The sequence below is a fragment of the Mytilus edulis genome, chromosome 6, assembly GCF_963676685.1.
Source record: "Mytilus edulis chromosome 6, xbMytEdul2.2, whole genome shotgun sequence".
Classification (NCBI taxonomy): domain Eukaryota; kingdom Metazoa; phylum Mollusca; class Bivalvia; order Mytilida; family Mytilidae; genus Mytilus; species Mytilus edulis.
This window is the reverse complement of record NC_092349.1, coordinates 51,008,814-51,080,902: the sequence shown is the minus strand read 5'-3', so window position 1 is coordinate 51,080,902 and position 72,089 is coordinate 51,008,814. Positions and strand designations below refer to the sequence as shown.

General features: G+C 33.2%; 2 protein-coding genes across 2 annotated transcripts; one reads left to right on the top strand and one right to left on the bottom strand.

Annotated features, from left to right (window-relative positions):
• The first annotated feature begins 6,663 nt into the window (after positions 1-6,663).
• LOC139526465 (zinc finger protein 227-like) lies at positions 6,664-7,851 on the top strand. The gene has a single exon (XM_071321613.1). It carries the CDS (start codon positions 6,786-6,788, stop codon positions 7,803-7,805), a length of 1,020 nt encoding a protein of 339 aa, XP_071177714.1. The 5' UTR covers positions 6,664-6,785; the 3' UTR covers positions 7,806-7,851.
• Positions 7,852-29,245: 21,394 nt separating this feature from the next.
• On the bottom strand, positions 29,246-66,936 carry LOC139529126 (uncharacterized). The gene is made up of 7 exons (XM_071325448.1): positions 66,411-66,936; positions 61,714-61,836; positions 56,126-56,314; positions 43,083-43,218; positions 36,668-36,931; positions 33,672-33,864; positions 29,246-31,637 (listed from the first exon to the last, which is right to left on the bottom strand). The coding sequence occupies exons 1-6, from the start codon at positions 66,824-66,826 to the stop codon at positions 33,682-33,684; spliced, it is 1,311 nt and encodes a 436-aa protein (XP_071181549.1). The 5' UTR covers positions 66,827-66,936; the 3' UTR covers positions 29,246-31,637; positions 33,672-33,681.
• Between the last annotated feature and the right edge of the window lie 5,153 nt (positions 66,937-72,089).

Here is a 72,089-nt window from a genome sequence, read left to right as displayed (position 1 = left end):
TCAGTCCAATCCATATGGATCATAAGGTTGCAACAGCTGGAAATACCTCAAAATTGTTCCAGGCCGATATAGATAGGTTTCAAGGACATTCAGTCCAATCCATATGGATCTTAAGGCTGAACTCATAGGTTGAAATAGCTGAAAAAAGCTTAGATGTGTTCTAGGCCGATATGAGTATGTTTCCTTGACATTCAGTCCAATCCATATGGATCTTAAGGCTGAGCTCATGGGTTGGAATAGCTAACAGTTGTTTCAAGGCGGTACGGGTAGGTTTCCGGGACATTCGGTCCAATCCATATGGATCTTAAGGCTGAACTCATGGGTTGAAATAGCTAAAAAAAAAAGCTTAGAACTGTTTTCAGGCCGATGTGGGCAGGTTTCCTGGACATTCAGTCCAATCCATATTGATCTTAAGGCTGAACTAATGGGTTCAAATAGCTGAAAATGGCTTAGAATTGTTCCAGACCGATGTAGGTATGTTTCATGGACATTCAGTCAAATCTTTAAGGATCTTAAGGCTGAACTTATGGGTTGAAATAGCTGTAAACAGCTTAGAGTTGTTCCAGGCTGATATGGGTAGGTTTCCTGGACATTCGGTCCAATCCATAAGATCTTAAGGCTGAACTCATGGGTTGAAATAGCTGAAAATAGATTTGAATTGTTCTAGGCTGACATGGGTAGGTTTCCTGGACATGCAGTCTATTCCATATGGATCTTAAGGCTGAACTGTCTCATAAGTTGAAATAGCTGAAAATAATTAATTAATTGAGGTATCCCGTGTTATATAAACCATCGCACATCATTGAACAGCTCAGCGCACTTCGGCGCAGACCAGCACACTTCACCAGTGACCATCAACTATTCAAGAAAGTTCAAATCAAGAGGAATGTTAGCAGTGTAACGTGTAACCGGGCGGGGACGTTTAGATATTTTTATCCTCGGGTTTGTACCAGTTTCCTGGGATTTGAAAAGCAATTCAAAAGTTCTAAAGTCAATTAAAAGTTTACACTATCACTATCAAATATGAAACAAATACTATACAACATAAAACGAATTTCAACACCGTTCGGCTTTTACTCCCGGGGACACTGTCGTTTACAGTAAAAGACGTAAATCTACACATGTATACGTTCTTATAAACAATAACTTGAGTTGTGGTATGATTGCCAATGTTCATAATTATGTCATACTTATTATACTCCCCCTAATAATGAATCTATAATGACAAGTGCACATCATATTAAGGTAAATACACATCATATAATGAAAATGGTCATAACAAGACAGTGTTGGCGTTCCATAGTAATCTATGCCTGGGATAAGAAAATCCTTAGTTTTTCGAAAAATTCAAAGTTTTGTAAACAAGAAATTTATAAAAATGACCACATAATTGATATTCATGTCAACACCGAACTGCTGACTACTGGGCAGGTATACCCTCGGGGACGAAACGTCCAACAGCAGAGGCATCGACCCAGTGGTGTAAATAGTTATCAAAGTTACCAGGAGACCCAGGTGAGTGAAGTTATAGAACTTTTTGATAATGTCCAAATTTGAGGTCGGCTGACTTTTCCAACCCCGTTCTTAAATTCATAAAAAATTCCCTATGGAAAGCTTTTGTCCACACTTGGTACTTTTGATAGTCAATCTCCTAAAGTGACCAGGAGTGAAGACCTAGGTGGGTATTCATATGGAACTTTTTTGATTGAGGTCCAAAGTTGGTAGGGTGACCCTACTACCTCCCTTCTTTCCTTCATTAAAAATTCCCTACGACAAAGCTTTTGTCTACAGTGATAAATAGTTTTACAAATAATAGGCAATTGCCTCAGGTTGCCTGAACCCAAAGACCCAGGTGCGTAAAAGTACGGAACTTTTTGAATTGAGCTCCAAGGTTGGGGCAGGGTATCCCTACCACGTCCCTTTTTATAAATTAAAGAAGGGGATGGAAAAATCACCCTATCATAACTTTGTACCTTAATTAAAAAGTTTCATGACTTTATCCACCCGCGTGCAGTCAAGCTTATGATAACCTTTTATCCACACATGATACCAATAATAGCCAATTGCCTATGGTTGCTTTGACCGAACCCCCAGGTGGTAAAAGGTGGGACTATTTTAATTTAGGTCCAAAGTTATGGTAGGGTGACACCACCTCATCTATTCTGCAATTCATAAAAAAAATCCCTACGGGAAAGGTTTTGTCCAATGTAGGTAAGGTTTATAAACGTTTTTGATTGAGGTTAAAAGTTTAGGTAGTGTGCCCCTACCACCTCCCTCCTTTAATTTATCAAAAGTTCCCTACGGCAAAGCTTTTGTCAACAATAAGTACAGAGGTTGTTTGGACCCAACGACCAAGATGGGTAAAGTGTTTTAACGTTTTTAATTGAGGTGCCAATTTGGGGTAGGGTGACCCTACCACTTCCCCTCTTTAATTTATAAAAAAAATCCCTGTGGCAAAGGTTTTGTCCACATAAGGTACAACTGATAGGTTATTGCATAAGGTTGCATGAACCAAAAGACCCGGGTGGGTTAAGTTATGGAACGTTTTTTAATTGATGTCCAAAGTTGGGATAGGCTGATTTTTCCATTCACTTTTTTAATTCATACAAAACTCCCTACGGCTAAGCTTTTATCCACATTAGGTACAAATAATAGGCAATTGCATAAGGTTTCCTGGACCTAAAGACCCAGGTGAGTTAAGCTATGGAAATATTTTGATTGAGGTCCAAAGTTAAAAGAATACATGTCAGTTTTCCAAATCCCATGTACAGAATGAGGATAAATCATGGATATCTATATATTAATAGATCAAAAAAGAGGGACGAAATATACCAGACGGACAGTCAAACTGCCAACGAGGCTCACGTTTTGTTTTTCTTATTTTAATTGCTTCACGGGAATATAATATACGAAATTTTTATATTTAGAGAGCTTATATTTTTCTGCATTTTTTAAACTCGTCTATAAATAAAACTAACCTTTGAAGTACATTATCATAACATTAAAATAAATTGCAAAAAATACCAAGTAGTCCAAGATCAAGATATTTATAAATATCTTCGAAGTTGGGATTGAGAACTTTGTTTTCCTAAAACATATCTTTTTTGCAGTTTAGCAAGGTTCTTAAATTGAAGAAAATACAGTTCTAAAATTTATATTGTTGACTTAAAGTAAGAATTGTATGTATAGTAAAAATAAATGTGGCGTTTGCTCTGTATAAACAACATACATATTAAATTCGTTAAGTTGTCACATATTTATACGCATAATTTCTACATGACGTAATGAAATAAACAGCCTCACAATTTTGGGTTTTCCAGAATTTCCAGAATTTGACAAATCTGTGTGTTTTTTCAAAGTGAATAAACAAAGACACAACTTATGGATATAGAGGTAAGATACAATTGAATTGTACAAACATATCAATTGTTTTAGTTTCATTTGAGTTTTAACTTATTTCCTGATATTTATTCGTTGACGTACCGGTAATTTGAAAAGGTTTCATCGAAACTATTTTTACATTTCTCTCATGAACAGTTTCCGGTTAATTGAAAAGTATATATTCACCAAAGTAGGCACGGGGTTTAAGTATGCATTTCCCTGCAAATATATTATATTTTTCTATGAAAAACTTATTTGTTCATTGAATTACGGTATTATTCTTAAAGGCTTTTACATTATCTTTCAGATGCACCAAAAATTAGCTCAATTGCGTTTATTTTAGTTAAATGCCGACACTTCGAAATTTGAAGACGTATATATATATGATGACCTATGCGCTTGCTTCAAACTATAACTTAAGTGTACGGTCTTTAATCATATATATCTCAATTAAACATGTATATCTTGCTTTTAACATTGGGTTGTCGGATTTTTCAGAATTAGTGCCGACCTGTAGAATAATTTGACTCCTTATCAATTTTACTATAACTACTTTAGTTTCTGAAATATAAGTCAAAAACTGCATGTTATCCTTATTTTCTATTTTAGCCGAACGCGTGACGGTCACGTTTCTTGGCCACAAAAGAATCAAATTATATACTTTAAGCAAAATACCATAAGGACCAATATAACACGTTTACATCAAGAGCAAGTAAAAACAACTGAATCACGATCGAGTTTTCGGGCCTTTACTCACAGGCACTTGTTTCTGTCAATATGGGGTTTACTATCCATACCCGTACTAAAATTAAAAATCGAGTGATTTTTTAGTACGGGTATGGATAGTAAACCACATATTGACAGAAACAAGTGCCTGTGCTAAAATGTTATTGAATATAGATACATATATAGTAACAGTATCTATCCGTCACTCCAACTGCCCAAGGCGTTTTGAACGCAAATGCTGTGAAACTGTTTAACAAATATCTTTCAAACTTTGATGGTTTGTATGCCATTATATTTAAAAAAAACAAAAAAAAAAAAAAAAAACAGAAAAACACAGATGTGGTATGATTGCCAATTGGACAACTCTGCACAAAAGAACAAATGACACAGAAATTAACAGATCTTTATAGGTCACTGTAAAGCCTTCAACAATACGCAAAGCCCATGTCGCATTGTCGGCTTTGAAAGACCCCAAAATCACAAAATTTTATATGAAACCAAACGACAAAACTACATGTATATTAATGTAAAAACAACTGAACGAAAAACAAATGTTTAACACAGCAACAAACGACAACTGAATTACAGGCTCCTAACTTGGTACAGACAAATATATACAAAATGTGGCGGGGTTAAACATGTTAGCGGAATCTCAACCCTACCCTTAATTCGGACAGTGATGTAACAGCATAGCATATGAACGAACTATATGTCTATTCTCAATTTTATAAAAACACATGGACCTGACATGGTACTTGTACATTCCAACAACAAAAAGTACATATCTGAGAAGACTCGCAGTCAGTGACAGCAAGTTCAAAGCCAATAAAAAAAAAATCGTGCATCAAGACTAAATTATCAATCACATCCAACATACATTCTAATGCAACAACGTTTGTAACGTTCATTTTGATTGGATAACGTCACTTTCTTACATGGCATCAATTGACAATTGCTGCTATGGGACGTACGCGCAAGCGCAGACGGCACATGACAGATTTTAAATACATTTTTTAACGTTTTTTTCTGTCAGTTTCATTAGAATGGAGATAACAATATTGTATTTTAAGCTCCGACGGCATCAATTTGGGATTTGATGGTCGCAAATACTCGTATACTGTCTCCGCTAACGCGTCGCCAGTAAACTTAATTTGCGACCATCAAATCCCCAATTGATGCCGTCGGAGCTTAAAATACAATACAGTTATCTCCTAAATGGATGGATGCAGTGGAAAGACGTCACATAAACAGTTAGAGAAAACCATTACCTTGTTCAACGCCAAGATACATGCGTCGACAGATGGTAGATCCATTAAAGTGCATATGTATATAACAATAGTGTCTAGTCTGCTATTAATTTACGGTAGCAAAATCTATATTTATACCAATAACAAAATGTTGTGTCCTAAGTCAACGGATGCCCCATCTGCACTATAATTTCCATGTTAAGTGGACCGTGAAAATGGGGTATAATCTCTAATTTGGCATTAAGAAGATCATATCACAAGGAACATTGGTACTAAGTTTCAAGCTGATTGGACTTCAACTTCATGAAAAACTTCTCGACCATAATCTTTAACCTACCTGGACCAAAAATCTTTAACCTGAAGCGGGACGAACGAATGGACGGACGAACGAACAGACGGACTGACGCACAGACCAGAAAACATAATGGCATAAATAGGACATAAAACCAATATTCAAATACAGAGATGAATTGCTAACATTTAGAATAAGTTTATTTAAAGGGTCAATAAGCTTATATCTATGGAAGAATAAAGTACAAGTTTTAAGTTATTTGTGGTAACGAAATCCCTAACTTAATAATTTACCACTAATACACATAAATTACGTTTGTTGAAATCTAAAACATCACAACAGACACGAGCATAGCGGATGTTAAAAAGGTATTATCAAGAATTCATATTCATTAATTTTTATAAATTTAAAAATAACAGTTTGCAGTATTTGCAATATTCTTCGAATTATAAAGGGGTTTCTTCCTCATGTGTATATTATAACCGAGCCGTATTTTGGAATTGTTTACGCAATGCTCTTAGATTTTAAATTTATTTAGAATTCTATTTTTCTTTTATTTGAGTGTCAACTGTTTGTCTCTTATAGACGAAACGCGCCTCTGCTATGCAACGTTTTGTCTTGATATAATTTTTTTCCCGCATCAATCGGGTCAATGCATCTGCTGGTTGAAGTTAACTCCCCGAGGTTATTACAAGCCACGTAGTCAACATTTCTGCGTTATCATGATATATCACTGATATAAATGTAAACATAGTCATATTTTTAAACTTACAGTTGGCGTAATTCTGAAAACTCAAGCAAAACTATTTACCGTAGTCGTATTTTGGAAAAATCTGTGAAAAATTATTGACCCTCTTCTAATTTATACTTGATTTGGCTATTTAACTTTTTTCTATTCGAGCATCACTGAGAGTCTTATGAAGATGTAACCCGCGTCTGGCATGCAAGATCTTAGGCCTAATACTTTTTTGAACAGGGATAAATGAAAAAAAATCAGACTTCTAGTACAAATGTATGTACACAATACATACTGCTTATAGTTGTAATTATTACATAGTTTACCTAACATCTTTAAATAAATTGGTATTTGTATGTTGTAGATAAAAAACACATCTGTGAACAGACTGTAACACTTAGTTATGTCCAGTAAAGAGGCTACTGCAGACAAAGAGTTTCACCGAAAAAGTTCTTGTCTACGTCAAATGAAAAATCTTACTGGTAAACAACCTTACAAATGTGATGAATGTTGTAAAGAATTTAGTAGCAAAGGCAATTATAATATACACAAGAAAATCCATACTGGTGAAAAACCTTACAAATGTGATATTTGTGGAAAAGGATTTGTCCAAAACAGTAACTGTAAAGTTCATTTGAGAAAACATACTGGCGAAACACCTTACAAATGTGATAAATGTGGAAAAGTATTTGGTCATAAAGGCAATTATAATATACACAAGGAAATCCATACTGGTGGAAAACCTTACAAATGTGATATTTGTGGAAAGGAATTTTGCCAAAAAAATATTTATCAAATTCACACGAGAACACATACTAGCGAAAAACCTTACAAATGTGATGTATGTGATAAGGAATTTGGTCAGAAAGGTAACTATAATGAACACATGAGAATTCATACTGGGGAAAAACATTTTAAATGTGTTTTTTGTGATCAAGAGTTTCACCGAGAAAGCGCCTGTCGAATTCACATGAGAAAGCATACTGGTGAACAACCTTACAGATGTGATGTTTGTGGAAAACAGTTTCGCAGAAAAAATAATTGTCTAACTCACATGAGAACACATACTGGCGAAAAACCTTACAAATGTGATATTTGTGAAAAAAAGTTTGGCAAAAAAGATAGTTGTCTAATTCACATGAGAACACATACTGGTGAAAAACCTTACAAATGTGATGAATGTGGTAAAGAATTTAGTGCCAAGAGCAACTATAATGTACACATGAAAAAACATACTGGCGAAAAACCTTACGCATGTTATATTTGTGGAAAAGAATTTGGCCAAAGCAGTTCTTGTCGTACACACATGATAACACATACTGGCGAAAAACCTTACAGATGTGATGTTTGTGGTAAAGCATTTGGTCACAAAAGCAATCGTAATAAACACATGAAAATCCATACTTGGAAAGATAAGATGTGATATTTTGAAAAAGAGTTGGCAGAATCAGTAATTGTCTGAGACATACAAAAACACATAGTGATATAGAAGACCTAAAATGTGACGTATGGGTACAAGCTTTAGTTCCGACGGTTATTATCGTAAAGACATTATAACCCATACTTGTGATGAATAATTGCATGCACATTTACCTGTATCGGTAAATAATTTAGTGAAAAAAATCACTTTTATAGGCACACGAGAATTCATGAAATTTACAAAAGTGGTGTTGAGTGAAGGATTAAGTGACAATAGATACACGAGAAATCATGAATGTTATGATCTTTACAAGTGTGGTATGCGAAAATGCATACATGTGATGACCTTTATACAAGTATGTCCTTCCGATAACGTTCATATAACACTTGTACTCAATTTTGGTAGGAGTATGTCCTTCCGATAATATTCATATAACACTAGTACGAAGTTTTTGTATGAAATGTCCTTCCGATAACGTTCATATAACTCTGGTACTCAATTTTTTGTGGGAATATGTTCTTCCGATATATTCATTTACTAAGTTTTTGTAGGAGTACGTCCTTCCGATAACGTTCATATAACACTGGTACTAAGTTTTTGCATTAGTATGTCCTTCCGATAACGTTCTAAAAAGACTTGAACTTACTTATTCTTGGGCTAGACCCAAACAAAACGTACATATAGCACTTTTACTGCCTACTAGAGGTATATGGTAGTATCATCTGTTTTTTTTTAATTATTTGATGCCGTGGGATTGGGATTTTTAGTTTCAATGTAAACCATGTCCGGTTTTTAACTTGTATTTACAGCAAAGATAGCCAGTTTTGTGTTCTGAAATATATTGTAACAGTTTAATTTTACATGTCCGGTAGCATCGTTACTTCTCAAAACATCTTCCGAACAATATCTGGACATCGGTGTCGTGGGCATGTACAATTGCCAAACCACACATGAACGTTGTTTAGTCTTCGTAGATTTATTCCAACTTGAAGTCTTTTTGAGTCTACGACAAGCAGAACATGATATTTTATTATACCATTGAATATTGAAGCCATAGTCATGATGACGTCAAGATCGATTACTTGATTGGTGTTCCGTTAACGTAGCCGCAGAACAAAAACGCAAGAGCTACTTTTGAATATTTCTACAATTTTAAGTAGTTTTCCACTCACAAACACATAATATTTTCAACATTTATTAAACTATTTTTTTTTTACATTTTTTACTTTTATGTTGTTTTAAAATATCAATTTGACTTGAATTTAGGACCCCGCTAACATGTTTAACCCCGCTACATTCAAAATGTATGTGCCTGTCCCAAGTCAGAAGCCTGTACATCAGTGGTTGTCGTTTGTTTATGTTACATTTTTGTTTTTCGTTCAATTTTTGTGCATAAAGAAGGCCGTTAGTTTTCTTGTTTGCATTGTTTTACATTGTCATTTCGGGGCCTTTTATAACTGACTATGCGGTATGGGCTTTGCTCATTGTTGAAGGCCGTGCGATGACCTATAGTTGATAATTTTTGTGTTATTTTGGTCTCTTGTGCAGAGTTGTCTCATTGACAATCATACCACATCTTCTTTTTTATATTTATACGAGTATATTAAATAAACATGTTTATACCAAGCTAAGTCAGTTTATATCTTGTTTTTCGTCTGACTATACAAAAGGCGAGGATAGCTACTTTGATAGATCAGGTTGACTGATAAGCTGTCTATATAAAGTAATGGGACAATGCATGGCATGAAGACATCACCAAATCACCGTATGCAATACTCAAAAAGACATCCAGAGCTTACCATATAGTCATCAACTACCCACCAACAAACCGTGAGCTTTGGTTGGCTCTTAACTCAAATCCAAGAGCACAGCAAAATGTCAAAATATTCTATTCAAACTGGGTGACCTGTGAGAAAAACTTTGAAATTTTCCAAAGAAATACACACACCCCTCAACTTTTAATAAGGAGATTTGGTATTAATGCAAATGAGTCAACTATCCACAGGGGCTTGTTTAGTATAGGATAGCGATCGCCATTGACAGTAAAACCTCGTCTGACCCATTAAACAAGCCCCTGTGAACTATCCCACACAGTTCAAATGTAGAGGATGTGAGCAATTATATAAAGGCAACCATATAATCTTCAACAATGAAAAAAACAACATACGGTATTGTCGGCTACAATAGTTAATGAATTGAAAAATATGAAACAGTTCAATTGAGAAAAATAACGGCCTATTTTAAAACAACATGAATTACGAAAAACACATATAAAAGACATCAACAAACGACAACCACTGAACTACATGCTTCTGAGTTGGAGCAGGCACATGCAATATATTGTGGCGTTTAACATGCTTGTAAACAGCTGGGACAGTTTTGTTACAGCACAGCATAAGAACAAACTATACAAATCATAAAATATTCCGAATCTTTTCACTAATTCATTATGATCTCTTATATATGGAGAAAGAATAAAAAAAAACCTAACAATTCCAGGATTTTATTGTGAGCCTGTGCATGTATGGCGACACATGTCACCATCCTTATGTATTTTTAGATAAATTGCTTCAAAGTTGACTGATATGCATAGAATTTGGCAGAAAAAGGATGACATTACTTAATATAGAGCAAGTTTTTTTTTATTTCCCCTGTCTGGTTTCGTAAATTTCCTATCAATTCTAACTGATTTAGTTTTATTTCCAACTAACAGGGTGGATCTGAGATTCAGCTTTCAAAATTTCATTGGGTGAACAGTGATTTTCAAGTACAATTTGAATTGATTGATTTGAGGTTTCAAAATGTCCGGTGGCAAATATTTCAGGCATGTTCAGGACCATACAATACAATTTGAAATTATTGTGTCAAAAAAAACCACACATTTATAGATCTAATGCAGCCATCAAAAAGGTTACAAAAAACATCCCATCAGTTGTAAAAGTGAAAGATAAAATAATACATGTTTTAATGTAGTATATTCTCTGTATATGATATAAACGTTTGGGTAGTGTGCATAGTTGCAGACAAACCTTGCAAACTGTATGTATTAAATTTAAGTTCAATTAACATTCTGTCTTTCGTGAAAAATGATATAATAAAAAAAATCTGAGAACATACATGCATCCTCTATAGGTAACACTTGGTGCATTATAAAAATTCCACCTTGAAATTGTACACTGTAGAAGGAAGAAGTCAGACTCTGTGCTCTGAATATGCGTACATTTGGTATATATATTTATATTAAAGATCATAGTGGAAAATAGTTGAGAAATCTCAATTGTAAATCATGTCCAACTCAACAACAAAACACACCCATCCCTGTACAACCAAGTGTAAATTAACATGAACCATAATGATATTAATATGTTTACGTGTTTTCAGTTTGTTTCTGCATTTGAAGAAATATATCAAACAAACATATCTCTTTCATTTCGTTTTGGCGATCGGGGCGCTTTTCTTGGTTTACCTTCGACAATTATTGAAATAATTATGCGATTATTCGTTTATTGTTGTAACAGGGTCTGAGAGATATAATTTTATTTCATCCCAACGGATGCGCATTAAGTGTTGACATCCCAAAATGACAGGCCTTTGTTAACTTTTTCCTCATTCCGATGTTGCTGTCCTGTGTAAACTAAAGGAGTAGGGGCATTAAGGCCTGGTTTTGGCCCAGGAAAATAAAATGTTTGATAACTTTTTCAAATTGGCACATAATCTTTAGAAATGCATAGGACCAAGAAATATAAATGAAAAACATTAAGATTCTTATGTGATGACGTCACAATTACGGCATAATATGTACTGTTTTCACAAAAACGATGAAAATTCAGAATTTATGCAGTTTTCTATCTTTATTTCTGTTGTGGAAACATCGTGCGCAGCCAAGAAACAACAAAATAATTTAACTGAAGCTTTATCATTACTATTGACAAAATCTCACGAAATATAAAGTTGTTTCTTGGGTGCGCACATACTTTTCCAATCGAAAATATACTTAAAAATTTGAAGAAAAACAAGGAAAAACACAAAATTTTACAAAATATGCAAATTAAGGCATGATTTGTTGCCATGGTAACTTGTTCAATGTCCAAAATTATTTAGTTTTTCTGAATACCTTCTACCTGAGATACTTTTCAGTAATTTAAAAATATGTATGATAACTTTTAAATTTGCAGTAATTTTTGGGCCAAATAAGGGCCTTATTGCCCCTACTAAGATTACAGTATCGGCAATCTATTTTTACAAGCTTCAAGAACCATATTTTATGTACAGTCCAATAATATTCTAAAAGTGGAAAAGTTGTGTGCCAAAATAACCAGACAGTTGTATCATTCTACTATGTTAATTCCATTTCAAAAATCATTTTCTGCCTGATTTTCAAAGACTGCTTGTACTATGTATTTTCAGCAAATTATATCCAGTATCATTTTCCAAAAGAATTTTATTTTTCTATTTTGCAAGAAGCGTTTTTTTGGCAACCAATTTAAAACGAATTGGTTTCTTACGAAATTGCACAAATAGTGTCACAAAAATTCCCCGTATTTTCACAAATTAACCTGCGTCTCTAAAGTTTGGATTTACAGGGGCGTAGCAGCCAGCCGCCGTACCAATAGTTTTCGTTATAATTTATTGAAAAAAACAAAGTTTTTGCACGGGATTAAAGAAAACAAGGTTTTTACAGGAAAAAACAAAGACAGAAAATCCCATTTATGAGTCATAGGCAATATAAACCAGTGGCGGATCCAGGGGGGGGGGGGGGGGGGGGGGTTCACGGGGTTGTTTTGGCCGATCAATGCGAATGGGAGCATATAGTTGGACCCCCTCTTTTACTCTGGGTTGGGACCCCCCCTTTTAAAATGGCTGGATCCGCCCCTGTAAACGGTATACATTTATTAATACTGGTTCAATAGAAATAAAGGGATGTGGTAGACTAGTAGCCAATTAATGAGACGAACTCTTAATCCAGGTTTCACAATGTGTTAAAAGTAAACAGTTATTGTAGGTCAAACTGAGTACGGCATTCAGCAAGCTAAAAACAAAGTGGGAACCGAAATGAAAAAATAAATTATCGAATCTTTTTTTAAATACTTTTTTTATGTCTAGATGATGCAACCGTAGCCTACCAATAACGATATTTTTGTGCCGTATAAGATATTATTCATTGTCTATCTTATTTCTTGGTTTGCAATATTTTGCAATTTGAGATATTATAGATCACTATACTGTGATGATTTAATTCTAGCCATGCCAGCTATCTTGACTACCAGGTAGAGTTACCCAACACAATTTTTAAACTAGGAACACCAATGATAGCTGTAGCAAAGTTAAACCAAAACGGTCAGCCGACTTCCCGTAAGAGCCTGAAGGCATATGTTCGGTAACCTTTGGCCCAGTAAGGCAGCGAAAAAAAAAGTTTGTACAGAAAAAAAACCATAGCCCCCCCCCAGAAAATCAAATGGTTGCTGCCTAACCTTTATACATTTTTTGTTATCAGTATTGTCTAAATCAGAGACATATAGAAGCTCTGTTTAGATAAATAGACCTATATACAATAAAAAAAAAAAAAAATAAAGGTACGAGTTGATGACGGTACGAGTTGGTAAAGATAAGTGCCGTTAAGGATATGTGCTGTCGTGTACATCAAAAAATACACGCATTTCGATATGGCGCTAGTAAAGCCGTCATGCAGCACGAACAGATGGTCCGAGTACACAGTTATTTCGTAGTGCATTTCTTTTAGACAATAAATGAAAATTAAAAAACTCCCACCTGCGCTTTCTCAATAATATTTTTACAGTGTGTTGTACTACTTTTGGGACAAATTATATCAATATTATAGAAAACTTCATCAGCTCTAACTCAAAATATGGACAATTTTGTGTTAAGGGGGTCTTGAAATCTTTTGACAGCTTCCGAAGTGCTAATTTCTGACCTTTTTCAGCTGGACCTAATCACTACTTTACATTAATATTTATGACCCAAATTTTTTTTACAGTGTCATTTCACCCCCCAACTTGCTATATGAGGCATAAAACATGGAGAAATAAATTTGGAAGGGGTATAACAAAAATTGGCAAGTAACACACTGTCCACACTAAGGACTATATTCGTATATATGTACTCGGACCTAATAGGATAGAATAAGTTGACCAATCTTAATAAAACTTGGTATGACTAAAGCTTAATATATTATAAGACTGCTTACAAAGTTTCATAGCAATAGAATATATATTATAGACAATATGATTAATTCTATATTCAACTTTGCGTGTTAAATTTAGACGTTAAAATTGAGAAATTTCAACTATCAACATTTGGGGCTTTTAAAATTTAAATATTGCAAAAAAATACTTTTAAAATGCCTTAATATATAATATATCATGTATTTAAAGCAATAGAGTACTCATTTGATATATCAGACTTAGCATAATTATTCAAAAGTCAAATTTATATGAGCCTATGCCTAAAAATGGAGGTTTTCTAATGAAGGGGGGCCTTACATGAAGATGTAATATTTTCCAGCAATTTTAAATTTGTGAAGCTTTTTGATTATAAATAATAAAAGTAAAATACGTAAAAAATGGATTTATTATTTTACAAAATTTACTTATGGATACTATCTTATGATCATAAATAAGCTTCTGTCCAAGTTTGTTACAAACTCAGGATAGTTTAAGAAAGTTATTAAAATTTTAAAAACTTTAACCACAGAGTGAATGTTATGTTTCCCTGCATAAAAACTAAGTCCATTTAAAAGTAAAATACGGAAAAAATGGATTTATTATTTTACAAAATGTACTTATGGATACTATCTTATGATCATAAATAAGCTTCTGTCCAAGTTTGGTACAAACCCAGGATAGTTTAAGAAAGTTATTAAAATTTTAAAAACTTTAACCACAGAGTGAATGTAATGTTTCCCCGCAGAAAAACTAAGTCCATTTAAAAGTAAAATACGGAAAAAATGGAATTTTATTTTTTTAAATTTACTTCTGGATACTATCTTATGATCATAAACAAGCTTCTGTCCAAGTTTGGTAGAAATCCAGTATAGTTTAAGAAAGTTATTAAAACTTCAAAAACTTTAACCTCAGAGTGAATATTTGTGGACGCCGCCGCCAACGACGACGACGACAGAATGTAGGATCGCTTAGTCTCGCTTTTTCGACTAAAGTCGAAGGCTCGACAAAAATGAGAAGATGTGGTTTGATTGACAATGAGACAACTCTCCTCAAGAGACCAAATAACACAGAAATTTAAACAACAATAGGTCACTGTATGGCCTTCAACAATATGTTACACAGGAACAAATGACAACCACTGAATTACAGGCTCCTGACTTGGGACAGGTTCAAACAGAATGTTGGATGTTTAATTAGTTTAAAGGTGCCAATCCTCCCCCTAAGACTACCAAGAGTGCACATGCTAAAATGTCTCACCTGTTTTTACTGAGCATTGATTTTATGTTGATAGTCCTAAATATGAAGTTTTACTTCATGTATCACATATATAAACTTAATTTGATCCAAGAAAATGAGGGCATACTCAGATAAATCAAGCCAGAAATACATTACACCTTACAATCATTCCATACATATCAATCATATTTGACCTATTACTTACATTCTTGTTTTCAAAATTCCAATAGGGATATACAGTAAATATACAAGAAACAGACCAAACCTTGAAAACTTCATATTGACCAATGAAACGAGGTCAGATGAACCCTGCCATACAGACATGTACACCTTACAATCATTCAATAGATCAAATATAGTTGACCTATGGCATATACTATATCATATCAGATGAAACATTCAAATCAGACATGTACACCTTACAATCATTCCATACACCAAAGTTGACATATTGCTTATAGTTTAAGAATAACAGTCCAAAACACAAAAACTTAACATTGAGTATTGAATTGAAAAAAATGAGGTCAAGGTCAAATAAAGCATGCCAGACTAACATGTACATCATAAAATATTTCCTTACATCAAATATAGTTTACTACAGTATCAGAAAGACAGGCCAAAACACAAAAACTTAATTTTAACCACTGAACCATGAAAATGAGGTCAAGGTCAGGTTACTAAAGCTTGTACACAGGAAAAAAAGGTGAAAATTTGATTGGTTAACTTCCAGTAATGGTTATTTTCTTATATGCAATGAAATGTTATGTGAAATTTTGTCTGTAGTACTAATCTTGTAACCTCAGGTTCCAAAATATTCTATAGAAACACCAAATAAAAAAAGAATGTTCAGTTGAACATTTCAACTTTTGTTACGGGAGTATTCTACCGAAGTTCAGTTTTTTTAGAATTAGAATCATTCATTCATTTCATGGAAATGAGATTTGCTGAAGCTAATACAACTGCATATTAAATTACATTTACCTAACACTAATGAATCATCATAAACTGACTTAATCACAAACTAATACATGTAAACTAAGCAAAGTTTTCAAAGTCAATAGACCATAACCTTAGAGGTGAGGCCAAATAATCTCCAAGGAAATGAGATGTGCCATTTCTAATACAGCTGCATACCAAATATCATTGATCTACCACTAGCGGTTACCCATAAACTGACATAATCACAAACTTATACATGTAAACTAAGCAAATGTTTAAAGTCAATAGACCATGACTGGAAGGGCAAGACAAAGTAATCTTAATGTGTCAATGCTAATTCAATTGCATACCAAATATCATTGACTTAGCACTAGTGGTTCCCTATAAACTGACATAATTACAAACTAATATATTGTTGATGCCACCTTAGCTGCTGCTGCCACCGACATCAGAAACCACATACCTATGTCTTGCTTTTTAGTCTGTCACGGAGAGACAAGAACAAATAAATTTTGTAAAGATTTATTATTTTAGAGGAAATAACTCCAAATTGGGATGTCTGATTGGTCTGAAAATCCTTCAACATAGAAAGAAGAAGTAGAAGAAAAAGTAAATTTTCGTTGTGCTTGGTCACATCTGTTTTTGGATCCAAAATTTAAAGAACTATAAGGCAGATTGGTGTACCTGTTCTAGATATCAACATCAAAACGGGAACATTTGATTTTGTAGTATATCAAAAACACTCCTCATAGAATTTACAAATTTATTTCAAGATAATGATAAACTACAAATTATACACATATTTCCTTTAATATATACAAATTGTGAATATACATTTAAAAATAAATGATTCAATTAAATAGTGATGTTGCAAGGTGAGATATATATAGATGAATAAATATAAAGTGTAGCAACATCAAATAGTTCTCATAATTATGATCATAAATATATACAAAAAATTAAATGAAATTTTATATAGATTAAAATTAATTTTGAAATAATGTCATGAATGTTATTAAGTTTATATTATAAATGTAAATGATTCAAAGTAAATAGTAATAACTTTAAAATTTCACACCAATTTACAAATTCACATAAGTTATATATAAATAAATATTTGTACTTGATTTTGAATTATCATTTAAATTGATTACATTTTTAGCAAGTACAATATTTTGCAATTCGCCTTTTTGGAATAAAAAGGACTATGGGTAATCTCATTGTCGTACACCAAAATTAAAATAATGTTACATCATTGGATGGATTTCCATTGATAAGAACGTTTTAAACCAATCACAACGTTTTGGTGTACATATTTGAAAATATTACCCAGAATGCATTAGATTCTGAAACGGCAAATTGAAAACATTCTAAAAATTAAGTTAATGTATAGAATATTTCACCCGTAAAATACTGACCAAAATTAGAAAATAAAATGCTGTGCCAAGCAAAGCCTGATATGACCACAGAGGTGAAACCCTGAACATTTTGTGCAAGTTTGGACACAATATTCAAACTTGATACTGTCTGAATTTCGGAAGTATCAACTGTACCTCAAGTACTGACCTATATAGTCTACAGACATCCAACCTTGGTGAAAACTAAGGTGTGCAACCATTAAAACTTTCAAAATGCTTTGTCTACTCGACATACACATCAAATTTACCTCAACTACTGACCAATATTATCTACAAACACCCAACCCTCGTAAGTACTGATATGTGCAACCATTAAAACTTTCAAATTACTTAGTCCACTAGACGTACACATCAACTGTACCTGAAGTACTGACCTATATATTCTACAAACATCCAACCCTCATGAATACTAATGTGTGCAACCATTAAAACTTTCATAATGCTTTGTCTACTGACGTACAAATCAACTGCACCTTAAGTACTGATCGATATATTCTACACACATACAATCCTCATGAATACTAATGGGTGCAACTATTTAAACTTTCAAAATGCTTTGTCTACTTGTAATGATTACAAAATTTATGTATTGTAATGATTAACAAATCTATTTGTACATGTTTACAATCGATATATATATATGTGCATTATCTGGATAACAAAGATGTAATTTTATTTAATAAATAAATATGCATATATCATGTATATGAACCTTCTAGAATAATAAAAATCTACAAATAAGGTAAAATGCTTTTAAAATCAACAAAAATTGTTTAATATGTTAGAACGCAATAACATAACATGTATGGTACCATTTTTACTGCATCGGGTATGAATAATAATCTAATAAAGCATGTAATCAACACAAAACACAAGTAGTTGTAATTTGTTCACCAAATAAAAATAGAATATTTGAAACTTTTAAAACAGCATAATTTTATCTCTAACCAATATAATATGCAAAATAATTAAGTGTTGCAGTGGGGGATCCAGAAATTTTCATAAGTTGGGTCTCACTGACTGCCTAAGAGGGGGCCACTTCTGACACGCTTCAGTGAATCCCTATATAACCAACCAAAATTTTCCCATAAAAGGGGGGGGGGGGTATTGGCCTTCTGGGCCATCCGCTAAATCTGCCCCGGTCTTTCACCAAAGTGTATTGATATACACAATTTTCTCCTACAGACAGGATTCTTCATCATTTCATACATGAAATAAAATAAGAGGCACAAATTGCAGTTCAGATTACATTAAAGTTTAGTTAAAGCCTGAATAACATACTGGAAAACATGGTAAACATTATGTTGTTATGGAAGATAAAGTTTCCCAGTCATCTGCCAATACATTTTTACAGATACAGATTTACAACCGTTTTAATTATAAAAGCAGAGTAAGAGAAAACTAGAGACTCTAAAGAGCATGTGTCGCTCACCTTGGTCTATTTGAATAGTAAACAAAGGACTCAGATGTGTTTGTAGTAATAAAATTAACGGTACCAATTTTCTTGCACCAGATACGCAGATCTCACTTTACTGAATATTCTAGCTCTTACAATTATCCTTATCTATAAATATAATGAACTTGGTCCAGTAGTTACAGTGGAAAATATTTTGTAAAAATTTACAAAAGTTTACAAACTTTATGAAAATTGTTAAAAATGGACTATAAAAGGCAATTACTCATGGACTGAAGAGGTCACTTCATCATTTTGATCATGTTGACTTATTTGTAGGTCTTACTTTGCTGTACATTATTGCTGTTTTCAGTTTATCTATATCTATAGTAATATTCAAGATAATAACCAAAGCTGCAAAAGTTTCTTAAAATTACCAATTCAGGGGAAGCAACCCAGCAACTGATTGCCTGATTGGTCTTAAAATTTCAGGGCAGATAGATCTTGACCTAATGAACAGATGTATCCACATAAAATTTGCCATAACTGCTTTTGTTTCAGAGATATGAGGCAGAAACTGCATTTTACCCGATGTACTATTTTAAGCCATGTTGGCCATCTTGGATCACGGAAAGGGGCAACGGACATATTTGTTAAACTAGATACCCTAATGATGATTGTGGACAAGTTTAATTAAATTTGTCTTGGTAGTTTCAGAGGAAAAGAATTTTGTAAAAATTTACCAAAATTTATAAAAAAAATTAAAAATTGACTATAAAAGGCAATAACTCCTTAAGGGGTCAATTGAAAATTTTGATTCTGTGACTAATTTGAAGATCTTACTTTGCTGAACATTATTGCTGTCTACAAAAAAGTAAAATCACAAAAATACTGAACCTAGAGGAAGATCAATTGGGAAAGTCCATAATCACATGGCAAAATCAAATAACAAAACGCATCAAAAACGAATGGACAAGACATGTCATATTCCTGACTTGGTACAGGCATTTTCAAATGTAGAAAATGGTGGATTAAACCTGGTTCTATAGCGCTAACCCTCTCACTTTGATGACAGTCTCATCAATTTCCGATATTTTTACATTGATGCGTTAAATAAACAGACACAATAAATAAAATAGTCAAAATATGGGTACATCAGTCATCATCGTTTAACAATTTTAAAAGGAACAATTTAACAGAACACAAAAACATCTACTATCTACGAACACATTTATTGATTTGAGTGTCTGACGTCAGAAAATTTTATACGTCACATAAATTTGTCGTTCAATGTGCGTACAAACAATTTTAAAATTTTCATGGGAATGTTAGCATACAGGGTTAAAAAATCAAAAGTATGTAAGAATAAATTTAAGAAATAGACAGAGATTTAAACTAGTCCAAAAGTTGTATATACAATTTATCTCTGTCTATAATAATATTCAAGAAAATAACCCAAAACTGCAAAATGTCCTTCAAATTACCAATTCAGGGGCAGCAACTCAACAACAGGTTGTCCAATTCATCTGAAAATTTCAGGGCAGATAGATCTTCCCCTGATAAACAACTTTATCCTGTCCGATTTGCTCTAAATGCTTTGGTTTCAGAGCCAAAAGACACATTTTACCCTTATGTTTTATCATCAGCCATGGTGGCCATCTTGGTTTATTGGCCGGGTCACCGGACAAATTTTTTAAACTAGGTACCCTAAATGATGATTGTGGTCAAGATTGGTTAAATTTGGTCCAGTAGCTTTAGAGGAGAAGATTTTTGTAAAAGTTATTGACAGACGAAGACAGACGCCAAGTGATGAGAAAAGCTCACTAGCTAAAACTTGATTTAAGCTCAACAGAACTGTGAAATCTTGGTCAAAACTCAACTAAAACAAATATAATAACAATTTTCAAGATTAAGGCAAAAAAAATAATATACGACCAAAAAATTAAAATTTTTGCGGTCGTATAAAAACCATGAGAAATTGGCAAAAATTGTCAATTATGGGCACTGAAAAGGTGTACGGGCAAAAAGGACCTTATTTGGCCCAAAGATAACCTCAAATTTGTCATTTATTTGACCAAAATGAAATTTAACAGTGAAAGCTATGCATATCAATATTTAACAAGAATCAAACATGTATAAAAGATTTAACAATGATTATTTCCCTTTTAACAAAATGAATATAAATAAACATACAAATGATGTGTATAACTCCAAATACATACATGTATAATAAATTGATTAAGAAATAATTAAAAAGCTGAAGGTGTAAAAAAGCAATGACTATATGTATAATTAAAAACAAAATATGGAATATCAAACATGAGGTCTTTTAAAGTAATATGAAAAATAAGGACATCTGTAAATAAAACATTCTTGATTATAATATAAAACAATTCAACTTAGATTTCCAGAAGGACAAGGTGCGAAAAAAGCCTTCTTTGGCTTATTTTTTCACTAAAATGGGGTCAATATTAAAATCGATAGAATTTTTTCAACAATTTTCCAAAATGTAGTTTACATCATGCTTTTTTCAAAATTATAATAGAAAGTACAGGTCACATGGCTTATTTTCAAGCAACAGGTTGTGCAAAATTTTTAGATTTTGTATAGATTATACATAGAAAACCCAATTTTGTGTGATAAAAATAGAATTAAACGATAGAATTTCAAGATAAAATATGAGAGGATAGCTCTTATAAAGTGCTTTCAGAAAATTAAAATTAAAAATGAGACCAGACCTTTTTCTTGCTACGAAACAAAATAGGTAAATTCATAACACATTCCTTTATAAAAGTTACATTATCTGAGTTATCTCCCCTTATATGGCAAAGTTGAAAAAAATTTAATCAAACAAAAATTATCTGTATTTGTAAAAATAACACATAATATTTTCCTCATTTAGATGAAAATTCTCACAAATGAATGACATTTTTCACTCAAAATTTGCCCAATTTATTAAAGATCTAGACCGATTGTGTTCTGCTATTTTACAATCCAAGTTGGCGGAAGGCACCTGATCTACATTAAGGGCAATAACTCCTTAAGAAGTCATCCAATGGTTTTGGTCATATTAGCATTTTTGTAGATCTTGTATTACTCATTTTTTTGGCCATTTACAGTTTCTTCCTATCTAAATAAAGTTTTTGAGAAAATAGGCAAAAACATGAAAATTACTCAAAATTCATCATTTAAGGGCAACAACTCCTTTAAGGAGTTTTTGATAATTTTGGCAAAAACAGGAGGTAGGTAGATCTTTCTGATCATTTTTGCCATTGTCAGATTTTCTCTATTTATTATGGTTTTCAAGATACAAGGCATGTAATGCATTTTACTCTTATGTTCTATTTTTAGCCAAGGCAGGTATGTTTTTTGATTGTCAGGAATAAAAACAAGAGGCTCAAAAGAGCCTGTGTCGCTCACCTTGGTCTATGTGAATATTAAACAATGGACACAGATGGATTCATGACAAAATTGTGTTTTGGTGATGGTGATGTGTTTGTAGATCTTACTTTACTAAACATTCTTGCTGCTTACAATTATCTCTATCTATAACAGCACCTTCTGTGGAAAATGTTATTGAAAATCTTCAAATTTTAAGAAAATTGTTAAAAATTGACTATGAAGGGCAATAGCTCCTTAGGGGGTCAATTGACTATTTTGGTCATACTAACTTAATTTTAGTTCTTACTTTGCTGTACATTATTGCTGTTTACAGTTTATCTCTATCTATAATAATATTCAAGATAATAACAAAAAAACAGCAAAATTTCCTCAAAATTACCAATTCAGGGGCAGCAACCTAACAACCGATTATCCGATTCATCTGAAAATTCCAGGGCACATAGATCGTGACCTGATCAAAAATTTTACTTCCTGTCAGATTTGCTCTTAATGCTTTGGTTTTTGAGTTATAAGCCAAAAACTGCATTTTACCCCCATGTTCTATTTTTAGCCATGGCCGCCATCTTGGTTTGTTGGCCGGGTCACCGGACACATTTTTTTGACTAGATACCCCAATGATGATTATGGCTAAGTTTGGTTAAATTTGGCCCAGTAGTTTCAGAGGAGAAGATTTTTCTAAAAGATTACTAAGATTTACGAACTAGAGGCTCTAAAGAGCCTGTGTCGCTCACCTTGGTCTATGTGCATATTTAACAAAGGACACAAATGGATTCATGACAAAATTGTATTTTGGTGATGGTGATGTGTTTGAAGTTCTTACTTTACTGAACATTCTTGCTTCTTACAATTATATCTATAATGAACTTTGCCCATTAGTAACAGAGAAAAATATTTGGTAAAAATTTACATAAATTTACCAAATTAATGAAAATTGTTAAAAATTGACTATAAAGGGCAATAACTCCTTAAGGGGTCAATTGACCATTTAGATCATGTGGACTTATTTGTAGATCTTACTTTGATGAACATTATCGCTGTTTACAGTTTATCGCTATCTATAATAGTATTCAAGATAATAACCAAAAACAGCAAAATTTCTTTAAAAATTACCAATTGGAGGGCAGCAACCCAACAACAGGTTGTTCAATTCATTTGAATATTTCAGGGCAGATATATATTGACTTGATTAACAATTAAACTCCTTGTCAGATTTCCTCTAAATGATTTGGTTTCAGAGTTGTAAGCAAAAAACTACATTTTACCCCTGTTCTATTTTTAGCCGTGGTGGCCATCTTGGTTGGATGGCCAGGTCATCGGACACATTTTTCAAACAAGGTACCTCAAAGATGATTGTGGCCAAGTTTGAATTAATTTGGCCCAGTAGTTTCAGAGGAGAAGATTTTTGTAAAAGATAACTAAGATTTACGAAAAATGGTTAAAAATTGACTATAAAGGGCAATAACTCCTAAAGGGGTCAACTGACCATTTCCGTCATGTTGACTTATTTGTAAATCTTACTTTGCTGAACATTATTGCTGTTTACAGTTTATCTCTATCTATAATAATATTCAAGATAATAACCAAAAACGGCAAAATTTCCTCAAAATTACCAATTCAGGGGCAGCAACCCAACAACAGGTTGACCGATTCATCTGAAAATTTCAGGGCAGATAGATGTTGACCTAATAAACATTTTTACCCCACATCAGATTTGCTCTAAATGCTTTGGTTTTTGAGTTATAAGCCAAAAACTGCATTTTACCCCTATGTTCTATTTTTAGCCGTGGCGGCCATCTTGGTTGGTTGACCGGGTCACGCCACACATTTTTTAAACTAGATACCCCAAAGATGATAGTGGCCAAGTTTGGATTAATTTGGCCCAGTAGTTTCAGAGGAGAAGATTTTTGTAAAAGATTACTTAGATTTATGAAAAATGGTTAAAATCTGACTATAAAGGGCAATAACTCCTAAAGGGGTCAACTGACCATTTCGGTCATGTTGACTTACTTGTAAATCTAACTTTGCCAAACATTATTGCTGTTTACAGCTTATCTCTATCTATAATAATATTCAAGATAATAACCAAAAACAGCAAAATTTCCTCAAAATGACCAATTCAGGGGCAGCAACCCAACAACGGGTTGACCGATTCATCTGAAAATTTCAGGGCAGATAGATCTTGACCTGATAAACATATTTACCCCATGTCAGATTTGCTCTAAATGCTTTGGTTTTTGAGTTATAAGCCAAAAACTGCATTTTACCCCTATGTTCTATTTTTAGCCGTGGCGGCCATCTTGGTTGGTTGACCGGGTCACGCCACACATTTTTTAAACTAGATACCCCAATGATGATTTTGGTCAAGTTTGGTTAAATTTGGCCCAGTAGTTTCAGAGGAGAAGATTTTTGTAAAAGTTAACGACGACGGACGACGACGGACGACGGACGACGACGACGGACGACGGACGACGACGACGGACGCAAAGTGATGGGAATAGCTCACTTGGCCCTTCGGGCCAGGTGAGCTAAAAATGGTTAAAAATTGACTATAAAGGGCAATAACTCCTAAAGTGGTCAACTGACCATTTCGGTCATGTTGACTTATTTGTAGATCTTACTTTGCTGAACATTATTGCTGTTTACTGTTTATCTCTATCTATAATAATATTCAAGATAATAACCAAAAACATCAAAATTTCCTTAAAATTACCATTTCAGGGGCAGCAACCCAACAACGAAATGTCCGATTCATCTGGAAATATCAGGGCAGATAGATCTTGACCTGAAGAACAAATTTACCCCCATGTCAGATTTACTCTAAATGCTTTGGTTTTTGAGTTATAAGCCAAAAACTGCATTTTACCCCCATGTTCTATTTTTAGCCATGGCGGCCATCTTGGTAGGTTGGCCGGGTCAACGGACACATTTTTTTAACTAGATACCCCAATGATGATTATGGCCAAGTTTGGTTAAATTTGGCCCAGTAGTTTCAGAGGAGAAGATTTTTCTAAAGGATTACTAAGATTTACGAAAAATGGTTAAAAATTGACTATAAAGGGCAATAACTCCTAAAGTGGTCAACTGACCATTTTGGTCATGTTGACTTATTTGTAAATCTAACTTTGCTGAACATTATTGCTATTTACAGTTTATCTCTATCTATAATAATATTCAAGATAATAACCAAAAACATCAAAATGTCCTTAAAATTACCATTTCAGGGGCAGCAACCCAACAACGAAATGTCCGATTTATCTGAAAATTTCAGGGCAGATAGATCTTGATCTGATGAAAAATATTACCCCATGTCAGATTTGCTCTAAATGCTTTGGTTTTTGAGTTATAAGCCAAAAACTGCATTTTACCCCTATGTTCTATTTTTAGCCATGGCGGCCATCTTGGTTGGTTGGCCGGGTCACCGGACACATTTTTTAAACTAGATACCCTAATGATGATTGTGGCCAAGTTTGGTTAAATTTGGCCCAGTAGTTTCAGAGGAGAAGATTTTTGTAAAAGTTAACGCAGGACGACGACGCCGGACGCCGGACGCCAAGTGATGAGAAAAGCTCACTTGGCCTTTCGACCAGGTGAGCTAAAAAATGTAAAAGATGCCCTAAGGATCATTCAGCCCAAGTTAGGTTGAAATTGATCTTGTAGTTTCAGAGGAAAAGATTTTTTTGAAAAAGTTTATGACGACACTAAATGCCAAGTGATGGTAATAGCTCACATGCTCAATAGGTACAGGAGAGCTAAAAAGTTAATAAATAAATGAGCATATTAACAAGGAAAAACATTCATGTTTTTTTATAAATGTTAAAGAATGAAAAATGTGTTGCAATAAAATTGTAATACATATTTTTAATAACAAATGTAAATATTTATCAAAGAATGTGTCATCCTTTTATTCTGACCACAGATGAAATTAAGTTTTGATAGGTAACAGCCTGAAAAAATGAATATGTGTAGATTAATTATCAAATCATAAACTAATTATACAGACACAGAAATACTCTATAGCAGATTGAGAAATAACCAGCTTGAATATGATTTAGAAAAATACAAAAAGAAAATACATTTAATTTCTTGAAGTAATCAATCAAAATAACACTATAAAAATTTGGGGCATCCTCATGCTTTTTCGGGATTTACCTTAATCAGGAACACTCTAACCAAAACATTTGAAAGCAAAGGATGTATGAATACTTGAATACGTGAGGAGGTATGCCATAAAAAAAAAAACAGCAAAATTTATCAGAGGTCAACTTTCCCTGAAAGAATTGGTACCTTAGTTACTAAATAATTTTTGAATTTTTATCAACAGATAATTTAAAAAAATGTATGTTAAAACAACATGTCAGTATGAAGCACAGGGTTGAGAAGATGACAGAGAAGTCCTTCTAAGTATATAAATCAAGCAATTATAAATAAAAATTTTGTACAAAATTATACTATATATTAAATCAGAAATACATGTTATAGGATAATTACCACATGCTAAAATATTCATGATGAAAAAAAAGCTGCCATGATGATACACAATACATGATACAATTAATTGTGATAAAAATCTTGAATAAATATGAATGACATATACCTTGATTTATATGCAACTGCTATATCTTACAACATTCCTACTTCTTTAAGTACTATGACTTTTAATTTGAAGTACTGAAAATATACCCTCAAAAGAGATTACTATTTAAGAACAGCACAATTACTGAACTACAAAATTTCAATGAAAAAAACAAAGACCTAACTGGACCCAACATGTAATTTAAGAGAAGATTTTTTATGGATAAAAGTTAAGGATGTCAACAAAGAATTAAGAACATGCAAATATCATACACAAGGAAGCTAAAACTTAGTAATAATATTCTTAAACTTACAAATTAACTTTTAAATCCATCCATTACACTAAATAAGACCATTCACATATTTCATATCTCTCAACGAAATTTATTTTAAAACATGTGCTAAGAAGCATTTTTTATTTTCATTTATCCATCTATAATCTTAAATCTGCCACATAAGGCATTTCCAAAACATTGTGCATATAAGTAGCATATCCATCAGATTATCTATTAGGCCAGGGTTTTTTAATTTGCTGGTTTACGAATTTTCCACATGAAAAAGTCGGGTCGGTCAGTCTGGGTAAAAAAAGAAAAAATTTCTTTCAAGACAGAAAAAAAAGCAAAATAAATATATATTACACCTTTCTGACAATATGTTTGTTATGCTATTTCATCATCATTTCTTAGATTTTAGTTCGATGAAATTTTATTGCTCAGCTGTCATATAAAACATCGCATGACATTCTTATAATTTCCCATACAAAAAGGGGGGCTGCACGGACATAGACGAAATTAAATCGTCATTTCACAAACAAGAAAAACAGATTTGCATAGCTCTTAATCAACTCCAGAAAACTTGGTGAATTATGATCTTAAAGCACGAAAACTGATAAAGAAAAACTAGAGGCTCTAAAGAGCCTGTGTCCCTCACCTTGGACTATGTGAATATTAAACAAAGGACACAGATGGATTCATGACAAAATTGTGTTTTGGTGATGGTGCAGTGATCGGGAAGGACGTGACCCCTGCGCCTATAGCGCATATTGACAAGAAATGGCACATACAGTGACAAATGTAAGCGCCCACGTGGTGCACAATATTTTTCACTTCGTTTCGAAACTTTTAGATATCGTCAAATGAATTTCTGATCGTGTTCCGTGCCGCCATGTGTGTGTACACAACTGTGTAATGTTCCTCCAATAATAGGAGCGGGCACCTATATATTTTTGGGACGTCTCGGGTGTTTCCCTATGATAATAGAACCATGCGATTTAATGTCTCGGGTTTTTTCCTATTGTAATAATAGAACCATGCGGTATAACTGATAATCTGAAAAACGTAATTAACCATCATTCATGATATATTTTTTTAATAAACAACTTTCAATTTGAGAAATTTGGCTAATACAGACGAGATTTAACTCATAATAATCTCATTTAGTTTAGCTTGCTATTATTTCGATTGAAGAACCCCAAAGACTTTTTAGGAATATAGTTTTTGTCTCCATAAAAGACTCTTAACTGTCCTTGTCATTTTTTTGTCTTTGACATTTTATAAACATCACTTCACCATGTTCACCGATTTGTTGTTTTGTTCTATGAATTAATGGTACTCTATACTGTTATTCTTGTCATCGCAATGAACTTATAATAATACAAGAAGTGCAGAGGAAATGCCTGAAATGTCCTCTGATACGGAACGTCTGGAATAAGTATGGTATCGACGAAGACCAAATTTAATGTACAAAAAACAAACATGAACATGAACAAGGCAACAGTACCAGTTTAAACATTGTAAATAAAGGTTAACTTAAATATTGTTGGGATGGGAAGAAGTAATTGTATATTCATTGAAATTGAAATAACAAAATCACAGGTACAATATCCATGATTTTATTTAAAATCATAAAGGTAAGTACCAACACCTCTTTGCCAAAATATACTGATACTTTTTTTTTTTTACAGAAGTCAATTCAAATGGCCCACTCATTTGACAACATGGCCCATTATTTTTTAAAATGGCCCATTGAATTTATTTTTGAGGGGCCCTGGGCCCATAGTGAAAAAAACCTTCCAGATCACTGATGGTGATGTGTTTGTAGATCTTACTTTACTAAACATTCTTGCTGCTTACAATTATCTCTATCTATAATGAACTTGGCCAAGTAGTTTCAGTGGAAAATGTTAATGAAAAATATATATACAAATTTTCTGAAAATTGTTAAAAATTGACTATGAAGGGCAATAACTCCTTCGGGGGTCAATTGACCATTTTGGTCATGTTGACTTATTTTTAGGTCTTATTTTGCTGTACATTATTGTACATTATAACAAAAAAACTTTTTCGTTAAAATTACCAATTCAGGGGCAGCAACCAAACAACCAGTTATCTGATTCATCTGAAAATTCCAGGGCAGATATATTTTAACCTGATCAACAATTTCACTTCTTGTCAGATTTGCTCTAAATGCTTTGGTTTTTGAGTTATAAGCCAAAAAATGCATTTTACCCCTATGTTTTATTTTTAGCCATGGCGGCCATCTTGGTTGGTTGGCCAAGTTACGGGACACAAAATGACACATTTTCTAAACTAGATACCCCAATGATGGTTGTGGCCAAGTTTGGTTTAATTTGGCCCAGTAATTTCAGAGGAAAAGATTTTGGAAAAAGTTAACGATGAAGGACTAGGGACGCCGGACGCCAAGTAATGAGAAAAACTGTTCGGGCTAGGTGAGCTAAAAATGTAAAAATGTCGTACGAAAAAAAATTTCAACACAAGTGTCAAAAACGTAATAGACTTGTCCACTGGAAAAACGAGAATATCGGGTTAATCTGTTCCTGCATTCCTGTTTTTTTTTGGTTTTTTATCAAAATGGAAGATATTTTTTTATTATCTATAAAACAAGAAAATTCAAAATGATTATTTAATATTCAGTACTTTAACTTTTTGTCCACCTGACCACATTTGGACAAGTCTATTTCTATGAGATGATGCATCTTATGGACTGATGACAAATACAGGAAACAAACTTATTGTGTAGTTGGTTTTAAACACAGGGTTTCGTTTCGTAAAATTATTTGTGCAAACGGCATTTCAAGGTAATTTATAATTGATTTGTCTATTTTTAGAAACGTTAACTGGAAGTTTTATTTTTTCACTACAGAAAGTGTAATCAATTTTGTTAATGATTAAAGCATTTCATTTCATAAAAAAAGATTATTTTAATTATTTTTCAGGGATAATGCATTTGTTAAGGTCGGCGGGAATAAAAAAGCATGAAAAGTCAATTTAATTTTTATTCTGGAAACCGGCAAAATCGGGTCGGCGGATCCATAAACCAACAAATTAAAAGGGCCAAGACATTATATGAAAAAAATTGCACAAATTAATTTTCAAAGTGATTGACGCATTGCATTTTATCAGTCTTTTGTAATTTTCAATTGCCCTAGATCTAAGTAACCTATTCTGGGACTATTAAAATAGTATGACTTTGATAAACTTTCATCATATAAAGGCCAAATAAAATATTATGTGTGGTTCTGGTTTCCATACCTACACTAATTTTGAGCCCTTACCTTAAACATTGTCTGGCCATTTTTAAGTAAGCACTGTTAAAATCACAATGTGTCCTCAGTTTAAACTACATAAAAAAGTATCAAAATACAAAATAATCCACCTCTACTAACCCTATTTTTTAAACATTGTAACCCGAACTGCATATATTATTTTATTTGGCATAAAGACAGTTTATAAGTAATTTGTTCGAAACATCGTTCCCATGGTTATCAAGCTATTTCCACACGTTCTAAAAAGAACACTGAAATGTATTTGCTAAATAAGTGTCAATTTTGCATTTATTTGTTTACATTTTACTGGCAATTTGTTTTACCCCAAGATGGTACTCAGAATAAAATCATGTGGAACTACTTATTAGATAAATCCGGGTTGGAAATAATTTCTATTTGAAAGCTTATCCATTTAGGTTTTGAAATTTAGGAAAATTGAATCCACATTGAACAAAGTGTAGAAAATATATATTCCTTGAAAAAACTAAGGAGCCATTCACAATTTACCTTTCACATTAAAGTTATATATATTATCTCCCCCTTTTAACATCAATACATCAGTAATTATAACAGAAAAAAAAACATTTATATTACAAGTTTACAATAAATATTTGTTAGATAACAGAACAATAATTTACTGGTCAACAAAACAATGTTTAAAACCAATTACTTATAAAAAAAAATTATGGCAAAAGTTTTCATGTCAAAGTCAAACCTTTTTTTGAACCAGTGTTCCTTATAAGTAGGAGTTCAAAATTTGTTCAAAGACACAAAACAGACATTTAATGACTGGATTTTGATTGTAGGAATAATTTTCATTACACTGAACTTGCTTCATACTAACAATCTTTTACAAGCAATGAGCTATAATATTTTTCAAGTTGATCAGTTTGTAGAAATTAATTCAAACTTAGAAATTTTAGCACATTGGTATTGAAAAGCCTTTTATATGCAGTGGAAAAAAATAATTTACTTTTTATTACTCAGCCTTACAAAAGATTCTAGCAGAATATCTCGATCTTTTCATCAGTAGAGTTTGGAGTTATATGTATATAGCTTTTATGGCTCCCATTCACATGTTAGTTCTCAGTTCTGCTTACCATGCAATACCAGTAAAGTTAAGGTAATCTACAATAGAAAAAGCTGTCAGGTATTAATCTTAAAATAGAAAATTAATTTAATTTGATACAGACATTGAATTATTGAAATTTTCAATCTAAGACAAGAGGATGTCAAAAGGAGAGCAAACTGTTTTTTTGTTACATTTATTGTGTCTTATATCTGCAATTAAGGGCCTAACTCCCGAATGGTAAAAGTGAAATTTGTCAATATCAAATTTGATCTTCATTTTGTCATCCGTAAAAAAAGTATTAAAATTTGAAAAGCATTGGTAGAAAGGTTCTCAACTAGTTGCACATTTTTAATAGCATATTATACTTGTATATAAAATTTATAAATTTGTAAAATCCTAGCACACAAAGATGTTTCTCATAATTTTTGATTGATATCTAAACAGAAACTATGTTTTTACCTTATTTTTTTTTTTTTTTGACACCTGGAATCAATTTGGAATAGCTTTTTATATCTACATCTCAATTTTCATTGAAATTCTAGTACAAAAAGATTTTTCTCAAAATTTTGGATTTTTAAACATAAAGCAAGTTTTTACCACAAATTTTTTACTTGGACACCTGAAATCAATTTGGAATCTATATCTTATTATAAAGAGCAGTTGCACCAAGAGCACATGATACACCCTTATTGTGCAGATTGAAAGTTTGCAAAAATAAAATGGGATATTCAGAAAGCATTTATTTAATCAGAAGCAAATAAAATGGCTGTGTAGAAAAACATGCACTTATGAAAAGGGTTTAAATCCCACTGATTTAGAATAAAAAGGAAAGATTAGTATTTAATTTTGATAGAAAATTAAATGATGCTTCATTTCTTAAAATAAAATTGGCGATGTGTTATTTATTATTATGTAATTGTTATATTTATTTAATTTCATTTTTTCCATTAGTTTGAAAAAACAAACCAGTACTTGATGCAGCAATGCAAAGCAAGCTTACTTATTTCCATAATAATGATAAAGAAACCAGTTAATTATATCATAATGAGATATATTATCAAAACAACTTAAGGATTCCAATTTAACAGCAATTTGTTTTTATAGCAATTAATGTGGTAACTTTTGTCTATGTAAAATTCAATGCTAATGAGCAATCAGTAAAAGACAAATGTGACTTCTAAATAAGAATCAAAGAGGATGTCCATTATTGCAATTACAATAAGCATCTAAGTTGTTTTTGTAAGTAAAGTAGGTAAAAGAAGTCTAAGCAGGTTTGGTAGTTGTTAAAAAATTGATTGGTAAGTATTGTTTATGATTTGAAAACAATCAAATTTGAGTTGGCAGATCTAAATTCAGCTAGATATGACTTTTGTTCATACGTGGGGGGAGTTGGTATGTCTTATTATACAGCAGGATTAAACTCCTATTCATTAGTGGGGGCGAGTTGGCAGGAATAAATTCAATGAGGTTTAAAGCCCATTTATTAGTGAGGCGAGTTTGGTAGGCCTAAATTTAGCTAGATTTAACTCTTTTTCATACGTGGGGCGAGTTGGTAGACCTAAATTCAGTAGAATTTAACTTCTTTTACTTAGTTGGGCGATTCGGCAGACCTAAATTCGGCAGGATTTCAACCCTTTTCATTAGTTGGGAGAATTGGCAGTATTTTGTAGAAAGTTGGGGCGAGTTGGTATGAGGCGATTTGGCAAAGGGTGAGTTGTCATGGACTCTTTAAATAATATGATGTTTTTGTCACACTAAAATAACATAGTTTCATGCTTTATCAGCTGGTACAAAAGCAATCTATTTTGCAAGATCTAATTTATTTTTAATTCTAGGCACTGAAGTTTTCAAATAGCTGGACAAATGGCAACAAAGTGACAATCTCAAGTCAGTACCTCATAAACAATATTCCTCTGATATTTGTTTTATTTGGTTCACCCATTCTTTACATATTTCCTATTGGGTCTAATTTAGACCTGTACTTCCTATTGCAAGGCAAAAAGAGATGTTTTTGAAAAAATGGTTAAAATAATAGTATCCCTGAAAGTAGTTGCAAACACTTGAAAACTGAAAGATAAATTGTTATTTACCTCTTAAAAATCAAGCCATCTCCATGTTGTTGAGTCTCAGAAACTCTCCTATTAAAACTCTTCGAGACCTTTCCTGCAGGATATTTCTTGCATGGGTATAATAGATAGTAGCTTTATCATTATCATCCAGTATTTTGTTATTCCTTAACTTCTGATAGTGTTTCCATGTCATATCTAACACAGTCAAGTAAACCTAAATGTAAATACTATCAGTTAATGACTTTTACTTATAAAAACAAATGTCATGCAAATTCATGATGGTAACATGTAAATATGGTATGAGTGTTAAGGACAAGACAGGCTACCATCAGACAACCAAACTTCTTAAAAAGTCATCTACATAATCATACATAGACATAGATCAGGTCTTTGTTTTTTTCCTATATACTGCTTCACATTTATTTATGTAGACACCTCCTAAAGGTTAACAACTGGTAGAGGGCTTTCTCATTATTGAAGGCTGTACAGTGATCTGTAGTTGTTTACAACCTTGCTCTTTGGTGAATAGTTGTCTCATAGGCAATCATACCACATCTCAATATTTTTATATGGACACAGTGATATGATAACCTATTTATTTTGAACATTCCAAGCAGTTATTTTTTAACCCTTTAGTCCATTTTATATTGGAATCCATAAGACTTCTGCAAAATACATTGACGTACCACCCAAAACTAAGTGTTAGGAAGAACTCAACTGAAATAGTCCCATCCACATTGGATAAATGTATTTAGGAGTAAGAGCAGATTGGTCGGACCAGAGTCAGAATAATGTGTCCCAGCAGGGTGACATGTTATCCTGCAGACTATTACCTTGTGAACTAGCACGTTAAAAATCTGGCCCAGAGTGTTGCTCTAGTACAAAGTATGGTTCAAACTCATATTATACTATCATGTGCTCATCCTGAATATGCATTAAACTTGCCACTGGACGTTAAGCAGCCATTCATCCATCTATCAATAGGTTACCAAACAGTTTGCATTAATGAAATGTATATCAAGATGTAAATTTATTAATAGGTTTGCAAGGAAGAACTATCTATTGCCTTTGGCATAAAATCAAGGGAAGTTGTTGTACTTCATGAACTAGTTAAGTGAAATAATAATTAAAGAACCTTAGTGAGCGCACACATGTCTACATAGTATGTCCTTATTATTTACAAAGTTTCATGAAATTCTGTTGTGTGGTTTCAGAAAAGTTGCAATGATAAACTGTTGCAGTAGCACATTAAAGCAAATAAGTTCAAAGGGACATAACTCTAAGAAAAAAAAATAATCGTAATTTCCTGTCGATTTGCATACAACTACATAGTATGTCCTTATTATCTAAAAAGGTTTCATGAAATTCTGTTGTGTGGTTTCAGAGGAGTTGTGATGACAAACTTTTGCAGTAGTATATTAAAGCAAATAAGTTCAAAGGGGTTTAACTCCTGGAAAAAAAATTGAATCTTAATTTCCTGTCGATATACACATCTAGTAGTATGTCCTAATTATCTGAAAGGGTTTCATGAAATTCTGTTGTGTGGTTTGAGAGGAGTTGCGACGACAAAAGGTAGCAGTAGTATATTGGGCAAATAATTTCAAAGGGGCTTAACTCCTGAAAAAAAAATTGAATCATAATTTCCTGTCGATATGCACATCTACGTAGTATGTCCTTATTATCTGAAAAGTTTCATGAAATTCTGTTGTGTGGTTTGAGAGGAGTTTCGATGACAAAAGGTTGCAGTAGTATATTGGGCAAAAAAGTTCAAAGGGGCTTAACTCCTGAAAAAATCAAAGAGCTGAAGAGCTCTGAAGGGAAAATACGGCCATTGTTCCAATTTTTAGGGGGTTATCTTTTGATAGTCTACATACAAAGAATGAGCAAAAGAACAGCTAGAACATATAGAAAGGCTGACAATAATGAAACTAATTGTTGTTTATTGTTATTTCATTTCCTTAGTCAAGAATTCATCATAGAGACAATTTGGACCAAGGAGATCTGCACCTTCTAAATCAAAACATTTGATTTAAGTTGGGAGTTAATTATCTAAAATTCAATTGATTTAACAACTACTACATTATATTTTAAAATTTTAATTATGTACAACTGAACGGCAGGCCAAGACTATTCTCAATTTTTTGTGACAATATTCTCAAGAAAGTGAGGACTGAAAAATATATTCAGTTTTAATTTTCCATTGATAATGTTCCCAGTTACAACTCTCATCACAGGGCTACATGTACTTATAAAATCAAATATGATTGATATAAAAGCTGTGTGAAGTTTGTTTCCAGATCCCAAGGGCGCAAGTTCCACATCAGGAAAGTCGCCTCCCAAAATATCAATATAATAATAATAATATAATTTCCAGATCCCACATTTTGATATATCTGTAAAATTCATGAATAAATAGCTTTAAACTACAAAAAGCAATATTTAAAAAAAAAATGAGAAAAAAAATGACCACTACAATAATTATGTTGGTACGCAAAATTATTTTTTAATTGATGACTACTTATCATATATATACTTAATGTGACATTTTTAGTGTTCATATACATTAACTTTCATTTTAGTGGGTAATTACTTATCAATTGAGGTGCTCCTTAATTGGAGAAAGATTCAATTTTTTTATACCTGAAAAAGTTTCAGGATAAACAAACAAGAGTCTCTCAAGAGCCTGAATCGCCCACCTGTAGTTTTTTATTTAAATTTTTCATCAAAGTTTTCTTTTGCTTTTTAGTTTTTTATGTATAATTAATAAGTGTGGACACAAACCAGTTTGAATAGTATCCAGCATTCTGAGAGTATTGCATGGCAATTAGGAAAGGTGAGCAAAAAACAATAAATGGAAAGCAAATATGAAACACAGCAACAAATGACTAACCACTAAAATTATTGGATTTTGAGTTGTGCAAGGAGGGTCATTGGTATAAAACTTTTCTGCATTCATCTCCTTCATCAAAAAACATCAGATACAGCAACTTAATCATCTGATTTACTTTATTACTTACATATGTACCATTAACAATCATGCCTAGCATATTTATTTTTCTATCTTCTTCATAATGATTTGCCTCCTTATTGATAAATTCTCTGTGCAGATCTAACAAAAGCTCCCCAGCATGCTGTCCAAGCACAGAGTCATGTAAATCCAACTCTATTGCATCACTGTTCTCTGCTGAACTATATATATCTGTAGCTGATCCTCTAGGACTGCCTTTATATTTCTTTTTTGGTGGTTCATTACTGTCAAAATCTTCATCACTGGGCTTTACCTAATAAAAAAGTGAAAGAAAAGGTTCCAATGTTTTTGCATCAATCATTTATTATACTAAGTATTCTGTGAATGATCAATAATACTATATCCAGAAACAAGACATCTAAATTGATCAGCAGTGGCCCCAAATAAGCAAGCAGGCTATATATATATATAGCTAACATGATGAAATTTCAATTTCAAGATTAAGTAATTTGATTAAAAAAATTGAAGAAGAGATTTGTCCGCTTCGGACGGACACATCTGCTGGCTTCCTCCTCCTTCCACGGGGCTGCAGCCCCAAAAGTCAAATAACGGCTCACCAGTCTCGATACTCGACATCGCGGTGATGTTTTAGCTAGCTACAGCCCTTGTCATTTTCGGCATTTACAAAACTATTTTCAAAATGACAATCATATTTCTTGTATTATTTTAACTTTTAATTTCTTGTGTAAAATTTGGAGTTTAGTATGGTGTTCATTATCACTGAACCTGTATATATTTGTTAAGGGGCCAGCTGAAGGACGCCTCCTTGCATCGAAGACCTGTTGGTGACCTTCTGCTGTTGTCTGCTCTATGGTCGGGTTATTGTCTCTGGCACATTCCCCATTTCCATTCTCAATTTTATTTTGATGTATTTCTGATCAATTTTATTGCTTAAATTTGTAGAAGTAAAAAAATAATTTGTATGAGTTTGTATGAAAATCTAGTTTTAACTGAAAACATGTTTATGACCAGATTACGACCCCCTCCCCCTCCAACATGAAAAACAGTCACACTAGGTATCATATTTTGTTGTTTCAGGTAATCCACTTATCCTCAAAATAAATTTATCCATGTAAAATTGGTCAGTTAGCATTTCATCTTTGATAAATTTTTCATACAACCACAAATTCCAACGTTTACTGTAGTTTCACGATGAAAACAAGATTTACAGAAAGACAAAGCTGTAATGAACTCATTAGAAGACACCTTTTTACTTGAAATCTGTCAATTTTTTTTTTTAAATCTGATGTGTTTTATCTAGGCTGTCTGAACATCTGCATTTGACTGTTTACAAATGGAGGGCCATTGAATTCATAGCTTCTGTGTATAAGCCTTGTGAATATTAAACAAAGGAAGCAGATGGATTCATGTTTTGGTGTCAGATGGTGATGTGTTTAATTTGTACATCTTACTTTACTAAACAGTTTTGCTGCTTACAATAATCTCTATCTATAATGAACTTGGCCCAGTAGTTTCAGTGGAAAATGTTAATAAAAATTAACAAATTTTATGAAAATTGTTAAAAATTGACTATAAAGGACAATAACTCCTTAGGGGGTCAATTGACCATTTCGGTCATGTTTGACATATTTGTAAATCTTAATTTGCTGAACATTATTGCTGTTTACAGTTTATCTCTATCTTTAATAATATTCAAGATAATAACCAACAAGAGGCTCTAAAGAGCCTGTGTTGCTCACCTTGGTCTATGTGCTAAACAATAGACACAGATAAATTCATGACATAATTGTGTTTTGGTGATGGTGATGTGTTTGTAGATCTTACTTTACTGAACATTCTTGTTGGTACAATTATCTCTATCTATAATGAACTTGGCCCAGTAATAACAGTGGAAAATATTTTCTAAAAATTTACAAAAATTTATGAAAAATGCTAAAAATTAACTATGAAGGGCAATAACTCCTTAAGGGGTCAATTGACTATTTTGATCATGAAACTTATTTGTAGATCTTGTTTTGCTGAAAATTATTGCTGTTTACAGTTTATCTCTATCTAAAATAATATTCAAGATAATAACAAACCAGATGCTCCGCAGGGCGTAGCTTTATACGACCGCAGAGGTTGAACCCTGAACGGTTGGGGCAAGTATGGACACAACATTCAAGCTGGATTCAGCTCTAAATTTGGATTGTGATTAAATAGTTGACACATCATAGGTTTCTGACACAGAATGAATGTGTTCTAATGAACTTAAAATTTTTGTTTTCTCTTAGAGCAATTCACTATGCTGTTGAATATTAATCCTCTCAAAAAAATGTTTGAAGAAATTTTCTTTTTTATTTATGAAATTTCAAATGAGAAAAATTGAACCCAATTTTTTTAATCACATCCCCCTTTCCCTTATTCCAAAACTAATCTCAATTAAATTTTTTTGGAGTTTTCCCCATTTCCATTCCCAATTTTATTGTATTCTTTACAGATGAATCTTTTTAAACATTCCGGTATTGCACTTAGATGCTTAGATTATGATTTTTTTTTTGGGTTATTGGGCAGGATTTTCAAATTGCAAGAAATGTCAACCTTGACCAGGTTGACATTTGATCCAAAAAATCATGAAATGTAAACATATAGAGTTTATTCACAATTTATATATTAAACATATAGCATATAACATATTCTTGTCCTGAATATGCTTGTAACATTAGCTGTTGGACATAAAATCATCAATTCTTATCATCTATGATTTCCACCCTTTCAAAATGACATCTTAGTTGCATGCAAAGTAGGTCCAGTAACTGTGATCATTCTTCAGATCTGACTCAAATTGTCCTTTTTTTTCTTGTTGTCCTTGTTAGTCATTCTCTTTTAGAATTAGGTCTTATTCTGTACTGGTTTTTAGCATATGTCTTTTTATTTTGAGTGTTTCCACTGACCTTATGAATATAAGGTGGAATTGGTAGAGAATGCAAAAACTTAATTAATTTATCATGCCACATTTCAAAAGAAATTATAGGCAGTGATATTGTTTGCCTTAAATTAGTGAATAAAGGCTTTTTCCCCTGGAGAAGAATCCCAATTTGAAACCAGATGCTCCGCAGGGCGTAGCTTTATACGACCGCAGAGGTTGAACCCTGAACGGTTGGGGCAAGTATGGACACAACATTCAAGCTGGATTCAGCTCTAAATTTGGATTGTGATTAAATAGTTGACACAGCATAGGTTTCTGACACAGAATGAATGTGTTCTAATGAACTTAAAATTTTTGTTTTCTCTTAGAGCAATTCACTATGCTGTTGAATATTAATCCTCTCAAAAAAATGTTTGAAGAAATTTTCTTTTTTATTTATGAAATTTCAAATGAGAAAAATTGAACCCAATTTTTTTAATCACATCCCCCTTTCCCTTATTCCAAAACTAATCTCAATTAAAAATTTTAATGGAGTTTGCAACAATAACTACTCATTTAAATACATCATAAAATATTAAGATGTAAAAAAACTGCTTGTTATCACTGAATGGTAAAGATTATTTTAATTTATCAGTTGGTAGTAAAAAGTGAATATACATTGTATATTGTATATAACAAAGATTTAAGTTGATTCTGGACAAAGAAAGATAACTCCAATTAAAAAAAAATCTTGCTATTGCACAATATTTTGCAATTAGATATTTCTTGCTTACTATTCTGGACAAAGAAAGATAACTCTAATTAAAAAAAAATTTGCTATTTCACAATATTGTGCAATTAGATATTTCTTGCCATTGCGCAATACTGTGCAATTGAAAAGACTTGCTATTGCACAATACTTAATATAATAATTTTAGATCCTGATTTGGACCAACTTGAAAACTGGGCCCATAATAAAAAATCTAAGTACATTTTTGGATTCAGCATATCAAAGAACCCCAAGATTTCAATTTTTGTTAAAATCAGACTAAGTTTAATTTTGGACCCTTTGGACTTTAGTGTAGACCAATTTGAAAACAGGACCAAAAATGAAGAATCTACATACACAGTTAGATTTGGTATATCAAAGAACCCCATTTATTCAATTTTTTATGAAATCAAACAAAGTTTAATTTTGGACCCTGATTTGGACCAACTTGAAAACTGGGCCAATAATCAAGAATCTAAGTACATTTTTAGATTCAGCATATCAAAGAACCTAACTGATTCATTTTTTGTCAAAATCAAACTAAGTTTAATTTTGGACCCTTTGGACCTTAATGTAGACCAATTTGAAAACGGGACCAAAAGTTAAGAAGCTACATACACAGTCATGACAGTTAGATTCGGCATATCAAAGAACCCTAATTATTCAATTTTGATGAAATCAAACAAAGTTTAATTTTGGACCCTTTGGGCCCCTTATTCTGTTGGGACCAAAACTCCCAAAATCAATACCAACTTCCTTTTATGGTCATAAACCATGTGTTTAAATTTCATAGATTTCTATTTACTTATACTAACGTTATGGTGCGAAAACCAAGAAAAATGCTTATTTGGGTCCCTTTTTGGCCCCTAATTCCTAAACTGTTGGGACCTAAACTCCCAAAATCAATACCAACCTTCCTTTTGTAGTCATTAACATTGTGTTTAAATTTCATTGATTTCTATTTACTTAAACTAAAGTTATTGTGCGAAAACCAAGAATAATGCTTATTTGGGCCCTTTTTTGGCCCCTAATTCCGAAACTGTTGAAACCAAAACTCCCAAAATCAATTCCAACCGTTCTTTTGTGGTCATAAACCTTGTGTCAAAATTTCATAGATTTCTATTAACTTAAACTAAAGTTATACTGCGAAAACCAAGAAAATGCTTATTTGGGCCCTTTTTGGCCCCTAATTCCTAAAATGTTGGGACCAAAACTCCCAAAATCAATACCAACCTTCCTTTTGTGGTCATAAACCTTGTGTTAAAATTTCATAGATTTCCATTCACTTTTACTAAAGTTAGAGTGCGAAAACTAAAAGTATTCGGACGACAACGACGACGACGCCAACGTGATAGCAATATACGACGAAAATTTTTTCTCTAAATGCCGTGGCAGCCATTTTGGTTGAATGGCCGGGTCACTGGACACATTTTTTTAAAATTAGATACCCCAAAGATGATTGTGGCCAAGTTTGGATTAATTTGGCCCAGTAGTTTCAGAGGAGAAGATTTTTGTAAAAGATTACTAAGATTTACGAAAAATGGTTAAAAATTGACTATAAAGGGCAATAACTCCTAAAGTGGTCAATTGACCATTTCGGTCATGTTGACTTATTTGTAAGTCTTACTTTGATGAACATTATTGCTGTTTACAGTTTATCTCTATCTATAATAATATTCAAGATAATAAGCAAAAACTGCAAAATTTCCATAAAATAACTAATTCAGGGGCAGCAACCCAACAACGGGTTGTCCGATTTGTCTGAAAATTTCAGGGCAGATAGATCTTGACCTGATAAACAGTTTTACCCCATGTCAGATTTGCTCTAGATGCTTTGGTTTTTGAGTTATAAGCCAAAAACTGCATTTTACCCCTATGTTCTATTTTTAGCCATGGCGGCCATCTTGGTTGGTTGGCCGGGTCACCGGACACAATTTTTAAACTAGATACCCCAATGATGATTGTAACCAAGTTTGGTTGAAATTAGCCCAGTAGTTTCAGAGGAGAAGATTTTTGTAAAAGTTAACGCCGGACGCCGGACGCCAAGTGATGAGAAAAGCTCACTTGGCCCTTTGGGCCAGGTGAGCTAAAAACCACTAAAACAGATATTTAGCCATAGCATAATTAAAACAAGTCAATTGTTTTTTTTTTTTGTACACAAAAATGCATCTCTCATCAAGCACGAATGTTATCAAGAGGGAACATAAAATAGTTGTATTACTAACCCGATAATCAAATACGCAATTAACTTGATTTGATAATGAGTAAGAAAAAAGTCAATGTTCCTTCCTAAGCATGAATATGAGTGATGATAAAAAATTCTTCAATCTAGTCCTAAGGTAAAATGGCTAAGTCTATAGTTAACCCTGGTTTACCCTTAAAAATTGATTAATAACAAAGTCAAGAACACTTTCACATCTACATACCCTAACAAGTATTACTGCATAATTTCATCCTTTTTCAAAGTAAGATAGACTGACAACAAAATTTCTTTCATCTAATCCTAAGGTAAAATGGCTGAGTCCATATTATACTCTGGTCAACCCTTAAACATTTGATTTATTTTGCAAAGCCAAGACAAATGCACATAGTGTACATACCCTAATAAGTAATCCTGCCAAGTCTCATCCATTTTCAATGAATGTCAAATAAGATAGCCTGATGAAAATTGTTTGTGACAGATTCAGGATGGAGTGACAGACGGACAGACAGTACAAAAACAATATGTTTCCTTACCATTGTTGGGGAGACATAATAAACAACTGTTGTATGTTGTTGCTACTTTACCTCAATAACTGATATCATTTCTCCTTTGTACTCATTTTTAAATCCACACTTATAAAGTCTCAGATCTGGTTCAGAGGTAACCTTTTCTATTCCATCTAAATTTTCCCAAACAGATTGGTTAGCTTGATTACAAAATCTGAAAAAAATATGTCAATATAATCATAAAATTGTTAAAATATTTTGAATTTCTACTACAAACCTCTTACATAGTTATAAAATCTTATATAAATTAGTATTTATAAAAGTACAAATCAACTAATTAATGTATCTTGCTATAATTTAGTTGAACAAGCTCACTGATATTATTACACAAACTGCAAAGATTTAGTTATATTAATGTCATGTTTGCTGAAGCCCGCCTCTGGGTGTGGGATTTTATCGTGTGTTGAAGACCCATTGGTGTCCTTGGGCTGTTTTCTGCTCTTTGGTTGGGTTGTTGTCTCTTTGACACATTCCCCATTTCCATTCCTGATTTTATTGTATTCTTTACAGATGAATCTTTTTAAACATTCCGGTATTGCACTTAGATGCTTAGATTATGATTTTTTTTTGTTATTGGGCAGGATTTTCAAATTGCAAGAAATGTCAACCTTGACCAGGTTGACATTTGATCCAAACAAGTGAAACTGCGAGCTACTGCTCACTGATGATACCCCCGCCGCAAGTGGATAATATTAATAGTGTAAAAATATGCAAGTGTTCGGTAAACAGGAAGTTGTCAAGTGATGAATCTGAAAACGCATCACACGGTATAGCTGACTTATATAAATCCTGAAACCAAATTTCAGAAATCCTTGTATTGTAGTTCCTGAGAAAAATGTGACAAAAATTTTCAACTTGGCTATCAGTGTAAAATCATACAAGTGTTCGGTAAACAGGAAGTTGTCGAGTGATGAATCTGAAAACGCATCACACGGTATAGCTGACTTATATAAATCCTGAAACCAAATTTCAGAAATCCTTGTATTGTAGTTGCTGAGAAAAATGTGACGAAAATTTTCAACTTGGCTATCATGTGTAAAATCATACAAGTGTTCGGTAAACAGGAAGTTGTCAAGTGATGAATCTGAAAACGCATCACACGGTATGGCTAACATATATAAATGTTGATACCAAATTAAAGAAAGGGTGGATGTGTAGTTCCTGAGAAAAATGTGACGAAAGTTTCATGGGACGGACTGACTGACGGACTGATGGACGGACGGACTGATGGACGGACTGACAGACAGAGGTAAAACATTATGCCCCCCCTTTTTTAAAGCGGGGGTATAAAAATTATGAAATGTAAACATATAGAGTTTATTCACAATTTATATATTAAACATATAGCATATAACATATTCTTGTCCTGAATATGCTTGTAACATTAGCTGTTGGACATAAAATCATCAATTCTTATCATCTATGATTTCCACCCTTTCAAAATGACATCTTAGTTGCATGCAAAGTAGGTCCAGTAACTGTGATCATTCTTCAAATCTGACTCAAATTGTCCTTTTTTTTCTTGTTGTCCTTCAATTAGTCATTCTCTTTTAGAATTAGGTCTTATTCTGTACTGGTTTTTAGCATATGTCTTTTTATTTTGAGTGTTTCCACTGACCTTATGAATATAAGGTGGAATTGGTAGAGAATGCAAAAACTTAATTAATTTATCATGCCACATTTCAAAAGAAATTATAGGCAGTGATATTGTCTGCCTTAAATTAGTGGAGAATAAAGGCTTTTTCCCCTGGAGAAGAATCCCAATTTGAAACCAGATGCTCCGCAGGGCGTAGCTTTATACGACCGCAGAGGTTGAACCCTGAACGGTTGGGGCAAGTATGGACACAACATTCAAGCTGGATTCAGCTCTAAATTTGGATTGTGATTAAATAGTTGACACAGCATAGGTTTCTGACACAGAATGAATGTGTTCTAATGAACTTAAAATTTTTGTTTTCTCTTAGAGCGATTCACTATGCTGTTGAATATTAATCCTCTCAAAAAAATGTTTGAAGAAATTTTCTTTTTTATTTATGAAATTTCAAATGAGAAAAATTGAACCCAATTTTTTTAATCACATCCCCCTTTCCCTTATTCCAAAACTAATCTCAATTAAAAATTTCTAATGGAGTTTGCAACAATAACTACTCATTTAAATACATCATAAAATATTAAGATGTAAAAAAACTGCTTGTTATCACTGAATGGTAAAGATTATTTTAATTTATCAGTTGGTAGTAAAAAGTGAATATACATTGAATATTGTATATAACAAAGATTTAAGTTGATTCTGGACAAAGAAAGATAACTCCAATTAAAAAAAAATCTTGCTATTGCACAATATTTTGCAATTAGATATTTCTTGCTTACTATTCTGGACAAAGAAAGATAACTCTAATTAAAAAAAAATTTGCTATTTCACAATATTGAGCAATTAGATATTTCTTGCCATTGCGCAATACTGTGCAATTGAAAAGACTTGCTATTGCACAATACTTAATATAATAATTTTAGATCCTGATTTGGACCAACTTGAAAACTGGGCCCATAATAAAAAATCTAAGTACATTTTTGGATTCAGCATATATCAAAGAACCCCAAGATTTCAATTTTTGTTAAAATCAGACTAAGTTTAATTTTGGACCCTTTGGACTTTAGTGTAGACCAATTTGAAAACAGGACCAAAAATGAAGAATCTACATACACAGTTAGATTTGGTATATCAAAGAACCCCATTTATTCAATTTTTGATGAAATCAAACAAAGTTTAATTTTGGACCCCGATTTGGACCAACTTGAAAACTGGGCCAATAATCAAGAATCTAAATACATTTTTAGATTCAGCATATCAAAGAACCTAACTGATTCATTTTTTGTCAAAATCAAACTAAGTTTAATTTTGGACCCTTTGGACCTTAATGGGAAAACGGGACCAAAAGTTAAGAATCTACATACACAGTCATGACAGTTAGATTCGGCATATCAAAGAACCCCAATTATTCAATTTTGATGAAATCAAACAAAGTTTAATTTTGGACCCTTTGGACCTTAATGGGAAAACGGGACCAAAAGTTAAGAATCTACATACACAGTCATGACAGTTAGATTCGGCATATCAAAGAACCCCAATTATTCAATTTTGATGAAATCAAACAAAGTTTAATTTTGGACCCTTTGGGCCCCTTATTCTGTTGGGACCAAAACTCCCAAAATCAATACCAACCTTCCTTTTATGGTCATAAACCTTGTGTTTAAATTTCATAGATTTCTATTTACTTATACTAACGTTATGGTGCGAAAACCAAGAAAAATGCTTATTTGGGTCCCTTTTTGGCCCCTAATTCCTAAACTGTTGGGACCTAAACTCCCAAAATCAATACCAACCTTCCTTTTGTAGTCATTAACATTGTGTTTAAATTTCATTGATTTCTATTTACTTAAACTAAAGTTATTGTGCGAAAACCAAGAATAATGCTTATTTGGGCCCTTTTTTGGCCCTTAATTCCTAAACTGTTGAAACCAAAACTACCAAAATCAATTCCAACCGTTCTTTTGTGGTCATAAACCTTGTGTCAAAATTTCATAGATTTCTATTAACTTAAACTAAAGTTATAGTGCGAAAACCAAGAAAATACTTATTTGGGCCCTTTTTGGCCCCTAATTCCTAAAATGTTGGGACCAAAACTCCCAAAATCAATACCAACCTTCCTTTTGTGGTCATAAACCTTGTGTTAAAATTTCATAGATTTCCATTCACTTTTACTAAAGTTAGAGTGCGAAAACTAAAAGTATTCGGACGACGACGACGACGCCAACGTGATAGCAATATACGACGAAATTTTTTTCAAATTTTGCGGTCATATAAAAACTAGAGGCTCTGAAGAGCCTGTGTCGCTCACCTGTTACTGTATTTACTGATGTTGGCCATTTTGGTTGGCAGGCAGGGTCATTAGACACTTTTTTAAAATAGATACCCTTGTAATGATTGTGGTCAATTTTGGTTAAATTTCGCCCATAGTTTTAGAAAAGAAGATTTTTGTACAAGTTACAAAAATGAAGAAAAGTTGTTCAATATTGACTATAAAGGACAATAACTCCTTAAGGAGTTATCTGACAATTTTGGTCATGTTGACTTATTTGTAATCTTACTTTGCTGGACATTATTGCTGTTTACAGTTTATCTCTATCTATAATAAAATTCAAGATAATAACCAAGAACTGCAAAATTTCCTTAAAATTACCAATTATGGGGCAGCAACCCAACAACCAGTTGTCCGATCCATCTGAAAATTTCAGGGCAGATAGATCTTACCCTGATAAACAATTAAACTCTGTCAGATTTGCTCTAAATGCTTTGGTTTTTGAGTTATAAGTCAAAAACTGCATTTTACCCTTATGTTCTATTTTTAGCCGTGGCGGACATCTTGGTTAGATGGCCAGGTCACCAGACATATTTTTTAAACTACATATCCCAAAGTTGATTTTGGCCAAGTTTGGATTAATTTAGCCCAGTAGTTTCAGAGGAGAAGATTTTTGTAAAAGATTACTAAGATTTACGAAAAAATGGTTAAAAATTGACTATAAAGGGCAATAACTCCTAAGGGGGTCAACTGACCAGTTCAGTCATGTTGACTTATTTTAAATCTTACTTTGCTGAACATTATTGCTGTCTACAGATTATCTCTATCTATAATAATATTCTAGATAATAACCAAAAACAGCAAAATTTCTTTAAAATTATCAATTCAGGGGCAGTAACCCAACAACGGGTTGTCCGATTCATCTGAAAATTTCTTGGAAGATAGATCTTGACCTGATAATCAATTGTTCCCCATGTAAGATTGCTCTAAATGCTTTGGTTTTTGAGTTATAAGCCAAAAACTGCATTTTACCCCTGTGTTCTATTTTTAGCCAAGGTGGCCATCTTGGTTTGGTTAAATTTGGCCCAGTAGTTTCAGAGGAGAAGATTTTTGTAAAAGTTTACGGACGACGGACGCCAAGTGATGTGAAAAGCTCACTTGACCTTTCAGGTCAGTTGAGCTAAAAACGGCTTAATATTATTCCCAAAAAGACAACTTTTTTCCCAAACAGTGCAGTCTCAGTAGTAATTGTGCATAAATTCAAACTGAAAAACACTAATTTAAACAATTTTCTTATCTAAAATGACTATATATATATGTGCACATTTGAGGGTCTATTTATGTATCATCACTGACAAAATGGGGTCTTATTTTAAAGCAGGGTTTGACTCTTGAAAATGGGTCTGTATATTGAAGTTTCAGTCAAAGTCATGGTTTATTTTAAATTTCCCAATTTGATGAAAATGATGCATATTTTCCCAATAAAAAAGGGTAGAGGTAGTTCGGAAAAAAACCAACAATATCACTGATAGGTACATGTATACTTTTGAGGTCAAGAATTGTGTATTGAGCTGTGTAATAAAGTGTCTTTTCAATCATGTAATACAAGAGATTGGTTTAACACCACTTTCAGCACTATTGGCTATTTCATCGCTGTCAGTTTTAATAGTTGGGAGCCTAGAGAACCATGGACCTTTGGCAGGAAAACTGACAATCCTTGTCAATTAAGATTGGAGTTGGATGCACCGGCTACATGCAGGGTTCCAACTCACAACCTCAGTGTTGATAGGCTCATAATATAATAGTTGGACTACTTAGACCACTCGGCCACTGAGGCCCCAAAAGATAAGAACTGTGGTCAGTTAAGATTGGCATTAAAGTGGAGGTGATTCCAGTTTATACTCACACCTTTGAGTGTAATTGTTTGTAAATCATGACAGTTGTCAATCATACTGGTATTCTATCAGTTTTCTCACTTGCCTTTGGAAAGAATTGGAATAACAGTATTTAACCAGATGCAAGCAGGGCGCAGCTTTATACGACCGCAGAGGTTGAACCCTGAACGGTTGGGGCAAGTATGGACACAACATTCAAGCTGGATTCAGCTCTAAATTTGGATTGTGATTAAATAGTTGACACTGCATAGGTTTCTGACACAGAATGAATGTGGTCTAATGATTAACTTAAATTTTTTTTTTGCCTTTTGAGCAATTCACTATGCTGTTGAATATTAATCCTCTCAAAAAAATGTTTGAAGAAATTTTCTTTCTATTTATGAAATCTGAAATGAGAAAAATTAAACCCCCCACCCTCATTTTTTTTTCACATCCTCTTTTCCAAAACTGATCTCAATTCAAATTTCTAATGGAGTTTGCAACAATAACTACTCATTTCAATACATCATAAAATATTAAAATGTAAAATAAAGTGCTTGTTATCACTGAATGGTAAAGATTGTTTTAATTTATCAGTTGGTAGTAAAAGTGAATATACATTGTATATTGTATAAAACAATGATTTAAGTTGATTCAACTACTATTCTGGACAAAGAAAGATAACTCCAATTGAAAATTTCTTGCTATTGCACAATATTGAACCAACTAGAAAACTGGGCCCATAATCGAAAATCTAAGTACATGTTTAGATTCATCATATCAAAAAAGCCCAAGAATTCAATTTTTTGTTAAACTTAAAATCAAATATTGTGCAATTAGATATTTCTTGCTATTGCGCAATACTGTGCAATTAAAAATATTTGCTATTGCACAATACTGTCCAATTGAAGATTTCTTGCTATTGCGCAATACTGTGCAATTGAAAATTTCTTGCTATTGCACAATACTGTGCAATTGAAGATTTCTTGCTATTGCTGAATACTGTCCAATTGAAAATTTCTTGCTATTGCACAATACTTAATATAATAATTTTGGATCCTGATTTGAACCAACTAGAAAACTGGGCCCATAATCAAAAATCTAAGTACATGTTTAGATTCATCATATCAAAAAAGCCCAAGAATTCAATTTTTTGTTAAACTTAAAATCAAACTTAGTTTAATTTTGGACCCTTTGGATTTTAATGTAGACTAATTTGAAAACGGGACCAAAAATTAAGAATCTACATACAGTTAGATTTGGCATATCAAAGAACCCATTTATTCAATTTTTGATGAAATCAAACAAAGTTTAATTCTGGACCCCCATTTGGACCAACTTGAAAACTAGGCCAATAATTAAAAATCTAAGTACATTTTTAAATTCAGCATATCAAAGAACCCCAAAGATTCAATTTTGTTAAAATCAAACTAAGTTTAATTTTTGACCCTTTGGACCTTAATGTAGACCAATTGGAAAACGGGACCAAAAATTAAGAATATACATACATAGTTAGATTCGGCATATCAAAGAACCCCAATTATTCAATTTTTGATGAAATCACACAAAGTTCAATTTTGGACCCTTTGGGTCCCTTATTCCTAAACTGTTAGGACCAAAACTCCCAAAATCAAACCCAACCTTCCTTTTATGGTCATAAACCTTGTGTTTAAATTTCATAGATTTCTATTTTCTATATTCTTAAGTTATGGTGCAAAAACCAAAAATAATGCTTATTTGGGCCCCTTTTTGGCCCCTAATTCATAAACTGTTGTGACCTCAACTCCAAAAATCAATCACAACCTTTCTTTTGTGGTCATAAACCTTGTGTTTAAATTTCATTGATTTCTATTTATTTACTTATACTAAAGTTATTGTGCGAAAACCAAGAATAATGCTTATTTGGGCCCTTTTTTGGCCCTTAATTCCTTAACTGTTGGAACCAAAACTCCCAAAATCAATCCCAACTGTCCTTTTGTGGTCATAAACCTTGTGTTTAAATTTCATAGATTTCTATTCACTTAAACTAAAGTTATAGTGCGAAAACCAAGAAAATGCTTATTTGGGCCCTTTTTGGCCCCTAATTCCTAAAATATTGGGACCAAAACTCCCAAAATCAATCCCAACCTTCCTTTTGTGGTCATAAACCTTGTGTTAAAATTTCATTGTTTTCTATTCACTTTTACTAAAGTTAGAGTGCGAAAACTAAAAGTATTTTCGGACGACGACGACGCCAACGTGATAGCAATAAACGACCAAAAAATTAAAATTTTTGCGGTCGTATAAAAATGACGAAAAGTTGTTCAATATTGACTATAAAGCACAATAACTCCTTAAGGAGTTCTCTGACAATTTTGGTTATGTTGACTTATTTGTCGATCTTACTTTGCTGAACATTATTGCTGTTTACAGTTTATCTCTTTCTATAATAGCAGTGTTCCAGCTAGGTTTTCAAAAGGGCAGGGTGCCAATCCTGAAAAAGGGCATTAAACGCGCGATATGATAATATGAAAAGGGCATATTTTAATAAAAGATGTTAATCAAACATTTGTGTTTATTCGTTGAATCACAGGTTTACAAGAACAACATCTTTAGCCCATATAGAACTCTATCTTTCTACTTTTAAGGCTGAAAAACTTGTCAAGCAGCTTGTCACACAAGTTTTTTTATCATTGCTTGGCACAGTTGAACTTTATATGCAGTATGTTTTGAAAGGAGATCTGTTTCATACTGTTTCTATGGTCTACCACATTTTACCAGTTTCACCTTTCTACCCCTGCTGTGCTTGATGGCAATACAGCACAAAACAGCTGTGCTCAGTAAATTCACAATTTTAGGATATAAAGCAACAGTGAAAAATAGTATCAAAAATAAAGAATACAGAAAAAGATGACCAAGGCACCCTACCAACACTGCTACTAAGACCCTCTTTAACTTTTCCCATAACTCAAAATAAATACCTAAACATACATATATTCTTAAGCAAGAAGTATGGAGACACATTTTAGAATATGTAAATGGGTTACTCAATGCTAGGAAAAAAATCAGATTGAGTTATCTTTCTTTATTCGGGTGTGCTCCTTCTTTGGGGGATTATAAACAGTACGTAAATATGATGTAAATATGATCACAATATGGCCGCCGATTTTGTTATTTTCGTATTATAGTATTCAAGATTGTCCGATCCATCTGAAAATTTCAGGACAGTTAGATCTTGACCTGATAAACAATCAGTTAGATACATGTGCTCTAAATGCTTTGGTTTTTGAGTTATCAGCCAAAAACTGCATTTTACCCCTATGTTCTATTTTTAGCCATGGCAGCCATCTTGGTTGGATGGCCAGGTCAACGGACACATTTTTTTAAATAGATACCCCAAAGATGATTCTTGGCAAGTTTGGTTAAATTTGGCCCAGTAGTTTCAGCTGAGAAGATTTTTGTAAAAGATTACTAAGATTTACGAAAAATGGTTAAAAATTGACTATAAAGGGCAATAACTCCTAAAGGGGTCCACTGACCATTTCAGTCATGTTGACTTATTTGTAAATCTTACTTTGCTGAACATTATTGCTGTTTACAGTTTATCTCTATCTATAATAATATTCAATATAATAACCAAAAACAGCAAAATGTCCTTAAAATGACCAATTCAGGGGCAGCAACCCAACAACGGTTTGTCCGATTCATCTGAAAATTTCACAGCAGATAATTCTTGACCTGATAATCAATTTTACCCCTGTCAGATTTGCTCTAAATGCTTTGGTTTTTGAGTTATAAGCCAAAAACTGCATTTTACCCCTGTGTTCTATTTTTAGCCATGGTGGCCATCTTGGTTTGATGGCCAGGTCATTGGACACATTTAAACTAGATACTCCAAGGATGATGGTGGCCAAGTTTGGTTAAATTTGGCCCAGTAGTTTCAGAGGAGAAGATTTTTGTAAAAGTTTACAAACGGCGGACGGCGGCCTGCGGACGCCATTAAGTGATGAGAAAAGCTCACTTGACCTTTCAGGTCAGGTGAGCTAAATATTGACAATATTTTCCATTGACTATTTAAGGTTTAAGACCCTTCCTGTTGGCCTGTGTATTATGAAATTTTCACGAATTTGATAATAAACCTAAAGGAAACGTCATTCACAACACATGCAACCAGATGCTTTGCAGGGCGTAGCTTTATACGACCGCAGAGGTTGAACCCTGAACGGTTGGGGCAAGTATGGACACAACATTCAAGCTGGATTCAGCTCTAAATTTGGATTGTGATTAAATAGTTGACACAGCATAGGTTTCTGACACAGAATGAATGTGGTCTAATGAACTTAAAAAAAATGTTTGCTTTTGAGCAATTCACTATGCTGTTGAATATTAATCCTCTCAAAAAAATGTTTGAAGAAATTTTCTTTTTATTTATGAAATCTGAAATGAAAAAAATTGACCCTCCAATTTTTTTTTCACATCCCCCTTTCCCTTATTTCAAAACTGATCTCAATTCAAATTTCTAATGAAGTTTGCAACAATAACTACTCATTTAAATACATCAGAAAATATTAAAATGTAAAAAAAGTGCTTGTTATCACTGAATGGTAAAGATTGTTTTAATCTATCAGTTGGTAGTAAAAGTGAATATACATTGTATATTGTATAAAACAATGATTTAAGTTGATTCAACTACTATTCTGGACAAAGAAAGATAACTCCAATTGAAATCCAATTGGAATTTCTTGCTATTGCACAATATTGTGCAATTAGATATTTCTTGCTATTGTGGAATACTGTGCAATTGAAAATATTTGCTATTGCACAATACTGTGCAATTGAAGATTTCTTGCTATTGCACAATACTGTGCAATTGAAGATTTCTTGCTATTGCTGAATACTGTGCAATTGAAAATTTCTTGCTATTGCACAATACTTAATATAATAATTTTGGATCCTGATTTGGACCAACTTGAAAACTGGGCCCATAATCAAAAATCTAAGTACATGTTAAGATAAAGCATATCACAGAGGCCCAATAATTCAATTTTTGTTGAAATCAAACTTAGTTTAATTTTGGACCCTTTGGACGTTAATGTAAACCAATTTTAAAACGGGACCAAAAATTAAGAATCTACATACACAGTTAGATTTGGCATATCAAAGAACCCCAATTATTCAATTTTTGATGAAATCAAACAAAGTTTAATTTTGGACCCCGATTTGGACCAACTTGAAAACTGGGCCAATAATAAAAAATCTAAGTACATTTTTAGATTCAGCATATCAAAGAACCCCAAGGATTCAATTTTTGTTAAAATCAAACTAAGTTTAATTTTGGACCCTTTGGACCTTAATGTAGACCAATTTAAAAACGGGACCAAAAATTAAGAATCTACATACACAGTTAGATTCGGCATATCAAAGAACCCCAATTATTCAATTTTTGATAAAATCAAACAAAGTTTAAATCTGGACCCTTTGAGCCCTTTATTCCTAAACTGTTGGGACCAAAACTCCCAAAATCAATACCAACCTTCCTTTTATGGTCATAAACCTTGTGTTTAAATTTCATAGATTTCTATTTACTTATACTAAAGTTATGGTGCGAAAACCAAAAAAAATGCTTATTTGGGTCCCTTTTTGGCCATAATTCCTAAACTGTTGGGACCTAAACTCCCAAAATCAATACCAACCTTCCTTTTGTGGTCATAAACATTGTGTTTAAATTTCATTGATTTCTATTTACTTAAACTAAAGTTATTGTGCGAAAACCAAGAATAATGCTTATTTGGGCCCTTTTTTGGCCCCTAATTCCTAAACTGTTGGAACCAAAACTCCCAAAATCAATCCCAACCTTCCTTTTGTGGTCATAAACCTTGTGTTAAAATTTCATAGATTTCTATTCACTTTTACTAAAGTTAGAGTGCGAAAACTAAAAGTATTCGGACGACGCCGACGCCGACGACGACGACGCCAACGTGATAGCAATATACGACGAAAATTTTTTCAAATTTTGCGGTCGTATAACAATATCTATTGTTTTATTCCAGTTGAATGAAAAATGGTGATTAAAAATTGGGGCAAATCAGGTCAAAATTTTTACTTCCCAAAAAATTGCGGACGGAATAGAAGACACCTGTTTATTTTCTGCTCCTTGAGAACTGAGATAGTTGATTTACTTATTCCTGAGATAGTTGATATACTTATTCTGAGATAATTGTCACACTGCTACATGTGCTAAGTTCTTAGTTTCTGTGTAATGTTTTGTAGACAAGATTTTTTTGTTTGTTTTTTTTCTGTAAGTGTGACCTGTACATAGCCTTCTACTTTCATGTTAGAAATGTTTCACTTGTGGTCGATTATAATTACCCTTTAGTATTGTTTATACTTTTGTTAATTTTTTTACATAAATAAGGCCATTAATAGTTTTCTCGTTTGAATTGTTTTACATTGTCTTATCAGGGTCTTTTATAGCTGACTATGGGCTTTGCTCATTGTTGAAGGCTGTACAGTGACCTATAGTTGTTACTATCTGTGTCATTTTGGTCTTTTGTGGATAGTTGTCTCATTGGCAATCATACCACATCTTCTTTTTTATATAACACGCAATAGATACTAAGTTTTCTGATTGAAATCTGATATTTTCTTTGAAATTTGAGACAGCACAGGAATTTACTTGTCTGGGTTCATAATAGACAGCCCAAAGTCATTAAACTGATGGTTTCTCTTTCATCATGTTCATGTGCCCATTTCCCGTTCTTGGTGTAGGGGAGGTAACTTGCGTAACTAAAGACACATGTTTTGTATCCCGCTAGAGGCGTGCAATTACGCATACTTAGCCTTAAAACTATTTTTTAATTCCATTTTCAATTGGCTATTTCATGGCGGCCAGTTTTTATAGATGGAGGCCAGAGTGCCCAGGGAGAACCAGGGAATGTCAGTAGGAAAACTGAAAATCCTAGTCAATTAAGATTGGTGTCGAACTCACCTGCCTCGTGTAGGAATCAAACTCACAACATCAGCATTGACAGGCTAGTGATACAGTAGTTGAACTACTTAGACCACACTGCCACTGAGGCCCCCATTTTCAACAGAAATTCTACTTTGAGGACAGGAAACAATTTTTGACTAATATAAACAACTGACTGAATAAATATAAAACAATGGCATGTATCGACAACCAAATGGCACTTCTAAAAGTTTATCATTTCTCCCTATAGCTAGTCTCTCCAGGAGGGATAAGTGACTCCCTTTTCCAAAATACTAGATTTGGCCCTAAAATACAGATTCTTGTAGTAAAAGGTAAAGGGTTCAACATGTTAAAGTGAACATTATTATTTCTACTTACTCTACCTCTAAGCAACATAGTTCTGCAAATTTACCAAAAAACTGTTTTAACAATCCTTCAGGTACACCCAACCTTGATTTCTTCACCAGATTGTAACGTATTATATCATCTATAAATTTCTTAATGTGGTAAATAAACTTCTGCACATTAATTATTGGTGTCACTCTTTTGAAAGCTTTTTTTGAAATTCTGAAAATAAAAATCAACCTCAATTTTTACATGTTTAAATGGACTAGACAAAGAAGATATAAATCAAGTAAATATTATTGTCAACATGAACTGTGATGTTAGTACTAATTACAATGGTTGTGTCTGTAAGACCAATTGATGTCCCTGTGGTAAATATATCTAAGTTTAACTGCATATGAAATTTGTGGGAAATTGATGAAACTGAAAATCTTGATAACATGTCATGCACAACTTCAAAATATGGGTTTGAATCCCGGCGAGGGAAGAACAAAAATTTGCTTCCACAAATTTGCCGATTTAACATTGTTGTGCTGACATTTAAATTATATATATATATATATAAAATATATAACATGTATAAGTACCTATAAATAGCAACACATAATCTATTTGAGTGTGGATTAATCAGTACAAAGATTAATACAATTATACAAATGAAAATATAAATTGCCTAACAATGAACAATGTCGGGATTCAAACCCATATCTTGATATGACTGCAGAAGTCAAACACTGAACAGTTGGGGCAAGTAATTTTGGGCACTACATTCAAGCTTGGTACAGCTCTGAATTTGGATTGTGATTAAATATTCGACACAGCATAGGTTTCTGACAAAGAACAAATGCGGTAAAAGAACTAAAAAGTTTAATTTTGGACCCTTTGGACCTTGATGTGGACCAATTTGAAATCGGGCCCAAAATCGAAAAATTTAAAAGTACAATTAGAATCAGTTCATCACAGTTCAACACCAAGAAATACATTTTTGTTGAGATAAAAAAAAAATTAATTTTGGACCCTTTGGACTTCAATGTGGAACAATTTGAAAATGGGACTCAAAATTAAAAATCTAAATACACGGTTAGAATCAGCATATCAAACTAAAGGGCCTGTGTCGCTCACCTTGGTCTATGTGAATATTAAACAAAGGACACAGATGGATTCATGACAAAATTGTGTTTTGGTGATGGTGATGTGCTTGTAGATCTTACTTTACTAAACATTCTTGGTAGATCTTACTTTACTAAACATTCTTGGTGATTACAATTATCTCTATCTATAATGAACCTGGCTAAGTAGTTTCAGTGGAAAATGTTAATGAAAATCTACAAATTTTTTGAAAATTGTTAAAAATTGACTATGAAGGGCAACTTCTCCTTAGGGAGTCCATTGACCATTTTGGTCATGTTGACTTATTTTTTAGGTCTTACTTTGCTGTACATTATTGCTATTTACAGTTTATCTCTATCTATATTAATATTCAAGATAATAACAAAAAATAGCAAAATTTCCTTAAAAGGCCAAAAATAAAATATTGTTTGTTTCCCCTCACACGACCCACCCGGTAAAATCACCGCTACTCGAAAATTTTATTGGCCATTCTTGTCCACTATTTTTTTTTTTGCTATGTTGGTTATTGGTGATATCTTTCCTATGCTGAAGTCACGATTGTTGGGTTTTGGGGATACCTTTCCGATGCTGTAGTCAACGAGCGTTTTAAATCAAGGCATTTTGCATTGAAGCGTCTACATGATTCGGAATCAAGGAAAACAAACAAAATGCTTTCCCCCACCATTTGTTTGTTTGCAAGGGTGATCTTTTTTTGAAAAAAAAATAAAAATGAAGCATCTTTCAATCCGCTGAGTGCATCTTGATTTGCTTTGTGTCTAACCTCTGTTCCTGTTTAAAGGATAAAATCTTAAAGACTTTGAGTAAAAATGGTCTGACTCACGAGTGCTTTAAAATCTATCTACTTTGTCTTTGAACAGGTTGGGCACAAGTCAGGAAATGTGGGATACATGTATTCCCTGCTTTCAGGGAACGTCCCTGTTTTCTTGTGTAAAAAAAAGAAGTTTAAATGGGATCTCCTTTTCCAATTTATGGCATGAAAATTACAAAAGGACACGTTTTAACGCTATACCTGGTTCAGTAGAATTCGTAAATACTTATTAAAAGTATTTTAGGAAATACAAAACATGAATATAAAGGGAAGCCTTGTTTCTTCTAGAACTCGAAAAAACATACAAATCTTTGTTTGGGAATCAATTGACCAAGCTGCATGATCCAGGTGTAACTGAACATAACTGAATTATGTTCACTTCTATTGAAAATTTTTATTCATTGAATTTTAATTCTCAAGTGATTAACATACATGTATCTTTTTGTCATCTCATAATTAATGATCAAGGTATGAATTGGTGAACAAAGGAATTGTTTTGTTGTGAGTTATGCATCAAATTAGACTTGAAATAAGCTTGAATTTTTAACTAAAAAAACACTTGCTATCTATAGGCATTAGTATCACAAGTCATGCAAGTAGAATGTGCGCTTTTGTACGTAGATTTCAATAAATTAAATGAATAGGAAAAAAAAGAAGGTCCCTGTATGCTGTTTTTTTTTTAGAAAACTGTGGTGTACACTGAATTAGAATACAGGGAATACCCCACTTCAGGGCCGTAACTACATGGAGGCAAATGAGGCAAATGCCTCATGTTGGAAATTTGAAAAAAAAAAATGAAACAAAAGCTTGTCTTCATATCAAATTGTTTTCACGGCGAATGTCTTGCAGAAGCAAGTTCTCTTCACTCTCTGATGTCGCCACTGCATGTTTTTCGTGATCTGTGTTTCTAATTTACTTTTAGTTTTCAGTGTTGATGGTCTATTGTTTGTAGTTATGTGTCTTATCTGTACCCGGGTTTGTCTTTTGTTCATTTATTGTCCTACTTAATGACTATAGTCTAAGTGTTTATTTTCTTTTGTAAATCTAGTAATTTTGTTTAAAACTTGAGTTTTCTTATACTGAAGGACCTTTTGTCTAATTGAAAAAACTACATTCAATTGTAAGAATATTTGAAATTAGATCTACGATGACGGGTTTTCGGCAATGTTGCATGTCCACCGATGTCCAGACATTGTGCGAGAAAATATTTTAAGAAGATACGATGCTACTGGACACAGAAAAATTAGTCGTTTCTTCATGGAGAATTGAATTTAATATTAAAGAATACAAAACTGGCTCTCTTTTTTTGTAGATAAAACTAGATAGCTGACATGGGTTAAATTAAAGTGAGACCACCAATCTCGCGGTATCAAATCATTTGAAAAAAACAACAATGTATTGTCATATATGACCTTTTACATTGAAGCGCTTGCAATTAAGTCGTGTTCAGACCCTTTAATACAAAATAAAGGAATATGGAGTAAACGTGCACGGGACTTAATCGCACACAAAGTCAATACATAGAAAAAAAAACAAATTATCTATGATCAGGGTTTTTATCCCTGTTCTTCATCTTGATAGTCGCTGGCCTGGGGGGTCTTCAGCAATGAAAGAATCATTAATACCATAAAACAAAGTCAAGATGGTCCCTAATGTCGACTTAAGCGGTACTTAAAGTATAATACTGCACTGTCACTATATCTAAATTTAGTCATAAAAAAAATTCTCCAAAGTCTAAACACAATACAAGACAAGAACAGACAGATCTGGTATTAAAATGATTATGAGAATTACGATTTTTGCTTTATCCTACATATCGGTCTTTTGATGTTGTCCCTTAAACCTAAAAGTTTTTATGTACAATGAATCTATATATTTTGCTTTGAGACCAGAATATTGTCGAAAAAATAGCTAAAAATTAATTGCGTTTCAGAGTAAGAAAGAGTCCGGGAAACGGTCAGAATGCACGATTTTGTGTCATTTTTTTCAGAGCTTCTGGGGGCCTTGAGCGGCCTCCAGACCCTTCGCCTTGCTTCGCTCGGCAAATATATTTTGCCTCACTTTTAAAAGAAGCTAGTTACGGCCCTGCACTTTTCTTGGCTTGAGCCTTACCTGTTGAACAATTCAGGGGCAGCAACCTAACAACCTGTTATCCAATTCATCTGAAAATTCCATGGCATATAGATCTTGACCTGATAAACAATTTGACCTCGTGTCAGATTTGCTCTAAATGCTTTGATTTTTGAGTTATAAGCCAAAAACTGCATTTTACCCCTATGTTCTATTTTTAGCCATGTCGGCCATCTTGGTTGGTTGGCCAGGTCATCGGACACATTTTTTAAACTAGATACCCTAATGATGATTGTTAAAATGGGCCAGGTGAGCTAAAAAGCAAATGCAGATCTATAATTGGAATTTATGAAAAGGTGATTTAGTGAGTTTTATGGGAAGCTGCAATCTTAGATCATCTTAGGATGAATTTTTTACACAAAATATAGAATTAAGGCTAATACAATGTATATTATGTTCATGATTATGAACCTTGCTTTAATTTGTTCCTGACCAACACCCTGAATAAATGTTTTAATGTGCTAGTTTACAAGCTTACAACTTAGACTCATCATACCTACCTCATCAGGTAAATCAATTACAATCAAGGTGTTGGTTAAATTTCACCTTGAACTATTTAACATGTTTAAAAGATTTTAACAAGTCAGGTAAAATTTTACCAAAATATAATTTTTTGACTGATAATTATAGCACCATGGGCCAGATATATAGGACAGCCCTAAGACTAATAGGTCTAAGGACCACTCTCCAATATTATATTGGCCTGGGGAGAACACTGAGTTTGGTTGACGTAAGTTCTACAGTACAAAAGTTATGCTTTTCTTCCTTTCTATGAATAAAAACCTAAGAAGTACACTGACACTGTTGTCTGAAGTTGTGAACTATTGCCAAATACGGATAACTTTTTTTTTAAACTTTGACCAACGCGAATTTTGACGAAAACAAATGTTTCCAAAGTACACAGTCACAGATGCCCCACTCGCACTATCATTATCCCATGTTAAATGGACCATGAAATTGGGTAAAAAATCTAATTTGGTATTTAAATTAGAAAGATCATACCATAGGGAACATGTGTACTAAGTTTCTAGTTGATTGAACTTCAACTTCATCAAAAACTACTTTGACCAAAAACTTTAACCTGAAACTCGCACTTTCATTTTCTATGTTCAGTGGACCGTGAAATTGGGGTCAAAAGTCTAATTTGGTTTTAAAATTAGAAAGATCATATCATAAGGAACCTGTGTAAAAAGTTTCAAGTTGATTGGACTTTAACTTCATCAAAAACTATCTTGACCAAATACTTTAACCAGAAGCGAGACAGACGGACGAACAAAGGACGGACAAACAGACTATCGTAGGTGGGGCATAAAAATTCTTTCTTGGCAGCAGCAAGGATTTATATAGGACATATTTACTATACAAATTCTTTGATAGCAGTAGACATGGTAGAGTAGATTTAATATTCATGACAGGAAATGATACGGTCGTAAATCAGTGTCCTCACTTTCAATCACCCTGTTTTACAGTGATTCACCCTACACCAGCAACAGTGAATTTGGCCCTTTCTACCATCTGACCTACATACATTTTATAAAATCATACAACTTACTCTGATCTTGCTTTGTGTGCTAAAAGCTTTACTACATGACTAACAATATCTTCAAGCTGCATATTTGGCAAGTCATCTCCTTTTAAATTTTCCAAAAGACCAGTATTAGCTTCCTCTTTTATTCTACAAAACAAATGCTTAAACATAATTTGCAACAAATGTAATATTGGCAGGAACTCAGTAAATGGACTAAAAGTGTGACACAGAGTTTTCATGGCATTTTTCAACAATGTATTTTATTTCAAAAATATTCATTCCAGTAGGAAGCTCTCAATAATGTGTTAGGGCTACACCATCGCCTGGTTGCCAATGATGCATTATTGCCCTTTGTTTCTAAATATATTCTTAATTTTGATTTTGGCCTATTTTCACTTATTTTGAAAAACTTCATACATTTGTTTGTCATTAGACAATGTTAGATATTAACAAATTATTTTTACTAAATTGTTAGTTGCGACATGTCATAACATTTAATTTTGGTTTAGTCTATGGGTGCACAGACAAAAAAGGTAGTTTTTGCCCATCTTAATTTAGAATTGTGCGTAAAGTGATATAACTCATTAACTATACAAATTATAGACCATTGTGGTCTTTTGATTTGAGGTCCTCGGTTTATAGGATTATGAGGTCAAGTTCATTGGTTGATTAGACGTTCTAGATTTTGACCTTTGCTTTAAATTCATATTTTTACATCATAAAGCAATAGGAACTGACATTTAAAACTGAATTTTGATGTTTTCCTATCAAAATATATTGTTAGTGGTGGAAAGACCTTCAATTGTTCTATGATTGAAGTTTTTAATTTTCCTTTGATTTGCACTGAAGTGCACAGGAATACAGAGTATTTAATATAAAGCAACCAAAGACCAGTTATCTGGGTTTTTTCTCTCTTTTTTCTTTCTTTTCTTTTTACCAAGTTATCTGTATGTACATTTGTATAATATAGTTTATGAAAGAATTAAGTGATTCCATAATCCAATTCCATCATGTCCTTATAAAACAAAGCACACTTGAGATTAAAGGAGCCAAGCTGTGAAAAATAAATTCCCTTACATGTCTTACAATCGTACATGCTTTGTTTTTACTCATTCCAAGCTGACTAGTTTTTTCTAAAAAAAATATTATCATTATTAAAATACCTAAGACAATACAACAATCAGTGAGATCAAAACAGTCAAAGACATCGTAATTATGGCAGATTCCAAAAAGAAATGAAAAATTCCGTCAAAAAGAACAAATTAAGAAAAATAATACTAACTGTTATTTAAATGATAATGTGTGTATGTTATATTGAATAAGAATGTTATATAAAGCAAGAAAACCAATTATTGGATATGATTGTTTCCATTAAAAGTAGAAATGATCAAAACAAGACGAAAAATGTGAACTGTTTGACGGAAATTACTTCCCATTTTTGACACAAGGTTCATGTTTTACGATGCTTTAAGTTGACACTGGTATAATGGTTTTTATTAGTGTAGTTTGATTATTTAAACATCCCTGTTTCTAAATCTTTTGCTTTTCTTTTGTTAAAAACATCTGTGATATATATTTTTTTGAATTTCAAATACCTTACTTATTAGATGCTCATCTGTCAATAAATTTTATGATAGCAACAGGTTCATAAAATCTTGCCACATCATTGTAGGTACTTACATAAGCCTGTTAAAATTGTATTTCATAATGTACATTAAACTACACATTTTGGATCTTTCAATTAACTTTATTTAATCAATAGTTTTATCAATTCTGTTGCTAACATAATTTCTGTCAAACTTGACATTTTATGTTAGCAACATTTGGATGTGCTACAAATTAGAGTTATCTGTCCTGGGTTGAAATCTTTTTAAATTTCAGGCAGCGGTATTTTGCAGGAGTTCCTAATGACTTTCAACTAGGATAAAATCTCCAATGTTGGTTAAAAATGTCAAATATATATTGTCTGTCAAATTTATTTATGTTAGCACAATCTTATGTTAGCAACAAGTCCCTCAATATCTAATGTTAGCAACACATTTTAGTCCGTCAAATTTTATGTTAGCAACAATAATGTCCGTCAAATCTTATGTTAGCAACAAAAAAGTCTGTCAAATATTATGTTAGCAACAAAAAAGTCTGTCAAATGTTATGTTAGCAACAAAAAAGTCCGTCAAATGTTATGTTAGCAACAAAAAAGTCTGTCAATTTTTATGTTAGCAACAACTTAATTTCTGTCAAATTTTATGTTAGCAGCATTGTTCATGTCTGTCAAATCTTATGTTAGCAACTCAAAGATAATCCTTTTTTAAAGTTATTACAATTCCTTTTTTATTGGTGCAGATGTTCAGAAATGTTTTATCATTTGTTTATTCCAATTTGCCTTTCATATAAAATCAAGATATACAATCCACCTTGATAATACTGAAAATATCAGGATTTTTTGTGTTGCTAACATAAAAATTTTCCGTCAAAATGTCTGTCAATATATATAGTATAAGAAAAACAGACCAAAACACAAAAATTTAACTATAACCACTGAACCATGAAAATGAGGTCAAGGTCAGATGACACCTGCCAGTTGGACATGTACAACTTACAGTCCTTCCATACACTAGCCCTATTTCTAGAATATACTATCCCTAGTGCTTATAATATCTGCGATATGGACTTGACCACCAAAACTTAACCTTGTTCACTGATCCATGAAATTAGGTCCAGGTCAAGTGAAAACTGTCTGACAGACATGAGGACCTTGCAAGGTACGCACATATCAAATATAGTTATCCTATTACCTATAAGTAGAGAGAATTCAACATTACAAAAAATCTGAACCTTTTTTTCAAGTGGTCACTGAACCATGAAAATGAGGTCAAGGACCTTAGACATGTGACTGACGGAAACTTCGTAACATGAGGCATCTACATGTACATGTACATGTATATACAAAGTATGAAGCATCCAGGTCTTCCACCTTCTAAAATATAAAGCTTTAAAGAAGTTAGCTAACGCCGCCGCCGCTGCCGGATCACTATCCCTATGTCGAGCTTTCTGCAACAAAAGTTGCAGGCTCAACAAAAATGATAGACTTGTTTAGATTGTCTTTTTAAAAGAATGATATCTACTGTATATTTTAGGATATTATTTTCAATGATAATCTGTGAAATTATTTCCCATTATAATTCATTTTTTTTACCAATGTAGCTTTTATTCAAATATGCTATTATTATTATTTCATAGTACATGTATTTGTAAAGATTGAGTTTTTTTTAATAACTATTCAATAGTTTAACTACCATGACTACCCAGATAGAATTTCACTGCAAAGGAAAAAATAGGGAAATATTTTCCTCCGGATAAAAAATTAACAACTACATGTACTGTGACATTTTTTCCACCAGATCAAATTTCTCCCGGACATACTTTTGCTTTACCAAAATGTTCTATCTTGATCAACAAAAATGTGTACTAGTTCAGTGAAAATGGACATCACACTAAACTCCGAAACATCTAAATGAACTAAACAGTCAGAGCTCAGACATAAATAAGTCTGAATCTGCTTTTGACTTATAGATGTCTAAATTTGTAAGTTTTAGGATTTGTCTCCCTTTAATGCAAGACAAAAAACGACTTAAATAAGTCAAATATTGTTAAGCAAGAAATGATTGACCAGAATCAAAAAGTTGCAAATATCAACTCCTACAAGTCGATAAGTTACCAAAATTGGTCAACTTCAAGACCCATGCATACTTATAAAAAGGTCATGCATCTAAATCAAATAATGACAACATTGAAAGCCAATGCCTTGTCTTCTAAAGAAAAATATGAATGAGAGTCTGAAAAATCGGGGATCATGTTAATTAACCTTACAATGCAACCACCTGGATCCACACTTAATGAGGTAAAACATCTGTGTTTAGTAAGGATGTTCAATTAGATAATTAAATATAGATAGATCAAGTCCTTGTGAACTCTCAGACAGGTTTTTACTGTCAAAGGTGGTGTAGTTTGGCCACCAAGTCAACATAAATAGACCTAAACAAGTGTCATTTTGTGACTTAGATAAGTCTAAAATTGAAAACACATTTTTATAAAGAATACATGTTTTGACTTCTTTAAGTCAAAAACAGAAATAGACTTGTTTATGTCTGAGCTCTGACTGCTAAACTTAAAACAAACATACAAGACTAACAAAGGCCAGAGGCTCCTGACTTGGGACAGGCGCAAAAATGCTGCAGGGTTAAACATGTTTGTGAGATCTCAACCCTCCCCCTATACCCCTAGCCAATGTAGAATAAACAAACACACAGCAATACACACAGTTAAACTCAGTTTAAAAGAAGTCTGAGAAAAGCATGTGTTCATGGTGTTCGACTTGAACATTTTTTTTCGTTGAATATAAAGTTTATTTTTCAATCTAAATTTTCATTAGCATTTGCTGAAAGGTAATTAAATATAAATTATTATAATGCAATTAATTGTCTATCTTGATCAATGTTTTCTCCCGACAGGTGTTTCAATCTACCTGTACAACAGTACAAGACGTGAAGTGACTAGCGACCATAAGCCGGGTATCCCTCAGGGATTTAAAAAAAGTATCAGGAGGAACGTTTAGATTTTAATACAATCATGACAATAGGGGTTATATATGCAATTAGCCCTATGATTAGCATAGACTACTTATTGAGATTAATATAAAAAGCAGACCTCTTCCTACTTACTCTTCTTCTTGAAGAATCTGCAGGTCATCTTGGCTTAGTTTTTCAATAATCTTGTCAATTTCTCGGACTATCTCTTGAGGAAATCCAACAAAATCTTTTAAAACAAAATTGAAAGTTAGATATTCCATAACAATATTCACATATTCAGTTTGCTCCTTTGTGAGATTATTCAAAGTTTTTTTAATGTGTGGTTTCAACCCGTCTAGTCCCTGCACATATTGCTTGGCAAAATGAATTCCAATCCTTGAAGCATGGTGCCGTTTCCAAGAAGATACTTTTTGTGGTAAATGGGACCTCGGGGGACTAGAAAACGATGACCGTCTCATCCGTTTTCTCCTTGATTCTGATGAATATCCATCTTGATCTGTACTGCTTAGCTCGCCTTCTTTAAACGATTTCGATGTGTTTTCAGCCATCTCGGAGTGATGTGACTTTAAACAAAGAAATTAAGACGCGTGCAGTTCAAACGGTCTGTACCGCAGGAAATTTACGGTAGCAAGTCAACTCGCAAACTCGTACCAATGTCAACTCGTACCACTGCAAAGTCGTACCGGTACAAACTCGTACCATCGTCAACTAGTACCTTTTAAAAAAAGTGTACAATATACAAATGTTTTCTGAATTGTTTTTGCAAAATCTTTTTTTGATCATTACATTTCTTTTTTTTTAACATTCTATATAATAATAAATTAAATTCCTTTAATTGTGTGATTATGTCTTTAGTTCACCAACATAAGAACCAACAGTACTGAGACAATAATAATAAGTGAATTGTTATAGGTGTCAGACCACCAATTAAAAATCCCTTTCTGTTCAACAAAATCTTGCAATTTTCACAGCTTTCTAAATATTTAAACTTCATAGTAGAAACCAGGTATATCCTTAATTGTACATGTATCAGCTTTCTACATGCCAATTTTCACCATAACTTTAAAGCCTTCTAAGATCTTCTAACAAAATAACTGACCTTCAAACAGGGTTTTTCTGGAAATCTAAAATTAGTATACTATGGAGCGCATTAATCCTCAATTTTTAATGCAAACTCATAGACAAGTAAATTTTGGCTCAAAATGATCTAGATATATTTCTCTTTCACCAAAAGTTTCATTTCTGCAAATTTGTTGGTCAGTTTAAGTAAACAAGGATATCTAAAGCACTATTTTGTGTCAGATTAGGGCTTCTTTTACACACGTTCTAAATTGGAGGGAGTAATTGGTGGTCTGACACCTAAAGCGCTATGTTGTGCCAAGGAGGTAATATGAGAAAGAGAGTGAACACTCTGCTTGATACAAAATTAGCATCCACAGATTTCATCAAAACATTATATGATTAGGCATTGTTAATTAAAGTCTATTTTTGCTAATGAGAGTAATATTAACATGTCGGGATAAATTGAGTTATTTTGTGTTTTAGTATAAATATCGTTGCAAAATTTTGGAAGAGCAGTCACCCTTCGGAAACCCAAACTTGCACTGCTAAAGTCTATTATACTGGACCTGTAGGACTGACGATCAGTCTTCCAGTTGACTTTGTATAGTGTTTGGACAAAAATGTATTTTTTGACTCCCCTTTTATTTTTGAGAATATTTTAAGATAGCAGTCAGTGTTCTGGAAGCGTAACCTCACACTACTCGTCATGCTCATGTCATTATACTAGACCTAAAAGATTGTTTTACCAGTCTACTATTTGACTGTGCCGTGTTGAGACAAAATTTATCTCTGAATCATAATTTAATTTTAGAAAATACTTTTAAGACTTTTATATTTTGATTTTGAGATTAAGTTCATTTTATGATTTAGTAAATTTGGCATTTATTTTATATTTTACATTGTAAGGAGAAAATAGTTTTACTTTGGATTTTTTATTTTGAATTGATACTATGTACTTTAATTGGATTATTATTATTATTTGGAATTGTTTAATAATTGATTTATTATCATCATACGTCTAAATTATTATAGTAATTAAAGTATGAAAACCTTCCTTGCGTTTTAGCTATGCATGCTATGCCTAACAGAACATTAAATCTAGGGATAGGCTGATACCACTGTCTCTTGGTTCCAGCACATACGAGTTAGCTCCCCCTTATCTAACAGTGCTCTGGAGTGGACCATGGTGACAGATATATATAAAGCTAGCATTTGAATATACATTTAAAGATCGACTATTTCCATTTGGGGTATATTCTAGCTCAAACTAATGCTCAGGGTGTCTACTTCATGCCTGAATCTTTATATATACTAAAATATGTGGACGTAGGCCAACAAAATGTTTAATCCACCCTTACCCCCAATTTGGATAGCATGACGCCATTATTGACCATACTTACTCTGGATCTTTTCACCCTAGGGACCAAACTGAGCATATTTTTGGTCTATACAAGGTGTCATTATCATCGTTAAGGCCTTGGCTAACTTGAACATGTGTTTTAAAATATTGATAGGTGCTTCATTAAGCGGAAAACACGATAAACCATCATAAAAGTCTAGAAAACCAACATAAAGGCAACTACCCATAAGAGTGAAAATCTTCCCCAAGCACCGCCCAGGCATGCCATTTGGGGTATATTATAGCTCAAACTAATGCTTAGGGTGTTTAATACATGCCTGAATCTTTATTTATACTAAAATATGTGGACATAGGCCAACAAAATGTTTAATCGACCTTTACCCCCAATTTGGATAGCCAGACGCCAATATTGACAACTTTTACCCGGATCTTTTCACCCTAGGGACCAAACTGAGCATATGTTTGGTCTATACAAGAAGTCATTTTCATCGTAAAGGCCTTGGCTAACTTTAACATGTGTTTTTTAATATAAATAGGTGCTTCATTAAGCGGAAAACACGATAAACCATCATAAAAGCCTGGAAAACCAACATAAAGGCAACTACCCATAAGAGTAAAAATCTTCCCCATGCACCGCCCAGGCATGCCATTGGGGTATATTCTAGCTCAAACTAATGCTCAGGGTGTCTACTTCATGACTGAATCTTTATATATACTAAAATATGTGGCCATAGGCCAACAAAATGTTTAATCGACCCTGACCCTCAGTTTGGATAGCCTAAGGCCATTATTGACCATACTTACCCTGGATCTTTTCACCCTAGGGACCAAACTGAGAATATTTTTCGTCTCAATTTGGATAGCCTAAGGCCATTATTGACCATACTTACCCTGGATCTTTTCACCCTATAGGGACCAAACTGAGAATATTTTTCGTCTATACAAGATGTCATTTTCATCGTAAAGGCCTTGGCTAACTTTAACATGTGCTTTTCAATATAAATAGGTGCTGCATTAAGCAGAAATACGATAAACCATCATAGAGGCCTGGTAAACCAACATAAAGGCAACTACCCATAAGAGTAAAAATCTTCCCCATGCACTGCCCAGGCATGCCATTGGGGTATATTCTAGCTCAAACTAATGCTCAGGGTGTCTTCTTCATGACCGAATCTTTATATATACTAAAATATGTGGACGTAGACCAACAAAATGTTTAATCGACCCTTACCCCCAATTTGGATAGCCTGAGGCCATTATTGACCATACTCACCCTGGATCTTTTCACCCTAGGGACCAAACTGAGCATATTTTTGGTCTAAACAAGGTGTCATTTTCATCGTAAAGGCGCCTTGGCTAACTTTAACATGTGTTTTTCAATATTAATAGGTGCTTCATTGAGCGGAAAACACGATAAACCACCATAAAAGCCTAGAAAACCAATATAAAGGCAATTACCCATAAGAGTGAAAATCTTCCCCCAGCACCGATCAGGCATGCTGTTGGGGTATATTATAGCTCAAACTAATGCTATGGGAGTCTACTACATGCCACAATCTTTATTTATACTAAAATATGTGGATGTAGGCCAACAAAATGTTTAATCGACCCTTGCCCCAATTTGGAAGGCCAGACGCCATTTTTGACCATACTTACACCGGATCTTTTCACCCTAGGGACCAAACTTATCATATTATTGGTCTATACAAGGTGTCATTTTCATCGTAAAGGCCTTGGCTAACTTTAAAATGTGTTTTCCAACATAATTAGATGCTTCAAAGCGGAAAACACGATAAACCATCATAAAAGCCTAGAAAACCAACATAAAGGCAACTACCCATAAGAGTGAAAATCTCCCCCCAGCACCGCCCAGACATGCCATTGGGGTATATTATTGCTCAAACGAATGCTAAGGGTGTCTAATACATGCCTGAACCTTTACTTATAATAAAATATGTCAATGCAAGCCAACAAAATTATTTAATCGACCCCTACCAACCGATTTTAATATCAAGACGCCAATATTGACCATACTTACCCTGGATCTTTTCACCCTAGGGACCAAACTGAGCATATTTTTGGTCTAAACAAGGTGTCATTTTCATCGTAAAGGCCTTGGCTAACTTTAACATGTGCTTTTCAACATAAATAGGTGCTTCATTTTAATCGACCACGACCTCCAAATCGGAGAGCCAGACTCTAATATTGACCATACCAACCCCGGATCTTTTCACCCTAGGGACCAAACTGAGCAGATTATTGGTCTATACAAGGACTCATTTTCATCGTAAAAGCCTTGGCTAACTTTAAAATGTGTTTCCAACATAAATAGGTGCTTCATTTAGCAGAAAACACATTAAACCATCATAAAAGCCTAGAAAACCAACATAAAGGCAACTACCCATAAGGGTTAAATCTTCCCCAGCACCGCTAAGGCATGCCATTTGGGTATATTATAGCTCAAACTAATGCTAAGGGTGTCTACTACATGACTGGATCCTTATTTATACTAAAAAATGAGGACATAGGCCCAAAAAATATTTAATCGTCCTCTACCCCCAATTTGGATATCCAGACGCCAATATTGACCATACCAACCCGGATCTTTTCACCCTAGGGACCAAACTGAGCATATTATTGGTCTATACAAGGTGTCATTTTCATCGTAAAGGCCTTGGCTGACTTACACATGTGTTTTTCAATATAAATAAGGGCTTCATTAAGCGGAAAAACCATAAACCATCATAAAAGCCTAGAAAACCAACAAAAAGGCAACTACCCATAAGAGTGAAAATCTTCCCCCAACACCGCCCAGGCATGTCATTTGGGTATTTTATAGCTCAAACTAAAGCGTCGGGTGTCTACTACATGCCTGAATCTTTACTTATACTAAAATATGTGAATGAAAGCCAGAAAATCATTGAATCGACCCCTACCCCAAATTTGGATAGCAAGACGCCAATATTGACCATACCAACCCTGGATCTTTTCACCCTAGGGACCAAACTGAGTATATTATTGGTCTATACAAGGTGTGATTTTCATCATAAAGGCCTTGCCTAACTTTCACCAGTGTTTTCTAACATAAATAAGTGCTTCATTAAGCGGAAAACACGATAAACCATCATAAAAGTCTAGAAAACCAACATAAAGGCAACTACCCATCATAAGAGTGAAAATCTTCCCCCAGCACGGTCCAGGCATGCTGTTCGGATATATTATAGCCCAAAGTAATGCTAATGGTGTTTTCTTCATGTCTTGATCTTTATTTACACAAAAATATGTAGACGTAGGCCAAAAAAACCAGGTGCTCCACAGGGCGCAGCTTTATACGACCGCAGAGGTCGAACCCTGAACAGTTGGGGCAAGTATGGACAAAACATTCAAGC

Bases quoted from the DNA above. Each gene is read 5' to 3' on its own strand.
- LOC139526465 (XM_071321613.1), top strand. From the start codon at position 6,786: ATGTCCAGTAAAGAGGCTACTGCAGACAAAGAGTTTCACCGAAAAAGT.
- LOC139529126 (XM_071325448.1), bottom strand. From the start codon at position 66,826: ATGGCTGAAAACACATCGAAATCGTTTAAAGAAGGCGAGCTAAGCAGT. The intron at 61,837-66,410 runs GTAAGTAGGAAG...TTTGTTTTGTAG, and splicing joins CAGATTCTTCAAGAAGAAGA to AATAAAAGAGGAAGCTAATA. The intron at 43,219-56,125 runs GTAAGTAGAAAT...TATTTTTTTCAG, and splicing joins CTATGTTGCTTAGAGGTAGA to ATTTTGTAATCAAGCTAACC.